General features: G+C 35.7%; 1 protein-coding gene across 1 annotated transcript; it reads right to left on the reverse strand.

Moving 5' to 3' along the window:
- Positions 1 to 12,961: 12,961 nt before the first annotated feature.
- LOC147409845 (glucose-inhibited division family A protein) lies at positions 12,962 to 44,257 on the reverse strand. Its single transcript, XM_086431923.1, has 13 exons — positions 43,952 to 44,257; positions 42,502 to 42,653; positions 31,980 to 32,071; positions 27,284 to 27,397; positions 26,170 to 26,500; positions 25,007 to 25,186; positions 23,976 to 24,056; positions 19,778 to 19,996; positions 19,553 to 19,695; positions 18,078 to 18,244; positions 17,687 to 17,904; positions 17,443 to 17,535; positions 12,962 to 13,684 (listed from the first exon to the last, which is right to left on the reverse strand). Exons 1-13 carry the CDS (start codon positions 44,166 to 44,168, stop codon positions 13,487 to 13,489), a joined length of 2,205 nt encoding a protein of 734 aa, XP_086288049.1. The 5' UTR covers positions 44,169 to 44,257; the 3' UTR covers positions 12,962 to 13,486.
- Between the last annotated feature and the right edge of the window lie 27,832 nt (positions 44,258 to 72,089).

Genomic DNA, 72,089 nt, shown 5'->3' on the forward strand with positions numbered 1-72,089 from the left:
TCGGAACTATGCTCAGATACCGCCGAGGGTTTTCTCGGAACTATGCTCAGATACTGCCAAGGGTTTTCTTGGAATTATGCTCAGATGCCGCCGAGGGCTTTCTCGGCATTATGCTCAGATACCGCCGAGGGTTTTCTCGGAACTATGCTCAGATGCCGCCAAGGGTTTTCTTGGAATTATGCTCAGATACCGCAGAGGGTTTTCTCGGAACTATGCTCAGATGCCGCCAAGGGTTTTCTTGGAATTATGCTCAGATACCGCCAAGGGTTTTCTTGGAATTATGCTCAGATGCCGCCAAGGGTTTTCTCGGAATTATGCTCAGATGTCGCCGAGGGTTTTCTCGGAACTATGCTCAGATACCGCCAAGGGTTTTCTCGGAACTATGCTCAGATACCGCCAAGGGTTTTCTTGGAATTATGCTCAGATACCGCCAAGGGTTTTCTTGGAATTATGCTCAGATGCCGCCGAGGGTTTTCTCGGAACTATGCTCAGATGCCGCCAAGGGTTTTCTTGGAATTATGCTCAGATGCCGCCAAGGGTTTTCTTGGAATTATGCTCAGATGCCGCCAAGGGTTTTCTTGGAATTATGCTCAGATACCGCCAAGGGTTTTCTTGGAATTATGCTCAGATGCCGCCGAGGGCTTTCTCGGAACTATGCTCAGATGCCGCCAAGGGTTTTCTTGGAATTATGCTCAGATACCGCCGAGGGTTTTCTCGGAACTATGCTCAGATACTGCCAAGGGTTTTCTTGGAATTATGCTTAGATACCGCCAAGGGTTTTCTTGGAATTATGCTCAGATGCCGCCGAGGGTTTTCTCGGAACTATGCTCAGATGCCGCCAAGGGTTTTCTTGGAATTATGCTCAGATGCCGCCGAGGGTTTTCTCGGAACTATGCTCAGATACCGCCAAGGGTTTTCTTGGAATTATGCTCAGATGCCGCCGAGGGTTTTCTCGGAACTATGCTCAGATACCGCCAAGGGTTTTCTTGGAATTATGCTCAGATACCGCCAAGGGTTTTCTTGGAATTATGCTCAGATGCCGCCGAGGGTTTTCTCGGAACTATGCTCAGACGCCGCCAAGGGTTTTCTTGGAATTATGCTCAGATGCCGCCGAGGGTTTTCTCGGAACTATGCTCAGATGCCACCGATGGCTTTCTTGGAACTATGCTCAGATACCGCCAAGGGTTTTCTTGGAATTATGCTCAGTTTATATTTACTTCATGCTCAGATTTGACTCATTTCCAACTCAAACTCTTTGAAATCTATCTCAGATTTTGAGCCCACACACTTGCACAGTTGTATATCAGTCAAGGAGAATTTTTTTTTTAAAATTCAAGGATCTGACACTGCCAGTGAGAGCTCGCGCTCAAGGACCTGACATTTTTTTAAGTTCGAGGAGAGTTTTATGCTCAATGATCCGAACACCCCGACGAATTGCTAAATCAGGCTGCAAAATGAACTGTCACTAGCTTTGGCATTCGGATATCGCACTTTCTACCAAAATAAATTTGCTATCTAGTTTGCTTCAACCCTCTGCCAAAGAGGGGCATCTGTAGACACCCCATTTTTGCATCCGCCTGATTAATCAACTCGTCAACCCGATCGCAAAAGTTCCCAATGATGGATGTTTATTCCAATGCTTTATTTTGTTACCAGATATGTTTCAGAAATCCGGATGAGGTATCTTGAACTGACAAAACTTAGAAACCACGATACGCTAGGAAAATACGACCCCAGAAACATAGAAATCATCATCTTGCAAATCAAAAAGAAGCTTCACGATAAAAATCACTAAAAATGATTAAATTACCAAAATACCCCTAACCTCAAAACAACCTTAGAGCCTACATTACGCTTAGGAAAATCCGTTCAAACACATAAAACAACAAATCGAAACCAAGTAAACCACTTCGCCAATTTTCACAAAATTTGACAAAATTACGAAAATACCCCTCATAAAGTTCACGATCATTTCATACAAAAAACTTCATAAATGACAAAAACCAACATTCCCATTGAATTCCTTACGAAAAACTGATTCCAAAACATCCTGGAACATTGAAAAACGACTTAAAACGTAAAAAATCCTCTCCGAGGGCAAAACGGTAATTTCACAATTTTCATAATTAAAAAATTCGAAATTAATAAATAAAACATTAAATAATTAAAGTGAAACATTAATGAAATTAATTTAAAAAGTTGAACCTAAAAAATCGATTAATTGGACTCTCAGGCAAAATTGTTGAGGGTTCGTGGGATATTTCTTTAAGGACCCCTCCATTTGGGGGTTCAAAGAATTAAAGATATAATAGAAGGGGGTTCTCCAAAAATTAAAAGTAAATCAAGCAAGACTGAAGTCAAGGTATTAAAGTCAATCAAATGAGACTGAAGTCAAAATTAAAGTCAATCAAGCAAGACTGAAGTCAAGGTACTAATCGAGTCAATCTCATAAGACTAAGGTCAAAACCCTAAATCAAAACCCTAATCTAAACTAATCAAGTCAATCTCATAAGACTAAGGTCAAAACCCTAAATCCAAACCCTAATCTAAAACTAATCAAGTCAATCTCATAAGACTAAAGTCAAAACCCTAAAACCTAAAGACTAAGTCAAAACCCTAATTGAAACCCTAAAAAGAAACCCTAATCAAACCCTAAATGCTTCTAAAAACTTTATAAATAGGAGCCTCCACACCCTATTTTCGTATCAAAGAAAAAACCCTAGAAAAAGTAGGTGAAGAAGCCTCCATAACCTCCCCAAAACCCTAATTTTGGAGCCCCAACTCCTTCCCTAACACCCCTACTCCGATTTTAGCCTAAAAAACACCCAAAAACCTCTCAAAAACATCCCAAAAATTCACAACAAATTCGAAGCATCCAGATCCAAGAAGGAGATACCTTACCTCGGATATCAGAAATCAGATCCGGAGATAGAATGAAGTAAGGAATACGGTACAAGGAGCCATTTTCACCAGATCTGAGGGAATAATACTTTTGCAGATCAAAGGTAAGTTAATTTTTATTTTTTTTAATCTAGGTTTATCATTAGCGATGTAGATCTATTTGGGATAAGTAGAGACCGGCATTGGCCGGGCGGGGTTGGTGCCTAACACCTTCCAACCCCGTAACATGATCCCCGGATTCAGATTTCTATAGTAGATTAGTTCTTTTTTATCCATTTAAGGGTCAATTTGGTTCCTAGACCGTAATAACTAGGTGGCGACTCCCAAACCTCAAGGATCAAAAGCGGATCCGCACACCCCGCGGATCGAGGGCGCTTTCACGAATTATTGTCAAAAATTGATTCTTTATGGGGTCGGTGCACTCATTTTAATTTTCAAAACAAAATTTTTGATCCTTGAGGACAACCATACATTCCTGATCTCATCATTCACATACATCTATTCATTATTCACATGCATTCTGATCTCATCATTCACATACATTCATATCAATCACAAAGTCTCATAAGATTTCATTCAATGAATAACCCGGGAGCACCAACGATAAGTTCGAGTCGTGACCTACAGGGAAGGTTTCTAGACTCTAAGCTTACTACATGCAATGCATTTTTATCTGGCCACCCTTTCCCAAATACACCTATATACCTCTCGATACGTGGTGACTTGGTTTGATATAACGTATAGGTGATAATTTAAAACCTCAACTTACTTTTCTGTAGTAAAAAACAACCAGTTTGATCTCCAATTGAGAGGTGGCGTACAATGCTGAGTAAGGGCCCACTTAAATACCTCTCATCTAGAATAGACGTAGTCTATCCCCATCGTACAGTAGGGTACAGCGGGGCAAGATCTCGCTTAGGCACCGATTTTGACCAAGAAGTACAATTGATATACTTAGATTATCTTTTACATACCTATGGGTACGAGTCAAGAGTTGTAGCTTTCATAAATGGTTTGGCATCCCACGAGGGGACCGACCACGTACTAGTATTATGTTAGCAATCGGGACATACGACTGTGTGGCTCACAATAGGTCAAAGGGTCAGGTTGCTCCAGCCTGGGTGCATCAATATACCTCTCAGAATCACCTGATCAGACAGTATTGATGCCCCCAGTTTGATATACCCTAAGGTACGCAACTGGAGTTGTAGTTTTCATGAATGACATCGCATCTCCGAAGAGACCGGACCACGCACTAGTGCCACGTTGGCTATATAGGAAGTGTAAGTGTGCAAAACAGTAAATGTGCATGTGGTATGTGCAAAACAGAATGGGGTGTGCTCAAGGCCTTTTTTAAACAGATTAAGTCATAGGTCCAATTAAACCATACAAGAGAGGATATTAAATCATACAAGTGCAGACATACATTGATCAAAAACATATTCATATAGTTCAATTTAAGATTTAAACATGCACATCTCTTGCATATTGAATTCAGATTCTAAATTAATCTACTCGATGGGATCTACATTTTATTAAAGGTGCTCAGACCTAATTCTGACTAGAATGTTTTGTAAAAACGTTTTAACATTGCTGTTCCAACATTCATTCAGCAACAATTTCAGATTTACATATTGAATTTGCATCGATGATATCTAAGGCTCCCGATAACGAAATTGAGTGAATTCAAGTTCTAAATTAATCTACTCGATGAGATCTACATTTTATTAATAGGTGCCTAGACCTAGTTCTGATTAAAATGTTTTGTAAAAACGTTTTAACATTACTGTCTCAACCTTCATTCAGCAACAATTTCAGATTTATATATTGAACTTGCATCGATGTTATCTAAGGCTCCCGATAACGAAATTGAGTGAATTCAAATTCTAAATTAATCTAATCGATGGGATCTACGTTTTATTAACAGGTGTCCAGACTTAATTCTCACTAGAATATTCTGTAAAAACGTTTTAACATTGCTGTCCCAACCTTCATCATTTCATCATTTTCATATGTCAATTTGAATCTTTCATTATTTAGGGATCATCAAAAAGTGATCCTTAATGGGACAAACTAGATGGCAAGTCTCTATAGTTTACATTAAATTGAATTCCATGACTAGAAAATATCAATTTCCCTTCCTATTTATTGACCAAATGCTCGAAAGATTAACCGAACGAAGTTACTACAGATTCCTTGATGGATATTTAGGATACAACCAAACCTCGATTGTTCCAAAAGACCAGTAACATTTACATGCCCTTTTAAGACATTTACCTATCATCACATGACCTTTGGGCTATGGAATGCACCTGCCACTTTTCAACGGTGCATTTGCTAGTTTATCTGACATGGTGAAAAAATTCCTGGAGGTCTTCATGGATAACTATTCTATATTTGGGTCCAGCTTCGATAATTGTTTAAGTCACCTTAAACACGTCTTAGCTAGATGTCAAGAGAAAAACCTTGTGCTTAATTGGGAGAAGTTTCATTTCATGGTAACCTCCAGAATTGTTTTAGAACACGTCTCCCACAAGGAAATCGAGGTAAATAAGGTAAAAATTGAACTTATCGCTAATCTACCTCAAAAAAAAATTGTCAAGGAAGTCCTCTCATTCTTTAGGAATGTAGGATTCTATAGACGTTTCATCAAGGACTTTGGAAAATCTTCAAACCCTTGTGTGATCTACTCACAAAGGATTCCACATTTGATCTATCCACACCTTACCTAAAAGTTTTTGAGAAACTAAAAATTGATTTGAGCTTAACACCTATCATCTAGCCACCTAATTGGGACCTTCCCTTTGAATGATGTGTGATGTTTTTTATTATGCGATAGGTGATATTTTGGGACAACGAGTTGAAAAACACCCCATGTCATTTAGTATATGAGCAAAATGTTCAACAATGTCTAAATCAACTATTTTACCAACGAAAAAAAGTACTAGTAGTTATTTTCGCATTAGACACATTTCAATCCTACCTAATTAGATCCATGATGGTGATTTTCACATATCATATTGCATTGAAATACCTTCTTGCCAAGAAAGAAGCAAAAACAAAGTTAATCGGATAGATCCTATTACTTCAAGAGTTTCATCTTGAGATTCGAGATAAAAAAAATATATGAAAATGTGGTTACAGACCACCTGTCCAAGTTAGCAGTCGAGTCTAGTTCAGACTCCCTACCAATTTCTGAGAATTTTCCTAATGAGAAAATCATGTCGATCTCATGCCTTGACACACCTTGGTATGCTAACATTATCAACTACCTATTAACTAGGCAAACACTTGTCTCATGGACAAAAGAAGAGATGATGAGATTTTTTGCCAAGTCCAAATGATTTTTTTAGGATAACCTGTACTTATTTAAGTACTGCTTGGACTAAACAATTAGATGGTGTATTCCAAATGGAGATCAGAAAAGTATTCTAGAATTCTTTGGCAACCATGCCTATAGAAAGGGTTTTGGTGACAAAAAGACACCCGCTAACATATTACAATGTGATTTCTATTAGCCGACCATCTTTCAAGATGATCATCTCTTTACTAAATCTTACGATAGATGTCAATGGTTATGTAAGATTAGCATGAGAAATTAGATGCCCCAACAACCAATCTTAATCATCGAAATCTTCGATATATGGGGTATTGACTTTATGGACCATTTTCCCATTTCACATGGATTTTAGTAGTAGACGGCTTTGTATCGAAATGGGGGGAAGCCACAACATGCTGAACTAATGACCATAATGTCGTTGCTGACTTTCTCAAGAATAACATGTTTGCTAGATTTGATACACCTCATGCCATAATCAACAATGGCAGTAAACATTTTTGTAATCAGGTTTTTGAAGATTTGATGCCCAAACATGTAATAACTCACAAAGTGCCACCCCATATCACCCACAAACAAGTGGACAAGTTAAAATTTACAATCGTGAAATTAAGAGCATTCTTGAAAAAAAAAAGTCAATCCCATAAGAAAAGATTGGCCTAAAGATGCATTGTGGGCCTAAAGATCTGCTTACAAATCCCGATTGACATCTCCTTATTGACTGGTCCTTAGTAAAGCTTGTCATTTCCTAGTAGAGCTAGAACACAGAGCTTATTGGGCAGTGAAATACCTCAACTTTGACATTATGAAATTAGGTAAATACCATAAACTCCAACTCACTAAGGTAGAAGAGCTGAGAAACGATGCCTATTGTAGTGCAAAATTATATGAATATCATACCAAAATTTGGCACAGCAAGAACATTCAAAGGAGAAATTTTCACCTTGGTCAAAAAATGTTGTTTTACATTTCTAGATAGCATCTTTTTCCAGATAAATTGAAATCTCGATGGACAAAACCTTTTGTTGTCCATAAAATTCACCCTCTCCAAGATATTGAGATCCTTAATACTTCAAATGGCAGTATTTTTTAAGCTAATGGTCAAAAGCTAAAAAAATTTCTTCATCTCCCGCATTTTAAGAATGAGATTCATTTATGAGTGATCTAGTATACCAATATTAGACTCATGTCCTTGTCTTGTTAAAGACAATAAACTTAGCACTTTTTGGGAGTTAACCCTTGAATTAGTCGGCTAGCAAATTAATTTTGCTGCCACGTAAGACCTTCGTTTTACTTATCTTTCTCAATTTGAACTCACCAATAAAAGGTACAAAGGTTGGAAATTTCAAAAAATGTTTCTTAAAATTTTTTCTTGGGAAATTTAGTCTATTAGGAATTTCCAAGGAAGAAAATTCATTTTCCTAGAAAAATGTCCACTTAAAACCCTTCAGAACCTTAATCTCTTTCTCATTTTCTTCTTCTCCAAGCTACCAAACCCATCAACCTCTCCATAAGGGGGCATTCGACAAAACCTTCCCACTCCACCAATCGTCAAAACTAACTGGCTAAACATAACGTATGATACGTAGTGATCACGATCCAACTGATCAGATCATCAACCACACTGGCCACCTACCATCGGTGCCACGGTACCCATCCCACCGATCTCCACTTCCTTTTTTCCATCAATCTATTTTTCACTCTTCTTTCCAACCATGTCGTCAAATCTCAATTACTTTTCTCAGAAGAAGTATGTTTTCATGCTTTTTATTCCAATCAAGGCACTTGGTTTCACAACGAAATCTTTGCTTGAGGTTGAGGTGAATTGATCTATGAGGACAATGAGAATTTCACCAAAGAATTAATTCGAGAGTTCTATAGTTTTTTTTGTCCTTGCCAACCCCTCTATTCTTTTGATTAAAATCAACTTTTCTGGCATTTTGATCACAATCGATGCCCACAAGATTCACGTAATTTTAGGAATTGAGTTGGTTGAAAATGGTGTGTGCTAGCCTAGTTTTGGTTTTGAGAATTATGTCACCCATATGGGCCTCTCCAAACAAAAAATTTGAATCAAGACGATGGTCTCAAATCCAAAAGCCTTTACGAAATTTAATACCTTTATTGGAGGTGGATCACGAGCAATGTTTTGGGTACCCAACACTCGACTAAGATGTATACCAAACATCTTTACATATTACATGTTGTTCAAACCTATGATTCGACCTTCTGCCTAGTTTGCCTATTACTTGACACACTCATAGAAGTGTTGATGAACCGAAATCAATCCTTGGCCTTGCCTCATCTCGTCTATCGTATTTTACAACGACAAATGAGTATACTTATGATTGATTTAATCACCCAAGGTTGACTCGAGAAAATTTTAGTGTTTAGAGGGAAAAGGGATTTCAAAACATGTATTCTAGGCTTTTGGGCCCTTGATCGCAATGAAGAGGAATATGGAAACCCACAAGGCTATGGACCCCTAGGAGAAGAGTTCAAATAGTACCCACCTAAGGATGCTGCATATTGAACCCAAACTTTGAGAACGTGTCCTGACATGATGAGGTACCTCAATAGGGGAATGGCAATACTTTTGGGAAGGTATTTAAAAGACTCAAGAAGGTCAAACAACGCTGCAAGGATCTATAGACTGGTCTGCATTTGTTGATTGAGCAGTAGAGATAGATGATGGCCTATATTGAGGAGAAGAAGACCAGCGCAAGTACGAGGGCCGCTCAGAGTTTAGATTCAGATTATGATGTTTCTCTTTAACACATGAATGAGTAAAAAAGATTTATTGTAGGCTCTTTAAATTTAAGCTTCTATTGCTAAACTTTCCAATTCAATAAGCTAACACCAAGCCCTTAGGATTGAATTAAAAAGAGAATAGGAACAACATTAGGTTGGATTTAGTTGCTTTAGGTGGAACACTTTCTAATGGTGTGTCTCTCCATTTCATAGTTAAATTTATTTTATTAGTTTGTGTTCCAGCAACATTTGATTTTATTTTGGTGACTTAAAAACACAAAAATAGTTTTAATAATATTGGTTTGAATTAATTTCTTACTTTCTACTTGATTCTACCTCCTTCCTTAGTGTTCGACCCTCACTTTCCTTCCCAAATTTGGTTATAAATTTTAGCGCACTATCGAAGAAAGGTGTAGTAGTTTCGATTTGAAATTCTTTCTTTATTTTCTCTTTCTATTTTCTGTCGATCCAAAAAATTCTTGCAAAATTTAAAAAACAAAAAAAATTAGTTCATTGCAATTAGTGAGCCGAAAGAAGGCTTCCAGAAAAATTCCAATGCTAGATTCATTGATATAGTAACGCCAGTAATGGCGGTATGATTTTAGTGAATCCAGTCCTCTGGTTTTTACAACATTCTTCCAGTGACCCCTGGATTGTAACAATAGGTTTATTTTTATTTTTTACTTTCCTATTTAAATCGGTTTCTAACATTTTGTTTTGTTCTTGTAGATTTGTTCATCTTTGGAGGAAAAAGTTTAAGGATCATCAAAAGCTCAAAAATCAATCTATTTTATTTTTCTTTTGTTTTACTTTTTTTTTAAGATAGGTTTATTTTCTATAATAGACTCTTTGTATTAGGTCATTTGTAAACTTTCTTATAGTTTTCATTATCCAAAATATATTGGATTGTAATAGATAAGGACAATAATTGGACGGTATCATCACAACTCCTTAGATTCATACGTCATATCTAGAGCTTGTAGCCTAAGTCAACTCAATCCATCTTCCCCCGTTTAGTAAGGAAGGTAAATTTCCAACACCCACGCATCTTTTGCTACTGGATTACTCATTGCCTTTGTTTGGTACTTTCTAATTTCACATATTTGGATTTTCAATTAATTAGTAAAAAGCACCCATTTTCTTGGGTTGACCCAATAAGATAAGGATTGAAAGTGATTACCGATTCCTTGCTCTAATTCGAAAAATTAACTCACTAGTCACTAAATCAATTTAATAAAATTAACTAGACTCGATCATAGGGCCCACGAGCCCGATAAGAGAAATCCGCTTCAAGTTGTACTTATTGCGTTTCTTGTTCATTTTTGGTAATAAGGACGATCTTACCCTTTAAGGGGATAGACTCAACATATTCAAGAAAGGAAAGTGATTTAAGAGTGCCCTTGTTTATGTATTGTGCGTCGCCTCCATTTTGGAGATCTAACTAACCAATCTTGCCTTCATAGAACCGAGTCAGAAAGCTAGTTGCGTTATTTCTACCCAATTAGAAACTGTCTAAAGTTAGACAACCATTTTTAGGTCCAGTCTTTTATTTTTTTAAACTATATGTTTTTGAGTGCTCAATAGATGAGATTAGAACCTCTCAATGGAGAACAATTGTGAGTATTTCATGTCAAACATATTAAGTGAGGTAACAGCTTAAATGATAAGATAAACACTTTCCAAAATCAAGTGAATTACAACCCACTCCATACCTTCTTGTATAGACTAATTAATGGATGTCTGAATAATCATCAAGGCCATGCAGTTGGCATTTTCCCACTTTGCATAATAAGCCTTCATAGATTCTTCAAACTTAGAATCTCAGCCACATCATCCAATATGACGAAGCCATAGGCCAGATACCCTACAGTAACATGATATTCATTTACAAGTGTGTATCATCTAATATCACATTTTGACAAAAATTTTGATATGCTATATGTCCCCCATGATCGCATTGGTTAAACGTGCATAGAACAAGCCACTCATGTTGTAGTTTGACTTAGACATTTCCACTAACTCTTGAAAGAAAAAAAAAGGTTTTCATCCCTGTACAACACTTATTCTATTTATTCAACCTACACAAACTTGGCCAAAATGACCTTTTGACAAAATTAGTCGTTTTATACAGATCAGTACTACTTCGAAGTCTTAATGAAAATTAAAACCCAAAATTCAAAAAAACCACAACCTCCATAGGTCGATCACCTTTTGGTAGAGTGTGATTCTAATTCATCCATACAGATCAGTACTACTTTTAGGTATGTTTCGTTTCATTCAATAAATCGTAGGTTTAATGATGAGAACATTTTAGTAATGGATATTAAAGTGTGTAAGTGTACACACGTAGACTAGATTCTCAAAACAAAATTCAAACTTTCTGCACACAAGGAACCTATACACGTGGGGTTCTTCAAGAAATTCAGCTACATATCATGTCCAAATCAATTTATATTACAATTGAAGAGATTGGTCAAAAGGTCTTGAGTCGGTCAAAACCAAGAGCAAAGGGTCAAGTATCCTGTCAACTACTGTTGACCACGTCTGATCTATGTCAAAAGATTCACATTATCAAGCAATTGAGTCAGGATAATGCTGAAGTAACATTAAAGTGTACATCGTTTGTACATTCTGATGTGGTAGTGCACATATAAGTAAAAAAAAATCTATGGTTATTTGTTAACCACCACATCAAAATGTACAAACCGATGTACATTTCAATGTTAATCTAGCATGACTCATTGAGTTATTAAACTCAATGAAAATGATCCATGCACATGCATTAGTTTTATTCAAATGGATCAAGGTCTATTGATTATAGTCTTTATGGTTAATATTTTTTATCTTGTTTTAACAAAATGACTGAAGTAACTATGAGCATAATATAACTTTAAATAGAGGCCAAAAGACCATTTAAACTTAAATCAGGCTTTGGCCAATTTAGCTTCATCTGTCAATAGCAAAACATTTCGGTTACTTCTTAAAATTCGACGGTGATGGGTTTATTTGTTTGGGCATAAAAATATTAAAAATAAAAACAAGATCACCAGTTTTAAATCATTCAAATCTCAAAAAATGGTTGAACACAAAGTGAGTCAACTGTGAAGAATTTTTAACATAACTACGGACCAAACCTAAAAGAAAGTGAGGCGGGCTTGGACCCTAGCAATTTGTTATTAGGCTTAGCAAGGCCCGGCCCAACAATTAGTAGGTTTGGACTTCTCCAGCCCATTGACATACCCGTTTTGCTATCTTCACAAGTTACTTGTCGCACAATTCTAGGGTTTTGTTTTATAAAAATGCCCAATCATCCCATTTCTTCTTGTTTTTTTCAGCACGTAATAAATCAATCAAGAAAAGAAGATTGATATATGGAGAGTGAGTACGAGGGATCATATTGAGGGAGATTATGCAAAGTTTTCAATTATAAAGCACCACCACAACATGTCGGTAGCAGTGAGACAGTAAAGCCCAAATCCCTAAAAACAATTGTGTGTGTGGGATATGGCTTTACTGCTACTGCTACCTACATGTAATGGAGGAGCCAAAATTCCAAGCAAGAACAAGTTTACGCTTCTTTTATTTATAATATGTGAGACACATCTATCGTTCATGTCTACATGTTTAACAATTAAAAATCATCCTATCTTCTGAATTTTTATTTATTTATTTATTTTTATGAAGACAATGGCCGTGAAAAATGGTGGACTTCTCGCCTTACTCGACTCCGAGTTCTTTATCATTGTTACTCTTCATTTAAGGAGAGACAACATTTGTTCACGTCTGGAAAAGGATTGTCAGTTATTGATATAATTTAGTTTATTATTTTCAGTTTTTTCTTCTTTAATTTTCCAACTTGATGATTGATCCAATTTTTTTTTTTTTTTTTTTTTTAAATAATTTCTAAGATAGATAAATCCATGCAGGTCGTATCCTAACTGAGAATTGAAATCAAGATAAATGATCTCGCCTTGCCATCACACCAACCTTTGGGGGTTCTGAAATAAAAGTATTTATTACGTTATAACATGATGTTTTACAGTGAAACTATTTATTGTTTAATGACAGAAATACCCCTTATTTTAGGAGAAAAAAAAATACAAGAGGATAATTATAGCTTTCAAAGATGTTGGACACAAATCCAACAACATGAAAATTGTAAGCCAATTATTTTTAAGAGAGAACATTCTTACAAATGGTCTCTTCAGGTCCTTGGCAACCAAAGTAAATCGGATGATAGGAAGTTACCTGGAGCTTTGTAGTTGATTCACTTTCATGTCGATGAATTACCACCCAAGTTTTCCATCAGAAACTTCGAGCATTAGAAACGCTGATCAAATAAGCCTAGAAGGAAGTGATATCTTTCAACCATTTTCTTCGCACCTCCCCACCCTCCCCCGAAACGTTCAATTTTGAAAGAAATCACAGTGGAGTGCACGCTTGAATCACCACTCATATTGCATCCAGAGCGTACGAGCATATAGCAATTGAGAAATCCTAGAAGTTGGTTTTCTGCGTGACAGAAAGATCAGAAGTTTGTTGATCAGCTTCGGCCATCATGGTAGTAAGTAGTTTGTGTCTCTTTTGTTCCTGTGCTTTCCTTTTGTTGGCTTCAAGGATGATGAGGAGAGCTGTAATATCGGCAGGGTTAACACCACCAACTCTGCTCGCTTGACCTATGGTTTGTGGGCGGACCTGCAGAGGTAATGATCATAAAGGATTAATGCTTTTTCAGAAACAAAACAATACCATGCAGTTGAAACATAGAGCTGACTAAGTCAAGTCAAATGAGAAAGAAAGATTTTAAGACAGTTTTTGATAGACTAACCAAATAAATTTTATTAATAGAAAGAAAAAAAAAAAAAGAGTGGCTAAGGCGACCAGAAGATAGAAACAAGATATTTACAAGAACAAACAAACAACCGAGAGCAAAACAATTAGTCTAAAAGCATAAAAGCTCCCCTCTACAAACAAAATCTTTAAAGAAGAATCCTCTAAACTCAGAGAATAGTTACGTAAAAAAGAATGAGGCCCAAAATCAAGAGCAGTATTTCTTACAACGAATGCTCCTTTCTGTTGAACACCCTGTTATTTTGTTCCAACCAAATGCCCCAACACTCGTTTACAATGAGAACCCCATCCAGAATCTGCCTCCCTTTTGACTAGTGCACCTTGAAAGCGAGCAACTATCCCTCGCTTCACTGATTTCAGCCTAACAGCCATTAACTTAGCAATTATCTTGTAGGTTGCTCCAACAAGACTGATAGGTCTGAGATCCGAGACATCCTCCATCCCCTCCTTAGGCACCAATGTAACAAAGAAGCAATTCGACCCAAAATCCAGGAAATCTTCCCTAAAAAAAATCAGAGATTACAGGCAACAAATCTTCTTTGACTACCTTCCCAGCAAGCTTTGAAAAACCTCTTAGAGAAACCATCTAGACCCAGGGCTTTACATGCCCATGATTACTTGGAGAACCTTCTCCTACACCTCAAACGGACGCTCAAGCCAAGCCTGCTGCTCCAAGCTAATCTCATCCAAGCCCAACTGGTCCAGGAAAGGCCGAGAAAAGTGATCCTCGGCATACAACTTCAAGTAGAACTGGATAACCCTTTCGCTAATACTATCCTTGATGGTCTTCCGAACTCGGTCAATCTTCACCTTTGAGATGAAGTTTGTTCTACTATTAGTTTTCCGTACGATGAAAGAACTTTGAGTCCATCTAATTCTTAATTTCTGATTTCAGCTGACCACCTCCATTGACACCAACTTCTGGAATTGAGCTTTGATGTTTAACCTTACATCTCTTTCTTCATCGGACAAAGCAATTGATTACTTTTTTCTATCAATGGCCTCAAACTGCACAAGAAACTCTCCCTTTCTAACTTCCACACAGCCAAATTTCTCAGAATTCTACTGCTTTAACCTTTCCTTAATGCATCTCAGATTTGCATGGAAAGTGTAGCCTGGCTTCCCCTCAAAACCATCCAACTCTGGATTAAATCCATTAAACCATCCTGAAGGAGACATGTTTTCAAACCAGAAAGAGGAAGATCTGCTCCTTTCTATACCCACTTGAAAAGAGATGGGGCAGGGATAATATGCAGGGTTGGGGACCATTTATCAGCCAATCCTCCCAAAGTGCTTCTCCCAGTCATAACAGAAAAGAAACCTGTCCAACCTAGGTAACACCGGGACTGCCTAGTTTTGTGACTCCCAGAAAGATGGAGTTCTAGTAACTTTCCTTCAGCAAACCAGCACAGACAGTGCTGAAACAAAGTGAAGAATCCTATTCCACCCAGCGCAAAAACTCTACTGAGAAATCAAAGAAAAAAAGGTAGATTGAGCTGATCGCTTGAGATGAATGAACAGAAAGAAAATGAGGTAGACAACCCAAAGGAGGGCCTTCACAAAACCAACCAGCCTGTAGAAGTCAGGGTCTGGATAATCCAATGGGTAACCCAGCACCCTCTCTAGGGGCCTCCATGGGTGGGCTTTTGCAGGTCCAAACAATTGATGGGCCCCCCTTTGACGGCTTAGCAAGGCAGGTATTAAGCTGGTTCCCAAAACAAATGGGTCCACAACGAAGAAAATCTTGAGATTGAGCAGTCTCATCAACAGCTAAAACTTCAGCTTCCAGGGAGTCTTGAACAAAAGAATCCACACTAGCAAAGATCTTGGTGACTAAAGGAGTGGATGAGATCGATTTGCTGTCCTCCACCAAATCGTCTCACGTCAAACCACAGTAGAACAAGCACATCTTGACGCAGGATTGACAACTGAGTTGGGAGCACCCATTATCTCATGCACCTACGAAGCACCAGAATCTTCCTCGAGCTGACTTGGAAAGATGGGTGGTTGTTTAACCTTTGGAGACATGTCGGCTTTAGCATAAGGTGCAGAAAAAAAAATTGAAAATCTGGATCCCAGATTTGAAATCCTTTCCAATGTGGATCTATTCACCCTTGCTACGTTTGCTAACACTAGGTCCCAAATCCAACTCCACCACCTCTCCACCTACAACTCCAACGACTGCAAAAACCCCGCCCCCTCTACCACCATGAACCAGAGGCACTTTACCTCATCTCCAACAGAAAACTCATCTGAGACAACCATGGTTTTAAAACTCGTTTTGACATCTCGTCTCGGCCATGAACGAGACCAAGTCGTCTCGGACGAGTTTTCCGATATGTTTGAGCCGTCGCATTCAACAATGAGAAAAATGAACCGTGGTTTTAAATCTCATCTGATACGTTTGACTTGTCTATCCGTCTCGGTGAACGATACTGAGACATATCGCACAAGTCGTCTTGGTCTTGGCCAAGATTTAAAACCATGGAGACAACACCACAGAATCAGCTGCGGCCGGAGCTTCACCCAAACTGGTACCAACCCAGTAGACTAAAAACCTTTTGCAGACTTTCAAGGATCTCACTAGCTTTCGATCTGGTTACAGACTCTTAATCTAGCAACGCTTAGGTCTTCCAACCTAATTGTTGGGCCTACGATCTCCAAGAATCCACCCAAGGAATCTCCAATGAAATGAAATGTCTCCACTTACCAGATTTGGTACAAAAGTCCCACCACTTCAATCCAGCATGAATCCTCTTTTGAACTAGGCGAAATCAGGTTTACTAAAGCAAATCATGGGGCTCAAGTGAATCACATGGTCAGGGATTCGAAAAGATTTCAGCTCCCGGAAAAGTTGAACAGGCCCCCATCAGTAGCCCGAAATAGGAGTTTGTGAGGGTATGGAAGTAGGAATAGGAGCATGGGTAAGATCCCTAAGAGGTAGAAGACTCGTTCAGTCTTATGAATGTAAGTATGTCCGAATCCCACTGGCAGATAGAACACTGCTGGGAGAATAGGCTTAATAATTTAGAAGTCAATCAGACTAACTACTCATGTAACTTTTCATTTAAAATTCCATTCCCCTGATGCTTACATGTAGCTTTGACATGGATGTGTATTGGTGCCAGACATTAATATGTAGTGTCAATACGGTGATCCAAGAAAATGTGATACAATAGACCCATAACCTAAGTTATTTATAGTATAAAAAGAAATCCTGACTATAGATGGCTACATAAAGTTTAATAAGTTGGAAATCAAAATTTAAAGTAATTACTAAGAAATTTAAAAGGCATAAACCAAGAGCTCAAAGACAAGGAAATGGAAAAGTGAGGTTTATCTTAATAACAGTTTTAATGTGTTAACATATATGTCCAAAGAACTCTAAAATGATATTTATTTTGAAACTAAACACCTACAAATGGAACAGTAACTTTTGCTCGAAGTTTCTCTTAAACATAACTTTTTAATATCATAAAACAAAAATAGATGAACAGGAACCATGTTGTGGATCCCAAATAGTTTTAATAAGGCATTTTAATGATGATTAAACGAAAAAAGGTTGTTGCATATGAAATTATGGGAATATCTAAGCTACACACCTTGGAAAGCTTTTCACGTGCTTCTAAAGACAAAGTTGTCATTGCATAGTAATCCAAGTCCTCAGGAAGTGGCCTATGTTGTTGATGAGCAACCTAAAAGTGGAGACACATCAATAGCTTAAGTGGTGGCGCACTTTATAAGACTGGCTAAGCAAATCCATAGTTGTAGATCAAGTAGCAACCATTGCAAACAGGAAAGAAACATAATGATCCACGACACATTCATATCAAATTATCATCTGACCTCTCGAAGTTGGGATTGCTGGCGTGTAATGAAGCCTTCATACTTGATATCAATCTCTACACATTCTTTCTCCCTTTTGGAAAGAAGAGCATTCCCATAACCATGCTTATCAAAAATTTTATATTGTATATGTGGTTTCTTTAGTAGATTTGCCAGAGTGGAAGAATCCTTCACAGGTTGACCAGACAGAAGAGTAATTTCGGAAGCCAAATCTCCACCTGAAACAAAGATAAGAAACTTGAATGCCATGGGTAAAGAAGTCAATTACTTTGCTCTCTAAGGACAACTAATATTAACTGAAGTACTAATCGATGTTGGTGGGACAAGATTTGATGTTAGAATATAAATGAAGTACTAATTGAATGCTTGGAAAACTGTAATGTTAAGTAACCTGAAATCTTTACAGACTTTAAACGCTTTTTTTCCGCCAAAATCTGGGTTTGCTTGTCCTGGTACAAGTTCCACCGTCTATCATCTATTAAACCAATCTCCCGCCCCAAAGGTGTAAGACGACTATCAGCATTATCAGCTCGAAGAAGCAACCGGTATTCTGAGCGGCTGATAGAACATAACATTTAATCAGACATTATTCAGTAAAGTTCAGTGAGCACAACTGAAACGGAGAAAAGTAAATCGTCTATTGATTCTAAAGCTCAAAGAAACCACGATGATTATCATCCCACAGCTAACCTACATTCTAATTACAACTTACCCGCTATACTTAATTATTGCCTACTCCAAATCTCTGGGATAAGGTTCGATGATGATGATGATAAGCCTACAACATTTTCTGCAATAATGAATTGCCTAAAAATTTATTTGCTGTAAAAGATAAGATTTTTATTTTTATTCTTTTTCATACATAAAAAATTTATGGGTAGAGAAAGGAGGTCGTGGAAACCTCCAATGAAATCAGGAAAAAAGCAAACTAGCTACACACCTTACAAACCGACTCTCGCCTAAGCAGAAAATTCTAAAATAAGACACCCTTGTACTCTGAAAATAATTTGCACACCAAGAATACTAATAATAAGCTCATGAAGATAATGCTCCCTCTTAGAAAATCCTACTATTCCTCTCCTTCCATGTGCCCAAGGACACACCAAAAGGAGAACATTCCATAAGTTCCTCTCTCAGTCGACAAAGGCTTTGATCCACCAACTTTGGAACAAAAGAAGCATGGAAGTAGTGAAACACAACAAGGTATGAAAAAAGATATGAAATGGGCCCAGATCACACGAGAAAAGTCAGTGGATTAAGATCACTATAATATAAAAATATTTGAAAAAGGCATGATCAAATAATCCAAGATATCATAATGTACCATGTTTCTATTACGAAATGAACCATCTTAAAGAATTCAACCTTAAATATCGAAATGTCATCAAAACTTGCAAGTACCAAATCAGGTCAAACTTACGGCATTAGAGACATCAGCAGTTAAATCTTAAAATAAAGAATGAAATACCTCAATAAGTTTTCAAACAAATCCATTATCATCAACTGATTCTAAGTATAAAGAAAAGAAATTACATTATAAAATTCGTTATGGATTATGGCTATCTATCATTTTAATTAATATTGCCAGTGTTAGAACTTCCCTTACAGTAATTACTATTTAATTTGTGAAACCTTTCCATAGAAACCAAGAGCATTGTATAGCTTAGGAACTTCTGATACTGCCCACCCCACCGTTATTTTTATTTTTATGATTTGCAAAACATCATGAATATAACCTCCTTTTTCATCTTTCTTTCTTCTTCTTTTTCCTTTTTTTTTGTTTTTTTGTTTTTTTTAATACCTTGGCCCCTTTTTCTTTTTTCATAACAATTATTTTCATCGGAAATTGGGATCAGTCATATTTACCCTGTTAACATGCGGTAAGGCTCTCGAAGGTCTTTTGTAACAAGGTCGTCAATCAAAGTTCCTATATAACTGCTTTCCCTCTCAAGAATGATAAGAGGCTTCCCATCTGAATGCCTTGCAGCATTAATTCCTGAAATAATACCCTGTTTGAAAGAATACTTAAACTGAGCATGAAGGCCTACCAAATATAGTAGCAGAATAATTAGCTACCAAGAACATTTATACCTGAGAAGCAGCTTCTTCATAGCCCGTTGTTCCATTTATCTGACCAGAGAAAAAAAGTCCTTCGATTTTTTTAGTCATGAGAGACCTTGAGCACTGATGAGCTGGCAAATAATCGTACTCTACAGCATAAGCAGGCCTCAGCATTGAACAATTCTCAAGTCCGGGTAATGTTCTCAAGAGTGGTAACTGAAGCCTCTCAGGTAAACCTGTTGAGAACCCCTATTGAGGTAATGTAATATCATTTTATGGTTAAAATAGAAAGAAAATAAGTAGATCACACTAACGAAAAAGCTACACTTTCATACTTCTTTTTATCTCAGCTGAAATGATAACTTTGAAAAAGCAATTTAAATGCTCTATATAAGGTTCTGACAGCAGCGAAAGTAATAAGATTGAAAGCTTATGATGGCAAATTAGTTTTGCAGATTTGGTTCTTATTACATAAGGTGACCACCATGGAACCATAGATGACATGCATGAGATATCTAAAGTTTATTGTCAAACTTCCATGGTGCTACTGGGATTTTTTAATTCACCACAATTACATGGTAAATTCGGAAAAAAAAAATTCACAGATTTGAGGATTTACCGATTCAATCGGCCTTTTAAAGGTACAAATGGTTGAATCTCAAATTAAATCGAAGATGCACCAATTAATTTACACATCTTCCCATGTATATAACAGTGGAATATTTACTAATGAATCTTGTGGTAGGGATTTCTTTCAAAATGCATCCTGACTTTTGGGGCTGTATCTTAGCAACCCAGTTAGTAAAAAAATCTTTATTTTCTTAATCTCCCTCACCCTATAAAAAGTTTTTCTTAATGTCCCTCACCCCATAAAAATATTTATTTCTTAATGCCCCCCTTGCTTCTCTTTCTTTATGCCCCTCACCCCATAAAACATGCAAACTCAAATCCTCGAAATCAGTGATTTAAATAGTTGAATAAATCATTTAATTGGTCATACTAAATTTCTAACCTTACAGTTTATCAATAGAAAAAAAAAATTATAATACATTAATGTGGATTTAATTTGTAGTATATGTGAAAAATGCACATAGTTTAAAACACCCTGAAAAATATCATTTTTTAGTCACAATTTTTTTTTTTAATTTAAAAAAAAATTCTGAATATATCTGAATCCCCTCGTCAGGAAATAACCAAATCGAAATTTCGTTACTATGCTCAGGTGTCATTTGTCCAATAATAAACTTGAGATAAATCCCCCCACCCCCCCCCCCCCTCCCCCCTCCTCTCTCTCTCTCTCTCTGAAACAACACTTCTTCACCTGCTTTGACAGGTGGAAAAAAAGTGATTTTTCTTCCTGGAAAAAAATCCCCATTTTCCATTCACAACCACAGTTGGCATAGTTCCTATTGAATCAGTCCTCCGACCACCACCTCAAGAAACACCTCTCCTCTAACCCTTTAGAGTTCACTTCCACCCTATTATCCACCAGACCTCTCACGACATGATAATTCCTCTGGTCAGTAAAAGCATAGAAGGTGCGGGATCCCCGTACGATTTCTTAACTCCATCTAGAGCACCAACAGCACCTTTCCCCTCCAAGCAACTTACAAACAAATTACTAACCTAACAGCATGGATTTTTTAACTCACTTTCAAAGCCCTACTACAACCCCTCACTAATAACTCTTTCAGTGAGAGAATCTTTCTTTAGCACCATAAACATCATCACATTTTTCTCTGGTTGGCATAGCAACCTTGGCAGCCAAGATAACACCATCCAAACTCATCAAGGGCTCCCGATTAAGACCTCTAAAGATAGCCTTTCAAAACTAAAGAAAAGAAAGAACAGAAAGTGAGAATAAACAGCTCCCAAATATCAAGTTGCAAGAAGACTGATTCAAGCACAATAACTCAACCAATTTATAGAATCATCTTGAACCATTGGAGTCAATTTCAATTTCATAATTGTGAGAGGATCAGTTTAAGACAACTGGGTTAAGCTAATGAAACTAAAAATTCATGAACAATTAAGTTTCTAGATTCTGGAAAGTTGAGTTGTACACCCCTATCCCTATATGTCTCTTATTTTATATAATTGAACGATGATTTTTTTTTCCTTTTTGAAGATAAATATAATTTTTTATCGCAAGAGGTTAGAATCAGAGAATGGAACACCACTTAATATTGAATAGGATATGTTACAGAGAAAATACATAAATAATCTAGGCTCCTTTATATATAAGAATAACTAAGTACAAAAGTATTTTGTAGGAAACAAACTCATCATATACGCAAAATACCCTATTCAACATTAACTAATGACTAAACTTGATTCTAAAAATATCCTCAAACTACCACTCAAGTTGGATAAGAAATGATAAGAGACACTCCAACCTATCCAGAGTTGTTCGTAACCAACTTTCATCATGCATACTAGTATTCATGTACACTTAAATGCATGCATGCTTTAATACTCTCCCTGAAGTTATCCCTGAAGTTAATAGAGGTCATTTCATCTTGGAGCAAACACTTGCAGCCAATGATCATCGCTAAATATCTCTACGCACAAATTGGATGAAGCAGACGAATCAGTACTGTTCTGACAATGATTAACTGGTCTTGATATCACCGAGACCATAATAGGGCCAGAACAAGGAGTGTTTGTGAAGGGAAGACAAATATTGTATGGACTTCTTATAGGCAATGAATGTATTGATTTTGGACTAAAATCCCACAAGTGGTGTGCAAGATTGACATGGAGAAAACCTACAACCATGTGAGCTGGAAGTTTTTGAAATATACAATTGGTTGATTAATTGAAGCCCCAAGGTGTATTTCAAGAGTTCAAGAGGTTTGAGGTAAGACAACCCGTTGTCACCTTCCTTTTCATCATGGTGTCTGAAACTAAAATTATTTCTGCTTTGCTTACCAAAAAATTATTTGGCCGGACAAATACATTCCACTAGGAAACCCCCTTGCACATAATAACATTAACACCCCATGGCACTTACGCCACATAAGAGTAATCATACAATGAGGCACTCCCTTTGGATCGGATAGGTGATCCACTACGAATGGTGCCACCTTGAAGTACACATACAAACACAGGAATAAAAGGAAAAAAAAAAAAAAAGTATAAATGTAGAAGTGTGGGCCCTTAATTGAGATTGCCTTTATCAGTCACAGAATAGCAGTTAGGTTTAGAGAAGCAAACACTAACCCCTAACTTTGATCACAAAATCACCAGTGGTGTATGTAAGGCTGGATGGACAGGCTATAATATAACAAGAATAGAACACAGGCAACAATAAGAAGAGGTGGGAAGACAATAAGGAAAAAAAATAGAGAATGTAGAAAAAGAGAGAAGATCTCCTCATGCACCATGATGAACAGTACTTTCTATGAACATCTGCTCAATGAAAATTAATCATAATATGAGCATCTCGATGAATAATATTGTGGTGAACAATACCATGATGAATAGTAGCCACAAATCCTCAAAGAAAAATTGAACAAATAGAGAAAGGCGGTTTTGTGTATGATATATGGTTTTTCCTTGTAAGAACTATTTGCTTGAGAGTGTCAATTTAATATTTTTATTGTATTTTGGTTTCTCAGGCACAAATGTTGCAAATTTTAACATTTCCAAAATTTGTGATATGATGTCTTAGTAAGAACGGCAGTTTTTTTCCTCTGGAGTGTCAATTTAACAATTTTTTTGGTAGTCTGGTTTCTCAAAATTTGTGATTTTAGTCATATATACTAACCCTTCAGATCTGAACTTGAGAAAACAGTTCAAGTTTAACTTTTTTTTTTTTTTTTGGGTGCAGGACCCTGCACTAGAAATACATTCATAGCAAAGATTTTAGCTTGCGAAGTTGAAGACAAACAGAATGGAGAAAAATAATTGCACATATCAAGCTCACTTAACATGACTAGAAATGACTAATTTCAGAGAGGTCCACAAACGAAGTATATTTCTCTTTTGCATGCCCCCATTTCAATGAGCAGAAATCAAGGCTCACATTATGCAAAAAAATATACTTTGTTTTGTTTTTTCTTTTTTTGGTAAGTAACAAACGTACTTTGTTTTACAAATACATGCATATGCATACACAACAAAGCATGATTAAACAAAAATATATTATCCATAAGATATACATGAAAAGAATTTCTGTTCAATAAATTAATATAAGAAAAAAAAAAACAGTAGTAATCCTGCTTACCTGCACATATAGTTCAGGTACATTTCGACCCTCGGGCTCAAGAAAAACTTGATGAGAATCTTTATCTTGAAATCTTACTATCTGAATAAAAAAATTAAGCATTTCAGGAAATTTTCCATAAAATTTTTCACTTATACATGTTCTTGAATAATATTTTCACATAAAAATTAATATAGTGGAGAAGCATGGTGATACATAAAAGACATTTCAACGGAAAAGTATCTCTAATTTCGAGAAAGATAACCACAATTCTACAAATAGTAAGAGTGAAAAAATGTAGAGAAATAATACCAGCATATCAAATAACCTAATACATAGCAACCACATCATAGAGAAGGCATGGAAGTACAGGAAATTTCATCTTGAAAAGGATATTCCACATTTCAATATTTCACTGCGTTGGACACACGTGTTGGACTAGTTTGAGATAAAATCTGACACCCATACACAGAACAATCAGTAAATACCTTGCTTTCAGATTTAAATATGTATTATCTGCAGATTTAGGTTTTGTTCCATAAGTTCAATGTACAGTAGCTATATAGATTCATTTCTTTGTGGTGGGATCAAACCCGCAAATTCTTTCGTGCAAATGAAATGTCAATAAACTGACTACAGGCTGAAGCACTTTTTTTTTTTAAGGCAAATGCATTATTATAAAAGTCGTGGTCAAGATGACGAATAAAATACAAATAGGGGAGCCCCCGATTACATAGAATCTATTCTACACACCCACAACCATCTCCCCAAAAAAACCTTAAAAAAATACACCTTTAAATTCTTTTAAAGCTTTACACTACAAGAACACAAAACCCAAGCACAGGGAGTAATAAACTGGCTGTAGATTTAGCCTAACTGAGAATTTAACAAAGCAGCCAATCCTAGAACATTTTTCCCCTATGCATTGACTGCAAACTTGGATCTAAAAGACATCTAGTATGAGGCATTAAAGAATTAATGATGAACAGAAGTTATGAGAATCAATATTAATTTTTTTTCGATAGGTATGAGATCAATATTATAAACAGTACCTTATCTTCAATGGAAGGGCAGTATCTAGGCCCCTTTGCTTCAACCCACCCTCCATAAGTTGGAGTCTCATGCAAGTTCTCTTTAATAAGCTGGTGGGTCCTTTTTGTGGTACGTGTCAAGTAGCAGCACATCTGTTCTCTCTCAATGTGGAAATCAGGGTCAAAACTAAACCAGCTGACCTGTTTAAGAAGCAGCAGAGTATACAGAATATAACTCTGCAGTGCAACAGTTTCATCCAAATAAACAAATATAAACAGCATAGTGGTAGGTCAACTTCTTCGATCTGCAGGGTTTAATATCCATTTGGCCTCAATGATTAGGGCATAAAATGGATTGGATTTTATCCTAAATTCGGGTGATCCGAATCCGAATTTAGCAGATTTGGACCCTTGGAGTAGATCCAAATAAAAATATGGATTGATGTCCCTTGACCCAAGTCTGATACGGATCCGTCCCTATATCCGACTAGATCCGAATGATATATATTTTGAAATTATATTTTTATGTTTTCAAAATATCTTTTTTCTACTACTTTAATGTAACATGAAATCTTATAAAATAAAAGAATTATAATAGTAAAATTGACTAGTACAGCAATTAGAAAAGAAATATAGAAAAAAAAAAAAAAAAACAAGTTGAATGGTACGGAATTATTTGAACCTACAGACCCGAATCAAGTAATTTGGTCAGGTCAGATCTTGATTTGGTGAAAGTAAAATGGTTCAGATATGGTTTTAACTAATAGGATCCGAATCGGATTCGGATGAGAATCCAGTTCTGGATTTAAATTTTGGATCTGGATATGGATATGCAGATCCAGCCTGAACCCAACTCATTTTAAGCCCTATGAATGATGTCCCAAAGGTCTTACTGCATCATGACCACAAATTTTGTGTGAGGCAGGTTGCATTCCCAAGTAATGAGTTAAACCTCAAACCAACAAGGACCACATACCCTTTTAATATTTCTAAGGACGTGATTATCAGTAGTTAATTGGCTACTGCTTCATTATTCCTTAGGTTGGTCGACTTGCTGAAAGTGACAGATATACCATGCAATATATAATTTGTTTTGAGGAAGCAAATCATAAACCAGAATTTCAAACTCTAGATGAAGTAGAATCAAGTCTTATGAATCTACATATGAGATAAGTTAAAAGGACCTCTTCATCTCCATGTTGGGGTTCTAACCCAGAGAAATCAACAGTACGATAGTCAACACGTGCAGGAGTTCCGGTCTTCAATCGATCAGTTTCAAACCCCAAGTGCTGTAAGTTTTCAGTGAGTCCATGAGAAGCTGACTCACCAGCTCTCCCTGCTGACATGGATGCTCTTCCAACCCAAATCTTACCACTCATAAAAGTGCCAGTTGTGAGGACAACAGAAGGAGCATAAAAGTTCATTCCAAAGAAAGTACGAACACCTTCCACATTGTCATTCTTGCCAAGTAAAATATCAGTTACCATAGCCTCTCTAATTGAAAGGTTTGGAGTGCTGAAACAACCGAAAAAAGCACACTAATTAGAAGATGTTTATGGTAGTGCAGCTATAAAATATGCGTACGAGTTTGTATGTGCATAAGAAGTCCAGTCCATCTAAGTGCTAACAGCCAGGCAGAATCTATATAATAAACACAATGGTTGATCCCACTCTCTTTATCTCCCACATAAAGAGGGGTTGGGATTTAATCTACCTATGAAGCTTGGGGACAACTTTTGACTTGATTGTCATGTGTGTTTTTCTTCCTTTCCAAAAATACCCTTCCAACTTTATTATATTTCCTCTGCTACTACTCCCTTTCCAAAAATACCCCTCCAACTTTATTGTCCAACTTTATTGTCTTTTACCCTCCTAACCCCAAAGAGGATGCCCGTGCCTATGGCACGGCCAAACTCTAGCACTCTAACAATACAAATCACAATGGAGTCTCCTAATATTAAAGGGATACATTTGATAAGGTCTACTATATGAAGGAAAAAACATCTCGAGCATGGGTGAGGACTTCTGTTTCATCTATGCATGGTGTACAGTGTCATCTATCAAAAAAGCAAGCTTGAATAAATGTACGGAACAAGATAATTTGGTTTATTTTTTACTTAGAAAGCATGCGTTTTCTTTGTTCCCTTCTTGGGCTGGTCACCTGGACCTCACTTATTATAATAAAAATCTTTGCTTATCCAAGTAAAAAAAAAAAACACACTTTGGAATACTCTACTCTGTTCAAAAGAGCTTAACAGAGCGTGTACAAATAAGAGAACAATTGACAGACATACTTGCCTTTCCACAACTTTCTTCATTTCCATGGCATATTCCCTCTTATCAGTTTGGGCACGCAATGCCCAAACAGCAGGGCCTCTAGAGAGGTTGAGAACACGTTTCTGTAAGTAGCACCTACAGTAAAGGAGTTGGAAACAATCATTAGCAGATTTGGTATATCTAAACGATAAACATGAGGAAAATGAAATGCAAGAGAATTTACAGTGAGAAAATAAAATTATTGGAAACAATCAAATGCAATGCCAAATCAAACTCAAATAGGATTATATAACTGTACAGTTCATCAGTGTTACAGATTCTCCATTTTTTTTTTCTTTTCTCCTTTTTTGATAAAAATAAGAAGAAGAAAAAAAAATAAATTGTATTCATGGTTTAAAATCCTTGTTTAGATTGAAGGTTTCTGCAGGAGAACAACCGAAGCAGTCTAAACACCAAAACATTCCAAGAGATTCCATAATATTATGAAACATTCATTCCAGACATAATTCATAGTTTTGCATACCAATAAAAAGAAGATAATGAACAGCCACCAATATCCCCCCCATGGTATTATTATTAACATGTGCCCTAAGGGCACACTTTAAAGTACAATAAATAAACTTTGGGAATAAGCATCTGAGGGTATTTTGGTAAAAAACAATTGTTTTAAGGGCATTTTTGGTACAAAATCCAATTTCCAAAGTGTATATATTGCACTTTTGTGTGTGCCCTTACCCTTAAAATATTGCTATAATATTTGTAGTGTAACATCATGCTCATTTTTTCCAAAATAACAGTCATTGTACTTGGTATTTAAGATTGTCACAAACAAAGTATTTAATTTCAGTCACAATGTCTACTCCGGCCAGCCTGAAAATGGGATCTTCTGTAGAAATATTTCGATCAGTGTAAAAATAAATGCATTTTTCATGGAAATGTCGGGGAAATTATGGAAATAAGGGGAAATGTTTCATTGGAACTACAGAAAATGATAAAACGGACAAGAAAACACATTTATAAATCATCAAACCACAATAGAAAACCATATTGGAATGTGAGAACAATGGAAAATAGCATTCTGCTATGCATTCACACTGGTATGGCCCAATTACAAATAGATAATATCATACCCCCTATTTTACAAATCTCAAGGATGGGATGCCCAACATGTCTTTGATGTAAGCCTTTCTAGCCGTGAAAGGCAAATCAGAAACAATTAATCACAATTCATTCGAACTAATGAATGAGTATTGTGTATAAAGATTTACAAGTTCTTTGTAGAAGAAATTTAAATTTTTGTTTTATTCTATAAATTTTTATAGATAGATTCAGAATATCTTTAAAAAAGAAATTATTGGTTAAAGTTTGTGTTGAACCTTGTGGAAATGGAAATAGTTCGATATATTTCATGAAAATATGGTCACAAATAACCTATACAACATTATTTAATAAGTTTTTTTTCAAATAACAGCATGTAACAATGTTATTTTGAGAAATTTTTTGTTAGAAGGTTTACAAACTCAAATAATTGCATGATTTCCCTTCTTTTTTGCTTTTATCAAAGTAAAAGCTGTCATTTTGTAACTTCATTAAAATAAAATGGATGAGTAAAGATGATTTTAGTAAAAAAGGGAGGTCAAGGTGATCAACCTGAGGAAGAACAACAACCAAACAAACCCACAACCTCAAACACACTACTCTGCACTAAGACTACACACTCTTTCTCACCTTACAAGAAAATACTCCCAAACTCCTTGAAGAGCAAACACCAAAAGAGCAACAAGGCTAACGAGGACAAGACAACTTCCTGCATACACAACTCCTTTCCCTAAAAACTTCGACCATTTCTCTCCTCCAAAGGCTCTAGCATATAGCAAACGGAACTCCCCCCCCCCCCCCCCCCCCCCCCCCCCAACACCCACCCACACATAAAATATGTTTGGACTTAGAGAATGAGCAGTTCCAAGCCAACCAAGAGTCAAAAAGATCATGAATAGTCAAAGGAAAGCAACCCTCCACCCTAAATAGCAACAAATAATGCAACCAAATTTGATATGTGAGGTGCAAATGTATAATAACACGAATCCCATTGCCTCTCCCCAATCATGTCATCTCTTCCCACCTTTACCTTTTTCCTAAACAACGGAAGTCTTCTCAAAACAATTCTTAATATCATATGTGAACTGTAGTGAAGCCCCCCATTACATTTTTACACCCAAAATAACGATAATGCCCCCACATCATTATAACAATCTTTTTTACTTCTCAAAAAGAAAGAAAAAGAAGAAAAAAAGCTTTAATCCTCAATAGAAAAAAGAGATCCTTTTTCAATAACTAATGAGAGAATTTATAGATCAAAACAATATGCACAAGAGGACCCAAAAAGAACTAAAAAAATATTAATAAAAGGGTGATCTCATAAAATCACAAAGAAAGAACATGAGCTCAAAAGCTGAAACCTAAAAGTTGTTTATAAAACCCAAAATAATCATTCAGTCCAACTCTTTACCATGTCAGTTACCGATGTCAATAGGGTGCACGGATGATATTAACACACGAAGAAGACCTCCTGGCTTGAATTTATCTTCTCTATATTGTATGGTTATATCATGATGCTTTATGGGTTTGTATCTCTATTTTTCTGGACAATTTGTCAGGATCACATTACTTTTGATTTGAGATTTAATATTCATTGATGAATGCCTCTATATTTGGACAAAGTGGAAAGATGATATTTTACACCATTTCCAATGACATATGGCTTGCCATGAGTTGTGTTTTGTCTAGAGAAAAATACATGTTTTGAGAGACACTTGGGACTTTTTTACAGCTTTTTGGGGAAGTTGTGCACATCCTTCTCGTATTTTTTGACATTTTTCTGTCTAAAATATTACGGTGGTGATTATGATGATTGCATCTAAAACTCTCTCGAAGTTATGTGATTTGATATGGTTGGAAAAGAAATGGATGTTCAATTTTGAAACTAATGAAGTCTAAAAGTGACTTTCAGTAGTTGCTAGCCTGATTGTATCTTATGGGATAATGCTTTGATGATGTTGTGGCTTTATTTTCTTTCTTAAAGTATTGGTTTCTCGACAGAGCCTTTATCATGGCCAAAGAAAAAAAATTTATTCATTTTAGGATCCACTAGTGGTAGTATCCCTTCTCTTCCCTAAGTGCATTGATGTCATTACAAATCACTAGGGTGAAGTTACATGGGTCTAATCACTCGATTAAAATTGTTCATTTCCACAATGTGATGGGATACTTCAATGTAAAAGGCTATTAAACACTTGGAAAGTGATTCGAAGTTCTAAAGTGGAAAGCAACAAAAAATATATTATTTGTGAATAATATATATTTGCATAGCTCCATGTCCTAGTTTAGTCTTTTTAATGAGATACACAATTTGTGATGTTCCTAAGTAATACTCCTTTCAGTCTTTTAGAATTTCATCTACTAAAACACATAAACATTAAAAGAAATAAAATGCAAGGAATTCATTTTTGTTTTTAATTTGACTAAGCAAAAGCTTCAAAAGTACATGAATTTGGCTGTTTATATATCCCATGTACTGCAAGGGATTTGTTATGTTTAATATATGTTGAAAAAAAGGGGGAGGGGGAATCATTAAAATAAAAGGTAGACATGTACGAAATGTGTCAACTGATTCTTTTTGTTTTTTTTTGATAAATAACTGATTCTTTTTGTTAATTAAAAGCATGTGAAAAGGGGCAGATTTAAGAACTATTTACAAGCACAAGGATCTTGCAAATTTAACTCATATTGGGTTATGGTTTGAGAATTGGGAAAAGTCAAGAAAAGAAAAGAAAAAAATCTCATGCAAGTGAACAAGCGCGTTCTTGGATGCACCATGAATATGGTTGGTGATATTTTTTAATTTGAACTATGCATTTTGTATTCATGCATTTGGACAGAAATCAGTTGGTGACACTTTTCCTCCATGTCAAAAAAAAAAAAATTATATATATAATGGGAAATCATGAATTTTAATATAAACATTAAGCTTGCAAAAAAAAAAATGTCTAGGGGTCCTTTTCATATCTTTAAAAGCAAGAGAGAAAATTTTCTGATCTAAGGTGACTTTTTTCATTTGGTTGGCCATCTTTGATAGAATCTTGAATGTTGATCACATTATTGCTCATGGTATTATTTGTGTGGACTTCTACTTGTGCAAAGCTTGGTAAATCAGTTGATCACCCCCTTATCCATTCGCCCAAGCTATCTAATCTCATTTCATTTCTCTTTCACATTCATTGGCCATTCCTTAGACCAATGTTATCGTTATTTCAGAGTTGAAAGTCAACTAGGAAAAGGATTTTACGGAGCTTAACAACTTTCATGGTTTATTATGGTATCTGGAAGGAAAGGAACAGTAGAGTTTTGGAGGAAAGGAGCATCCCTGAGGTCAACACTTTAGGTTGTCTTTTTTTTCCTTCTTTTTTTTTGTGAAATTTTTATTAATGAGAATTGCGCAAAATCACAAAATAATTTGGAAAGTCAATATGTAGTCTACAATGATTTAAAAAAGAGAGTTACTATTGCCACAACAACTTTTATTAACGCCACAACAGCTGTGTGCAATTCTTTGGTGATTTACATAGGAATTGGTGTGACATTAGTAAGAGTTTGCATGGCAATAGCAGCTCTCTTAAAAAAACTTTCTGTCAAAATTGATTTGTTTTTTCGATAATACCTATCTGCAATTTTCCCAATTTCCCCACCAAGCGCATCTACTTCATGCACTAATTGTGACTTTGCAGGTCCACCTACTGCTGGATTGCAAGGCTGTACGTCGAAAAAGGTAAATAATTATGATGTGAGATGCAAATATGCTTAATATGAGAGATAATCTGTCCAGTACTTTGATGTGTACTTATTAAATCTAAAAGAAACCTTTCTAAAACAGGAATCCTAGAAAGTTTGGTATTGCACATAAGAATATGCCATTTAACTTGGAAATTTAAGACATGAACAATTGGAATTTAGAACTAGAATCACCATGTTTTAAAACTAAATGAATGCCAGTTGTTTTCCTGCAACAGGAAAGGAATAAAAAAGAATATAAATACAGTGAACCAGCTCAACACAGATAAGGTCTTACAACCTTTCAATCATGGCAAGTGTTGAGTTAATAATCCATCAGGATTATTATTAAATTTCAATATGTTTCCACAAAATTATTTCCATAACGATCAGCAGAAATTTAACCAACGATTCCTCTTCATAAATATTTCAATGGAACTCACAAAATATTTTAGTAGACTGCAAACTTCAACTAAAATATTTCTTGTAGTTGCAGTTTGAGGTCTTGAGGTCCCGTCGAAGGTGACCTTTTCTTTTGCTTGGCTGTTTTGTATAGGATTATTAACAAATATCATTTAGTCATATGGGGTTTTGCTATGCTAACTTAAGTTTCTTTTGTAAATCTAGTTGTCAGTCTGTTAAGTGTAGTTCAATGCAATTTTGTTCTGGAAGTTTGGTCTGTTTTCCTTTTATATCATAGTTCCATTCTTCTTGGTGCTTCCCTATAGTAGTTTTAAATCAAAGTTGGCAAATTAAGTCATTCTCACTTAAGAGAGGATTTTAGGGTCTCTAAATCCCTTTGTTGTGTGTTGGGGTATCCGGATGGAAAAATATAGTAGATCTTGAAGTGGAGGAGCACCCTCTTCAAAACGCGATTATTAGTATTATGGGCTTCTTGTTTTTCTGGTGTAAGCCATTCAGGAAGCTCAAAGGTGTATTTTTTGAGGAATTATTATTTAGATGGGATCTCATTATTGGAATATGTTATGTTATGTTTAGTTTTTTAGTTTTTTCCTTTGTAAGGGCATTTATGTCCATTCACTCTGGTTATTATTATAAATACCCTTGCCAAGCCCTCATTGAGGCCTGACAATTTTTCTTCTATTATTCTTCTTGGTATCGGAGCCCTAGAGACCCATTGACAGCTCCCCTTGACTTATTTCACTCTTCGCTTTTGGCCCCTTCAAGCATCCTCCTACTCTCTTCTCCTCCAACTGTTTTTGTTTGATCTTGGAACTCAACAAACCTAGCAACAGGATCTTTTAAGGGCTTCTCCTTCGGGGGTTTCTTCTCTTTTTATTTGTTTATTTTGGCCTGAGATGTCCCAATCGCATGCTGCAATAGGGCTGGTTTGCGAAAAGCCTGCACTGTAGACTGTGTTCCATGCTGCCAGGAGGTTACTGCGATGGTTTTTTTGCTGCTGGGCTGCGATAGGTGTTTTGTTGTTGGGCAGTAATAGCATTTTTGGCTCAATGTTTAGGGCTGTGTGAAACTACTATGTGTTGTGACAGTGCTGTGGGCCTTGCGATAGTGCTGTGTGGCTGTGATAGGGCTGTTGGCCTCTTGATTAGGGCAGTGTGAGAGTGTTGTGTGCTATGCGACGGGTGTGTGTCTTCCGATGGTGCTGTGTGATGTTTTGTGTTGCTGTTTTGTGAGTGGCTGCTATGGAATAGTGCTGTCGCCCTCCTCTTTTTTAAGATCGCACATTGGATTTAGGTTTGCATGCAACCTCCCTTCAAACCAAATCTTCAGATTTTGTTTTGCTCTTCAACTTTGTGAAGAACTTCTGTTTCTGTGAAGCTGCTATGAGTTCAGTTCTTTGCCTCGGTTTTTTCTCCAGTTCTCTAGTGATCTCGTGTAGTCTTTCTACATTTTCTTCTTGTTCTACTTCTTTTTATTTGTTTGTCTTTGTGAGTTATGACATCGAATCAAGAGAACAAGGAATCAAATACTTCTGTTGGGCACAACTCCTAAACCCAACGTATTACTAGTGCTCTTTTGGATGGCCGAAACTTTCAATCCTGGTCTCAATCTGTGAGACTCTATTTGAGAAGTCAAGGTAAATATGGATGGCTTTTGGGTACTGTTGACAAGCCACCTACCACTGATCCCAAATTTGAACAATGAGAAATCGATAATTACACTATTCTCGGATGGTTGTTTAATTCCATGGAACAGCGTATCTATACTACGTTTATCTACTATGAAACTGTCACATCTTTGTGGTCAACTCTCACTCAGAGATATTGCCCAAGCTACCCAAGGGACTCAAAACGTAGCAAATTATTTTGGGTTTCTTCAGTCCCGATGGAAGGAGCTCTCTCATTATGAGTCTATGACTAAGCTATCTGCAGAAGCAACCGAATATGTGATTAAGCGAATTGCTCGACATCAGACATACCAATTTCTCATGGGCTTACGTCCCGAGTTTGAGGCACTTCAGATACAAATTCTTAACACCTCCTTCGCCTTCCCTATTTGAGACTTCTACAACCATTGATACTAATGGGCATTGTCATCATGAATTTCCATCTCAGACTCAAACTCGTATTCTTTCTGCTCCAACGACAGATCAGATGGCTATTGCAGCCAATTCGAGTTTCTCTAACTCTCGTGCTCAAGGAGCTAGGAGTCGTGGCCATGGTCGAGCGAGTGGTCAAGGACTGTTGCTTTCAACTGTACCCTCACTTATTACGATCTACTGCTACTCCTCTTTAGGGCAATCTACTCCCCATGTTGCCATTGAGAATTCATCATCTGTTTCTACCACTAACCCTCTTATTCCTCCTCCGCCTGACACTATTGATTTACAACTTCAGACTCAAATTGCCACTATTGTCGACGATTAGATCCATGCCAATACTCGATCATCCTCGACTGTGGCCTCAGTTACCACACCTCCAGGCACATCTTCTATCTTTCATGTCACTCAGTCAGGTCCTGCTCCCCTAACATGGGTTATTGATTTTGGAGCCTTTGATTACATAACCTGTGAGTCTAGCCATTTTATTTCTTCTACTTTTCCCATTACTCATAAGGAGGTTCTCTTGCTGGTAGGTTTCTTACACCTATACATAGTAAGGGTACCATCCCCTTATCCTTTGGTATTTCTCTTGATTCAGTGCTTCATATTTCTCACATATCTCTTAACCTCTTGTCTATGAGTAGTATTGCCAAATCTTTAAATTGTTCAGTGAAATTTTTTCCTACTCACTGTCATTTTGAAGACCTAACTTTGAAGAGGATTTTTTTCAATGGATATGAGCGGGATGAGTTGTACCTATTTGGATCCTCTCATATTGCTGCTCTGACTTCTATGTTTCCATCATCTAGGAGTCATACGTTTTCTACTCAGCCTTTAGAATTATGACATGCTCTCTTAGGACATGCTAATTTTCAGCACTTATATTTTTTATTTTCTGTTTTAAAAACTTCTTATAGTGGACACAAGTTTCAATGCTCTATGTTTGAGGTTTCTAAACACACACGTATTTCATATATTCCTCATATGCTTCGATTTAATACAATGTTTAATTTAATTCATTCTGATGTGTAGGGGCTGGTTATCAGTATTATGTTACATTTATAGATGATTATTCTCGCTGCACTTGGATCTATTTGATGCGTTCTCGTTCTGAGGTGCTACCTATTTTTGTTAATTTTCTTAAAATGATTCAGACCTAATACAACATTATTGTTAAATCTCTTCAGTCTAATAACAGAGGAGAATATATCTATGATGGGATTCGTTCTCATCTTCATGAGCATGGTATGCTTCACCAATTGACTTGTCCCTACACCCCATGAGCAAAACGGGGTGGCGGAACGCAAGAATCGTCACCTTATGAATATTGTCTATTGCCTTCTTTGAGGAATGCATGTTCTTAAGTTACATTGGAATATGGCAGTCCTTACTACGGCTTTTCTTCTTAACCACGTACTAAGTCGCGCCTTAAGGGGTCAAGTGCCTCTACATGTTCTTCGTCCTGATGGCATCCTTTTTCCTATTATACCCAGAGTTTTTTGGTGCACTTGTTTTGTTCAAGACAGGACCCCTCATCACAAGAAATTAGATGATAAAGCGTTCGGTGTGTTTTCTTGGATTACTCCTCTACATCTTCTTTGCAAGACTATTTTCCTATGCAGGATCCTTCTCCTATAATGTTGCATTTTCCATCTTTGCCAACGCTTCCAGTTTACTCTCGTTGCCCTCGCCTCTTTCCAACCTTGTCAACCTCCTCCTTGAAATTAGGTATATTCTCTCTTACCCATGCTTCTATCCCTTCTATATCTGACTTTCACCTACCTATTTCACTTTATAAAGGTAAGCGGGGGTGTGTTACTGATCATCCTATTGCCTAGTTTGTTTCCTATCAAGGGCTCTCTTCTTCTTATCAGGCCTACCTTGTCGCCACTGATTATATTCGAGTTCCCCAATCTATTTCAGAGACTTTACAAGATCATCAGTAGACTGCTAAGATGGATGTTTTGCAAAAGAATCATAACTGGGAGCTTGTTCCCTTTCCCACTGAGGAACGGATTGTCGATTGTAAATGAGTTTTTACTATCAAGTATCTCGCGGATGGAACCGTTGATCGATACAAGACCCGCCTTGTTGCTAAAGGATTTACGCAGACTCCAGGAAAGGATTTTGGTGCGACTTTTGCCTTTGTAACCAAACTTTCTATTGTTCGTCTCCTTATCTCTTTAACTACGTGTCACTCATACCTCTTCACCAACTTGATGTGAAGAATTCATTTCTGAATGGTGATCTGACTGAGGTTTTTTATATGGATCCCTTCCTTGATTTCGTCTTTAGGGGAGTATTCTAGGAAGGTATGTCACCTTCTCAAATCTCTGTATGACCTAAAGCAATCTCCGCGAGCCTGGTTTCAGCACTTTTTTTTAAGTCATTTTATTTATAGAGTTCTCCATATGCCATTCAGATTATACATGTTTTGTTCATCGAGGATTGGATGATCGTTATGTTATTGTTCTGATTTTTGTAGATGCTATTATCCCGACTAGAGATGATGCTCAGTGGATTGAGAAGGTAAAGACGATATTGGGTTGTGCTTTTGAAGTTAAGGACTTTTGCTCTCTTAAGTACTTCTTAGGATAGAAGTGGCCCGCTCTCGCCGTGGTATTTCATTATCTCAATGCAAATACACATGGGATCTTCTTCGAGACACTGGTATACTTGGTTGGTGTCCTGCTTCTTCTCCTATGGACCAGAATCATCACCTTCATGCCGAATCTAGTGATTTATTATTTGATCATTCTTCTTATCAGAGACTCGTAGGCCGTTTAATTTATTTGACTAACGCTAGACTGGATTTGACTTTTGCGGTTAGTGGGATCAGTCAATTCATGCATGCTCCGCGCACTTCTCATCTTGATGTTGTTTATATTATTCTTCACTACTTGAAGTCACGTCCAAGACTTAAGCTCTTCTATTCATCCACTGCTTAACCTCATTTGTCATGTTTCACTAACGTTAATCATGTTGGTTCTATTACAGATAGGAGATCTACTTCTGATTTTTGTATTTTCTATGGTGGTAACTTGATCTCCTGGAAAAGTAAAAAAACAGAATGTGGTTTCACGTTATTCTACTGAAGCTGAGTATAGAGCTATGGCCCTTACACATGTGAGCTTATTTGGCTTCTTTCTTTGTTGACGGAACTGGGATTTCCTGCTAGTGGTTCCTCCACATTGTTTTGCAACAATAAGTCGACTATTATGCTTGCTTCTGACTCTGTCATTCACAAGAAAATCAAGCATATAGAAGTTGATGTTCACTTTCTCAGGAAAAAAGTTCAATCTGGTGCACTTCAAACAGCATTCATATCTTCTCCAAGTTATTTTGTTGACATGCTTACGAAGTTTGTTGGTCCTTCTGTTACTAACTCTCATCTTGTCAAGCTGAGCTAAGTTGATATATTTGCTCCAGCTTGAGGGGGAGTATTGGAATATGTTATGTTATATTTAGTTTTTTAGTTTTTCCTTTGTAAGGATATTTATGTCCATTCACTCTGGTTATTATTATAAATACCTTTGCCAAGCCCTCATTGAGGCTTGACAATTTTTCTTCTATTATTCTTCTCTCATATGTAAGGCCTTTTACTAGGATTTTATATTTCATCCCATGTATTAAGTAGGTTCCCTCAACTTATTTTTTTTCATTAAAAAATCATTTATATCTATCAAAAAATTGGACCATCTTCGTCATATATTTAAAACATAATAAAAAAAGTATAACATAATGCACGACTAAATACCTAATAATTTATTCATTTTTTATTTTATTTTTTATTTTTTATTTTTTATTTTTTTATCAGAACAATGATTTATTAAAAAGGGAATAGTCGAGATAACCAAACCAAAAACAAAGATACAAAGGAAAAACAAAACAATGAAAAAGAAAAAAAAAACACGCTTGATGATTCCCCATAAGATTATTTACCAAATCCCATCTAGTCAAGAAATCCTTAAAAAAAAAGACCCCTCTAGCTTCCCCGAACCCCAAATACCAATGGAATAAAAGGCCAAGCATATCCAAAACAAATTCATGTGAATCCCTGTCTTTGTTCTCGAATAACCTAGCATTCCTTTTCTTCCAATCTCCCCAACAAATAGCAAACGGGACAAAACTCCACAATTTCCTCTTGAAAGCTAAGAAACCTCCACCCAATTCAGACAAAATAGAGGAGGACACTGCACAATGGATGAGAACATGATTGACAGATTCATCATCTGCTTTGCACAAACTACAGAAATTCACGGATATGATAACCCGTTTCCTCACATTATCCAATGTAAGAATACGCTATCTCATCCCCACCCAAATGTAAAAAGCCACCTTGGAGGGAACGGACGGCCCCCAAACCGCTTTGAAAGGAAACCACTCATCCACATTAGACAAAGCCTTGTAGAAAGACCTTACTAAAAAATGGCCCTTTTTTGCAAGCGTCCAAAGTCTCGCATCATCCACCTCTTGGTTGCATGCCAAAGAATGAAGGATCAAGAGTAACTCTGTGACCGATTCCAACTCCCAATCATTGAAAGCTCTCTTGAACCTAAATCCCACCCTCCTCCACTACCTGAAAGACGAAAAAAATCACTTACAGGAGCCCTTTTCTTATTAGACATTGCAAATGAGCCTGAAAATGGGTCATTTAAGCAAAAGTCACCGCACCAAACATCTTCCCAAAACTGAACTGGATTACCTCTCCCAACTACAAACCGAGTCTTAATTTGGAACAACAGCAAGACTTTTTGAATACCTATCCAAATACCGCAACCATAAGTTCCACGAGTTACGCCACTTTCCCAACCAAGGTGCTTTTCCCCATACTTCACCACAATCACTCTCCTCCATAAACTAAACCGCTCACAACAAATCTCCACTACCACTTACCCAAAAGAGCATGATTCATCTGCTTCAGATTATGGATCCCTAACCCTCCATTCTTCTTCGGCCTACAGATACATTTCCAACTGACCAAATGGAATTTCCTATTCCCTACCCTACCATGCCACAGAAAATACCTAAAATGTCTATTATGTCTAGCCTCTATAATTGCAATGATCACGAACAAGAATAAGAAATAGACATGAATGCTAGACAAAGCAGTTTTGAAAAAAGTCAACTCCCCCCTGGATAAATACCTTGCTTTCCAATTGAATAGTCTCCTCTCAATCTTTTCCACCACCAGATCCCAAATAGACTTGCAGTTGAAAGAAGCCCCCAACGGCATCCCCAAATAGGAAGTCAGCAAAGAACCCGCCTAGCAACCCAAAAACACTCCCAAAAATTCAATATCCCCAACATCCCCTACTGCATACACCTTACTCTTTCCAACATTCAGAGGAATGTCAGAAAAAGCCTCAAAGCACACTAGGATCCCAATCAAGAACCAAATCTACTGGAGCGAAGCATCCAACAAAAATAACGTATTATCCACAAACTGGAGATGAGAGACCAAAGGCCCTACTATCAAAACCTTGAAATCAGTAATATCTCCATTCACTACAACCTTGGACACCATACGCCCCAACGCCTTAGCCAGAATGATAAAAAGAAACGAGGAAAGAGGGTCCCCTTGTCTGAGGACCCACAAGATCCTAAAAAACCGTGGAAACCCATTAACTAGAATAGCAAAAGAAGGAGAGGAGACGCATTTCATCACCCAACTAATCCACTTTTATTCAAATCCCATACACCCCAACAAATACCTCAAGCTATTCCAACTAACATGGTCATTCACCTTCTCTAGATCGACTTTACAAACTACACCCGACACCCAAGATCTCAACCTCAAATCTATTCATTCATTTGCAACCAACACCCCATCCAAGATTTGTCTTCCATGCACAAATGCCCCTTGAACCAAACTAATAATATCTTCCATAACCACCATTAATCTCAAAGCCAAAAACTTAGAGATGATCTTATAAGTCACCCCCACCAAGCGAATTGGTCTAAAGTCAATATCCTTCATGCCTTCATTCTTTGGGATCAAAGTAAAGAAAGTGTTGTTTGAACCAAAATCTAGCACCCTGTTATGAAAGAAATCCGATAACACTACCATCAAATCCGATTTCACCACTTGCCAACATACTTTGAAAAATCCCATAGAAAACCTATCCGGCCCAGGAGCCTTGTCAAAACCAAAAGAAGAAATAACATAGTACACCTCTTCTTCCACAAAGGGCCCAAGAAATTGTATCAAAATCAAGCAAATCAAGCGATGGTCTCAAACAATGCTCCTCCATGTACAACTTTTTATAGAACTTCACAACCCCCGCCCTAATAACTTCCTCATCTTCCAACCATTCTCTATTAATCTTTAGCTTCTTAATGTAGTTCACCCAATTGTGATGGTTCACCCCTCCTTAAGCCATTTGATTCGGGATTTTTGCTTCCAACTAACTTCTTCCATAAGAGAAACACTTTGAAATTGGGTTTTGAGATTAACTCCTAAAACTTTCTCCTCTTCTAAAAGAATGTAAACCTCTTCCTTCCTATCAATAGAATCCACCCAAGTAAGAATGTCCCTCTTTCTCAACTCCACTCTACCAAAGGTATCAACACTCCAAACCTTTAACCTCTCCTTGATAACCTTTAATTTTAATCAAAACGCAACCCGTAGACTATCAAGAAAATACAAACCATTCCACCAAGACTGCACCAAATCTATAAACCCATCTTGGAGCAACCACATATTCTTGAAACAGAAAGGGGGAGGGAAATACCTCCCAATCCCAACTATAAGGGAAATGGGACAATGATCCGAGCTCAGTTTGAAGAGCGTTTCATGCACAATCGAACCAAAATGCTCCTCCCACACGCAAGACACAACAATCTATCAAGTCTCATCAAAGAGGAAATATTATGGTGATTAGACCACGTGAAGGACTTCCCACAAAGAGGAATATCCGCCAACTCATTATGGTTCATAAACTCTCCAAAAACTCTCATCTTTGAGCACAAGCCTCCCCCCCCAACCAGCATTTCTCAAAAGAAAATCTTATAACATTAAAATCCCAACCTAAACACCAAGGTTTACCCCAATATGTGCCCACGACATCCAGCTCAAGCCAATACTGACTCCTCTCGGCATTTACAAAAGGACTATACACTCCAGAGAAAACCCGCTCAAAATCTTCATTTATGCATTTACACAGAATGGAAGCAAAGAAAGCACCCAAAAGTGAATTCAACACGACAACAAATCTGACATCCGACATCAATATAATGCCACTTGTCCCCACAACAGGAACACAACACCAACAAATAATTCTTGAGCCCCAGATGCCTACAATAACCCGATTATCAACAACTTCCAATTTAGACTCATGAAGGGAGGCTACATGAGCTTTTTCAAAGAGAAGAACAGCTACTTTGGCTGAATTATTAAGGCCTAACATTCCAGCTGATACATTTAAGTTGCATTAAGAACTAGTGTGTGTCACCCATGTCTCTTACTCGATGACTGTAGGGCTATGTCACATGGACAGTTCAAAATGGATGTTATCATATTGTGTCCTTGTCTTTTCCGCACCAAACTAAACTTCACAGCTTCAAAGAAAACTATATCTCCAATTTTTTTAAGAAAAAAAAAGGTAATGATCTTATCATAGGTTATTTCAATTTTTGATAAATTTTATCTTTTTGAACACATAAAATTTTGAAGTCCATTACCTCTGAAATGCAAATAAACAAATCAAACAATGAAAAATAATCATTAAAATATCATAATTAAGATAATTCATTTTGTATACAGCTTTTATACTCCTTGTAAACTCCATACTTTTATTTGCTTATCAAAAGGGCGAAAAAGCAAAAAATAAAAATAAAAAATCAATCGAAAATAAGAAACCTATTAACTACAATTCAACATATTAACCTGCCACGCAATGCGATCAATATTTAGCGTGAGAAGAAGAGTCTTTGCCCCTAGACGAGCAGATGCGAGAGCAGCTTCGCAACCTGCATGTCCTCCTCCTACCACAATGACATCATATCTTTCTTCAAATCCATCAACAGCATTCTTCCAATCTACAAAAGAAGAAAATTTGGAAGATTATATTACTGTGATGATTTTTCTTTTATTATCAACTTTAGCACCCTCTTCAAATTGATTGTTAGAAAAGAGAGATCAAGGTAAGCCATGATAAAATTAAACCATCTTAAAGATTTAGTAAATGTATAATGACGTGTGCATGTTTATCGGTTGCATAAGGACTAATCACTCGCAAGCACAAAAACAAGGTCAACTTGGAACTTAGTTAAGTAAGAATACATAGGAGTTGCTATTTAAATCATGGACCAAGGTAACATACTCCAAGACCAATTGGGATACAATTAAAAATAGTGTAGACTATGTTTTGGGGCTTGCATACTTTGGCCCTAACTTCATGGACTCAATGCAACTTTCTTTCTTTAGATGGCGCAAGTTCTTTTCTTAGAAGTAATGAAATTATATTAAAACAAAGTTCAGGGCACCTCTTCCGCAAAATTTACAATAAAAACGAGAAGACAAATTATTTTGCAATTGAAAACACAATTTCAACTCAGTTTCTTGATGAAATATCTTACATTTTAAGATCCACATCATGAACTAAGTTGAGTTTAATGATTATAAAATATTGTTCGTGACAATCCAATTAAATACATTTTTTATTTGGGATCGAACACAATTTCCATACTTGGGTCGTGATGCAACATTAGTGTAAGAAGAATAAGAGCGAACGAGCAAAAAAATTATAATCCAAACAATAACCAAGATGCCTAACCCCCTTTGCAAGCTTAAAAAGCACAAGACTAATCTTGACTTTTAAAGGTTAATTGAAGTGAACAAGCGATGAAATTTTTTTTTTCTTTTTTTTTTAAGTTTAAGATGATTGTATTATATTAAAAACAAACAATGGTCGGGGAGACCACCATGGTATATACAGAGATTGACAATAACAACAACAACAACAAAAAAAGAAACTTATCATTGTCTGTTTGACATCAATTCAAAAAATAAAAGATACGTTTTTAAATTTCAAAAAGTAAAAAAAATGAGATTTAACTTTTATTTCCACCTATTTGAGTGTCAACTTTTATGTCAGAAGCCGAAATTTAAAACCTTGGGTGAAAAAGCGCCAACTTCAACTTTTTGAATCGAGCAACCATCTCACAAAAAGTTATTAAAATCTAAAAATCTAGTTCCTGAATCCACTATCTATGTATGATGTATCACATTTATCAAATACATCGCTAGTTATATAATTCACAGATAAACTATAGCAGAAGGTGTTTGATAAAATCACTAAGAGAGATAAAACAGGATAACATATCTTTTTATCTACCTTGGGAGCTTGAAGCTACAATGGAGAATCCCCGAGAAGCGCTCCAACTGAAGAATTTGCAGCTTCGATGATGTCGAAGCTTTCTTCGAAAACTGAATTCTTTGGGTTTATTTAGAAGATTGGATGATTGAGGAGGAAAGAGTGGTGGTGGTGTGAAGGGAGAATATAATCGGAAATGGCGGGAAATTCGAGTGAGATGGAGAGCAACGGTTGTCATGGAGAAATACTCGTTGTATTTTAAAAATTATTTGGATTTTGGAGATGAGAGAAGGGCTGATGAGTCTACTCTTCTGGTTCTGGGAGTGGTACTTGGTTTCACTATTGAGATAAGAGCATTACGTTTCATTTCTACCTCGTCTCGTCCGCTGTGGAGGTCACTCGGACGAGTCAATTCGCCATGAACGAGTCAGTCATTTAAATCGGTTTATAAGATTTTTTTTTTTTTTTTTTTTTTAATATGTTCTTATGTAAATAATTATTATTTTTCTTTTATAAACAATATTCTAGTAGATATCACATTTATGTAGAACATAAAGATTTAAATGGTTAAAAATCAATTTATTTAGATGAAGAAAACACAAAAATCAAAAAGATTCACCGAATTTTTTTATATGCAAAAAAAGATTTATCTGATTTATGTTTGATCTTGTGGGGTTAAAAGACTATCGTTGATTGAGATGACTCGGCCAAGTTGACAATTGAATTTTAAGGTGATACGATGAGAGAAATTTGTCGTGTTGACTTCAAAACTTGACCGATTCAATGACTCGTGAGAAACGTTCCCCTATTGGTGATTCTTGGGTTCACCTAATCAAGATTTCTCCTCAGATTGGGGCCAGAATATTGGTGATTCATGAGTTCACCTAATCTGGATTTCTTTTTAGACATTTTTAAGACGTGAATGTTGATGATCCAGACTTCACCGAATATGGCTTTCTTAGAAAATTTTGGGGCATCAAGATTGGTGATTCTGTCTAAGGTTGGTGTTGGGCCCTGAAGATTGGTGTTTCTCTCAAGTTCACCTAATGAGTCGTTCTGGAGTGACCTCAAGATTGTATCTCATATCCCACATCTTGATGTGAAAGTGTGTAGTAACCATAGATGTTTTTCATGTCAAGATGTGCGATATGAGATACAATCTTGAGATCACTTCAGCTTTATTCGTCTTTCTTCGTTTTTGTTGGTGAATCTTGAGATCAATTAACTAGGCCTGGGGATTAGTTATTATTGGGTTCACTTAATCTACTTTTGGAATTAGGATTGATTCCTCACTATGTGAAAAAGGGGAAAATTCGATGTCAAGATCAGTCAAATTTGCTTGGATTTGGTCATATTTGACGAATCATGTAATCGAATTTACCCCTTGTTCATGTAATGCCTTTGGGTCTTACTCTAACCTATTTCTTGATTTTTCTTTGCTTGATGATTTAATCCAATTTTAATTGAATTTTTTTTATTTTAGATTAATTTTGATTTGATTTGATTTATGATTTGAAACGGTCTGTTTTGATAGGAGGCCCAGTTTGAGAGATTTTTTTTGTACATGATTGATTACATGGTCATGTCAGTAAACAGTGTGACCATGCTTACAAGGATGGCGAACATACTGAGGCTGAAGAGATTCTTCTACTATGTTTGATGGGGATAAACCCTCATTTGCATCTCAAACACTGCTTACTTTCTCTCCCTTCAAACACATTTCCTTGGGGATTTTATGTGGATTTAATGTGAGATCTTCTGAAATTTTGATTTTTGAAAGTTTAAGGAACATTTGAAAGCTATGGAAGGAGGTGTCTCTATGGGATCCTTGGTCTAGATTCTCATGAACCCTCCCTGAAATTTGAATCTTCTTGCTCTGATTTTAGTTAATCAGTTTGAGTCAAATTAAATCTATTTTTGGGTCTAAGAGTTTAAATAGAGTTATCACCTAGAATTATAGTTTCTAAATTGAGATTGAATCTAGATTTCAGAAAAAGATAAAGTTTGAACCTAAGTAAGGACCATCCAGAAGGTATTAGGCCCCGATCCCACCCGATTGAAGATCAATCTCCGTCACTATTGATTAAGTACTTTTGGATGAGTCCAATTGGTTGTAACATGTATATCAACTCATTTTGGATGACAAATGTGAAAATTATGAAAAATGCAAAAGAAATAAAATAAAATAACATAAGGCTTAAAGGGCAAAATGGTGTCTTGCTAGTCTGTTCCTACACTTTTTTTTTTTTTTTTTGGCTTTGATAGGTTGCACGTGCCATTCCACCTGACACGTTTATAACATCAAATAACCACATTTTGGTTAAAGGGCATATAAAATTTCAAAGACATAACCTAAGGAGCAAATCCAGACAACCTTACCAACTCAACTAACCCTTAATAGTTAACATATTCCTACACATGGCTATGTCTTAGAGTATTATTTATACACATGGCTATGTCTTAGAGTATTATTTATGTTATAATTTAGTCTTACCCCCCACCCCACCCCACCCCCACCCCAATCGCAAAATGCAAGATGAGGTTTTCCCCCTTTGACTTTCATTGACTTGTCAAATCATTAAAAAAATAATGCTTTGTTAAATGACTCAACTACCCTCAAGTGTGTGCAATTACCAAAGTACCATTCACATCTCTCTCTCTCATCTAATGAGGGTTTGGGAGAAAATGTTATTGTAAGTGGCTTTGCAACCATGGCAGCATCTCCATCTTTGGCTTTTGAGGAAGAAGAAGCATTGGTTGTTGTAGGTGGGGAGAAGAAGCATGGGAAACATTTTCCTTACTAACTTAGTAAGATTTTAAGCCCTATTAAGAGTTGTTCTTCTCAAATGGATTACAAAATCAGCAATCAAACACCCCAGCCCTCTAAGTATCTTATAAAAACTTAGATCCAAAAAGAAAAAAAAAAAATTCAACAAGCAATTTCTTTTGAGCTTGATTCTAAGGTTTTGAAAATGAACGGCTACCTAACTATCACATAACTCCCACACTTAAATATGAAATTCAACGGTAAAAAATAACTTTTTCTAAGAATTTTTTTTCAAAGTTCATAGAATTTTGTCCTCTACAACCATAAAGTATCAAATCATGTTTTTGGAAGTCACAAGGTGATTCCAAGGACCCTTTGTAAGGGTGAAATCCTTACTAACTTAGTAAGGATAGTCAGACACATTAAGAAGTTCAAGCTTTTCTATGTTCTGTGGAACAATTGCACATAATCTCATCAAAGCAATCGCACCTAATGGTAATGGTTGAGTGATGATTCCAACAATTGTGGCAAGGAAGTTCACTTGCAACTAAAATGCCTTCTTTATCACACATGATAATAATAGAACGAACCAGAGATGATTCATTGAAGCCATTAATGGCTTATGAAGCTCCTCCCCAAAGCTGATGCTTGAACAATGATGGTAGAGAATCAGAGATTTAGTGGTAGCGATTTGAGTGAATGAGATTTGGAACTCGCCATTTATGGTAAAGAAATCAAAGTCCCAAAAGATCAATTTCTTGTATTTTTCCTTATTCTTGTGAATAGTGTGGGCGGAATTGAAAATTGAGAGAGAGATGAAGAGTAGTTTCATAATTGTACATACCAATAAAATGGAGAATTATTTTTTTAATGGTTTGACCAAGTCAATGAAAGTCAAGGGGGATAGACCTCATATTACATTTCGTGGGGGGTTATCACTAATTTCACCAATTTTATGGTGGATAAGACTAAATTTCCCTATAATTTATTTAGATGTATAACATGAATAAAATCATGTAATTAGGGTATTAGGTTGTGTTTTATTGAAGTGTATAGATTAATTTGACAAATATATATGGTCGGGATCCACATATGCCTAAAGTCACTCATAAACTCACAAACTATTTCAACTATTAGATTAGACATATATAGATCCAACGGCTTAAATCTAAACATTTCGTTTAAGTGAGCACGTGCTCTATTTGTACTTACAATTTTTGATATTTGGTAGTAGCTCCCCGCATGATCAACAGCCATAAATCAGAAATAAAAAATAAAAATAAAAATAAAAAATAGACATAGATGATGCCCTAAACGAATTCAAATTTGTCTTCTCCCTCGTCTCCTTCATCTCCTTCTTCCATTTTCCTCTTTTCCATCAATCTCATGTTGGAAAAAATGCAGTTTTTTTTCTAGATTTTTGTACCTAAGTGGGTCTTTTCAAACTACGATTTAAGTGGGTCCCACAATTTATTTAATCACTTGGAAACTTATTCTTTTCATTGAAGAGAATAGTTTCATGTATTTAGTTGTCAAAAATCCATTTTGGGTAAATGACAAATCGGTTGCAAACAACATTTACTAGCCATGGTTTGTTGTATGTGTATTATAAAACTATTGAGTTTATTAGTGGAACTCTTTAATCCGACATCGGATAGGAATAAGAAAATTGTCTAGTTCTTATATAGAACTTCTTATATCATTTAAGTGAATATGAGAGAGAAAGACTTGGATAAACCCACGCACGCACACAAGGGGCCTATGGGCTCAAGAAGGATTTGAACCATTGATCCAAAAAATCCTTAATGCATGTGCTCGCAGAGGGGTGCAGATTTTGACAATTTGGCTTCATGTGAGCGCGCACGACGGGCCTTTATTCACTACAATCTTTGCTTTTGGGTTGTCTGTTAAGAAACACACATTTCCTTTTCCAAGAGACACCTTATCTCTTAACATTATATAAATAGGTCATTTCGACCTTAGTTTTTCTAATTCAAAAATTTATCTTCTTCTTTGCTGTTTTAATGTGCTTGTATTCTATTTTCTCGTTTGCATTCTTTGAGAGTAAAACTTAGCGTTCGGTTCGCTAGATGTATAGATTGTAGTGTTGCCTCTGCACGTATGATCATTGTATTCTAGGAGACAATTGGTCATTGATCCGTGGGTACCAAGTTGCAAGAACAAAATTATCTTAAGGACATTGTATTCAACACAAGCCTCGATCAAACTTTATTTTGTTCGATTCTCGGGTATCTACCGGATAACATCTCACAAATAGTCGCAACCGTAGCCACTTTCGATTTCTTCCATTTTCATCACATACGAAACTTGATTTCGATTCGTCTAATGCCCTAAACGAAACCAAATTTGTCTTCTCCCTCATCTTCTCTATTTGTTTCTTCACTCGTGCCCTCCCTCGAATTGCACAAATTTATTTGAAGATTTCATTTACAGTATTTGTGAAAAATATGTATGTTTTCATTGAAGGTGATGCATAATTGATCAATGTATTAGTATGTGTACACATATTGTCATATCTCAACACTTCTAACAATTCATTACCATCAATTGTGACTTGTGCATCCATCACCTTAAATTTGTTAGTCCCTTGTCTCTATTTCTCAATAATAAAGCGTGATGGTATAATATCAATATCAAGGTGTATGTGCAAGCACTTTAATAAAATGCTAACAAATAACTTCAATAAACTTAAATTTTTTGCACTTCCATGTACCCTCGTAGGTATGCACATTTATTTTGAAAACAAACTCATCATGCTCGCCAAACTTAATTTTCATTAAAAATTTCTGAAATCTTTTTTCCATTTATCTTCTTTCAACTTTATATCGGAAAATTTGGATTCATTCTTCTTTTAATTTTTTAAATATGCTTTTCGCATAAAATTTTGTTGCATGTTTCAAAGTAAGTCGTTATCATTGACACATCGAAACTTGCTCTGTCTCATAATCTTAATCACTCTCATTTTCACAATATCATTTAATGTTTCATCATACTTCACAACAAATTCTTTGAGATTTACTCTTATAATTTGTAATGTGTCGTGTCATTAATTAGTTCAAATTTTTCCTAAAGTGGGTTCGGTCCTTGAACTTTGTCTCCTTGATGTTCTCCAATTGTTTCGGATTGACCTTTTTCAATGTAATAGAAATCTATTTAGGGTGTGTTTGGCTGCGACAATAACTCTTTTTGATGCATATATACTAAAACTTACACTAGTACCCTATCACAGATTGTCTCATGACCTTCCTAAACACCCTCCAAATGCAACTTTAATAAACAATTTCATTAAAGTTATATAGTGGTGCAATTTGGTTCATATTGGCATCCAATTGGTATGGGCTCTTTCTGCGCTAGGTAGTGTTTGATGTGCATGGACCCCTTAGTACATGTCGTGGGTCTATTGTTTTTCACTTTACATATATTATGAAATCTCATTTTCATCAACTTAGTCACAAAGTAGAATATGGAAGTTTGTGTAACATGATACATCTATTTTGATATAAAATAAAAAAAATAAAAAAGAGAGAAACAAGAAAGGATTACAAGGATGAATCCAAAGATGGGCTAGCTCATATTTTGGATTCAGCCAGTTAGTCTTCCATTTATTGATTAACATCGATTTTATATCGTTAGCATTACAGGGTGCATGGCTGCTCATCAATTATGTTACATAAGGTGGTTCTTGGCAAAGCAAGTGGAGTACGTCGCCTTCTTGAAGATCCTACCAAGCACTTTAAATGGTGTGACTTAATCTGTAAGCGAGACTTAGCTGAGGTGAGAGGATGTGATGAGATCTCCAAAATTTTCCTTCCAAGTTATGTAGTATATGGACTGCTTTCCCTATTAATGTGAAATAGATTTGAAGCCGACACTCCCTTACCCGCCGCGCTAAACCTTTTCTTCCTCTGAAGGAAGATGTCGGTCTACTTTTGCAGTCATTGAAGATGATATCGGTATAGAATTGGTGCCTTTGGAGGGCGAGGATGGAGGAGAAGGTACATGCTTGGGCAACATTTGTTCCCAGTATCCAACAGGTAATCTTGATGCTTCAGAGAGAACAATGAAGGCAAGAAGACTCAATATCAAACCCTTGTGCCACCATGAACAAAACATTTTGCTGCAACACATTCCTTTAGCATTCAAAGGTAGCTTTAGATAACAGTTTTAGAGTTTGTGGTAGCAGACAAGTTGATTAATGTATGAAGGTTGCCAACTAGTTTGTTTATGTAAAGATGTTCTAATGGCAGACAAGGATAATTTATTATTCAAAAAGAATTAGTAGCACACGGTGCTTCACTTTTACTTATTAGGTGTAGGAGTCTAGGGGTATTAGTTTAAAGGATTTTGTTTATTTCATTGAAAGCCAATTCAGTTGGTCTACGCTTTTATGCTTGGTTAAGAAACTTAGGGTTTGAATATGCCACTAGAATATTAAGAATTGATATTAGAGTTGTTAAGAGTGATCATTCCTTTCTAACTAATCATACCACTTAAATATATAATTCCAAACTCAACGAGTCACCTTAATTAAAACTAGGCCGGATCAACTCAACTTGATTAAATTTTGAAGGAAATGTTGATTTAGTGGTTTGATCACACGAAAAACAAATTCAATTCAATTGGAGTCTCAGTCAAGTTACATCTATTTCGCTAGGGTGGAGGCTCGTTTAATTAATTTTTTTCCAAAACATACAAAGGGGGGAAACAATTTTTTTTGTTCATTGTCAGCATCGTCGTCCTTATCTCAATAATTTGTGGTTGACTTACTAATCTTGAAATTCCATTTAGTTGTATCTGAAGTTATCTTCCATCATTTGATGCGTAAATGTGGGAGGGGTGCAACCTGAGGACTTCCCAAGAGGTTATCCATATTCCTAGTACTACTCTCGTCTAATCACGCTTAACTGCAGAGTTCTGATGGGATTCAGTACATTGGTGCTGATATGATTGCACTCGATCTCCATCATTTAAGAGTACTCGTATCTACTCTCACTACTTCATTCCATGTTCTTTTATGTATTTTTCTTGTTGATTTAGAACTTTCAACTTCCTTTAAATATGACCATTAAAAACATGAAATCCCAACCGTTAAATCATGAAATCCAACTGCTGAAATAAAATACATACTTGGAGGATATATGCCAATCTTTAGGATGAATAAGCACCATTGGATTTCGTATTTTAAGAGACAGTATTTGTTTTTATTTTTCCGGCATTTTTCAGAAGTCATTGGATCCCAAAACTTAAATATTAGGGATACAATTGCCATTTCATGTAATTGCATTCTCGTTGAGAAGCATGGAATATGCATGGTACATGTCTATGAACAGGTCCATGACTTATTAATAAATTAAAACCCTAGCAAGCATATTGTCCCCTTATTAATTAATTACCTAACTAAAAACCCCACTTAGAATTTCTCTCTAAGTTCCAATCATTCAAACCTGAGGAAAGCATTTGTGATTATATTTTTTTTTCTCATTTTTTAATGTGTAACAAGCCAGACCAGAATCATTAGAGAAGTTGAGAAAAAGTAGGGAACACCTTTGCAATTTGTATGCGGATTAGCCAACAAGAAGAATGTTTACTTCAGAAGAGAAGATTATGCTCATCAGTTGTGTCAGGTGAAGTGAGATAATATTTCATGCCTTTTTAAATTAAGGTATTTGTTGGATGAAAGACATAGTCTTTGTAGTTTGGGTGTCTTGTGCTAAGATGAGTTGGTGAGTGCGCATTGCACCATCAACTCATGTATGGGACCACTTAGGGGTGGCAATAGGTCTGGTTGGGTTGGGTTGTGTTGTGTCGAGGTAAGGGTATCTTGAAAAATGTACCCTACCCAAATCTGACCCATTTAACAATCGTGTTAAAAATTTAAATCCGAAACCAACACATTTATTAAATAGGTAATTTGACCCGACCCCTATAACTTGTTTAGCAAAATTTTAACTTTAACCGAAAAAAATGAGTTCTACTTCCATGACCTAAAAAAAAAAAAAATCTAATGTTCTTAAAATTTTGTCTTCTACATCCTTGTAACATTGGATCATGTTTTTAAATGCTACAAGATGATGCAATTAAGAAACTTTCCTTACTAACTTAGGAAGGAAAATATTGTTTTCCTTTCCCAAACTAAAAGGTTAACTCTTAATTATTTGAAAATATTTTAAAACACCACCACCCGATGTGATCATATATAACTTGAGGTTCAATGTATACAATGAGCATATATATATATATATATAATGGTCGGGTTCCGTAGACCCCCATTACAACTCACATTGCGACACAGTGTTTTGTCTTATATGGGCAAAAATGTTTGGAATGGGCTGATTTTTTGTGAGGATGATCTCTATGGTGAGGAGATCATCCTTGCCAAAAATCAGCTCATTATGAAACTTCTAGCCCCATGTTTACAAGTTGAAAAATTTTAGACCGTCCAATTTTTGTAAATCAATTTTGATGGGGTTAGAAGTTTTGGAATGGGATGATTTTTTGTAAGGATGATCCCCTCATCACAGAGATCATTCTCACAAAAAATCAGCCCATTACAAACATTTTTGCCCATATAAGACAAGCACTATGTCACAATGTGAGTCATAATGGGGTCATGAACCCCACCCATATATATATATATATATATATGGGTCAGGATCAAGGGACATATGTAAAAACAATGTAACATTAATAAATTTTCAAAATATGGGTTAGAAGTTTCGGATTGAGCTGATTTTTTGTGAGGATGATCTCTATGATGGGAAGATCTTTCGGAAAATAAATCAGTCCAATCTGAAACTTCTAACCCCATTAAAAGTGATTTAGAATGTGGACTGTCAATTTTTTGCCAATTTTTATCAATAATTTATAAATCACTTTTGATGGATTTATAAGCATCAGATTAAGCTGATTTTTTGTGAGGATGATCTTCTCATCATAGTGACCATCCTCACAAAAAATCAGCTCAATCCAAAACGTCTAACCCATATTTTGAAAAACCATTGTTTTTACATATGCTTTTACATATGTGTGTGTTTGCGCTCTCCTAATTTCAACCCATCACAGAAATAATAGAAAACTTTATATATATTACTCCTCTTAAGATTAGGAAATCACGTCTCCTAGAGATTGTAAACTTTCACTAGATTGCAAAGTCTAGATTTTAATTTATACCAAACTTTTATTTGATCAAAGACACACAATCCAATTTACGAAATTATTTGTATTGGACTAATAAGAATTTTAATTAAATGAAAATAAAAGATATTTTATAATTTTGAGAAAACATTTAGATTGACTTAAAATTACTACATGATCTACATTTCAGATTGGCTTCACCACTTAGTTGTATGATCTAAGAAGCAAATATGACTCTAGATATATAGATTAAAGTCAATTTGAATCTAAATTTAGGGGTCTGAGGGTTAGGTTGCATGATCCAAAAGATGCTATATAGGCATATCAATCTCTTCTAACATGATTTTTTATTATTATCAATAAATCTATTTTTTAAGGAGTTCAATAATTCGGTGCAAGCGTGAATTGAACCCGGGCCCTTTAGTATACTTTACCAACTAAATTAACTGGCATCTCTACTTAAAATCTTTAAACATTTTCTAGGCCAGTTTATTGGACTTTGGTCAATTTTGTATGATTAGTTTCTTGTGATATTTTTAAAGAGGGTTTCTTTTGGCATCACAACTTTTACTTATTACACCCAGTTTTCTTAAATTATTTATCCCACCACAATTAAAGATTAAAACACACTTTTCAAACATTACAAAGGTTTCACTCAAATTATAATCTCACGATTATTAAACATTATAAAACTCATTTAAACAATTTCAATAGTTATTTACAATTATGATTAGGCTCATATAAAATCTTAATCTTAAACCCAAAAAAATAGAAATCTAGTTTTAAAAAAGAATTGATAGTGCTTCTATTGGCACCCAAACTTTTAGTTATTCTCCACCATTCACTTAATTGGATATATTTTTTATTGGGGTGTAATAAGTAAAAGTTGGGGTGCCAATAGCAGCTCTTTTTTAAAAATCATGCATTATATGTTACCATGTTGGCTAAGGAACGTGTTTTATATTTCATATATTGATAGCTTAAGATCCCTCATAATTTCCATGTTTTCCTCTTTAATGGTAGTTTGTGTAATAACATCTATTCCTTTTAATACATGTACATGCATTAATTAATCATTATCGTTATGTTCATCATGGATATTTTACTCTTCAAAAAGTCAATCCAAGATTTCACAGAGTCTAGGATGATCAATTGTACCAAACTTAACAAGGATAATTTTGTAAATTGGGATGCTCAATATACGCGTGGGTTCGTCTGCTTGAATCGTTCGAGATTCTGAGAAATCCTGGATTTACTTTTCAGTGAGCAAAAAATTTCTCATCATCATGCTAATATGCTCATTTATCATAGCTAGGATTAATGTCATAATTAGGAGTCAAGTATAACTAATTTGATGAGAAAAGTGCAAAAATCTTATTTGTTACTATCGATAAACCAATAGATACAGTGCTGGTGTTTTTGTTATTGGCTGCAGTGCACACCAGACAACTTCTGTCTAATTTACTACTTGCACACCAATTTTTTACACAAAAACATTGAAACTGATTTTGGCTTACCAGAATTGCTTGACAAAGCCCACAACAAGGTATTTTGGCCTAATTAAGCTTAAAATATATAAATTGGCATCCAATGACTGACTCACTTGGAAGCGTGCATAGGATCCGCATTCTAAGTGAATTGACCCTAAGACCAATAAGTTTGACCAATGGATCTTAGGAAGTACCAATATTTGATGGGCAGATCCGGTAATTAATACTTTTCGAGAATCCAAAACTTGATCCGCAACCGTTGAAGATGAATCCAAATCGAGAGATCTACAGTGCTACTTGAATTGGGGATTTTTACCCAATCCACTATGTAATCTAATTAGACTAACCTAATTTGACTCTTTGTTATACCATATGCTGGACTATGATAGTTGTTGTGGGTCTTTGCATATATATATATATATATATATATATATATAGGGTCAGGATATATCCCTTGACTCCTAAAAATGACTAATGAAAAAAACACATGAGTCCAATCATTTAAATACAAAATCCAATGGTGGAGATTTATTCTCGGGATAAGTATATTCGAGATTTGTGTTATCAAAATACTCATAAATCTCAATCATTGGATTTTGTGTTTAAAGGGTTGGAATCATATGTTTTTTTCATGAGTCATTCTTAGGAGTCAACGGATCCCAACCCATACGTGTGTGTGTGTGTGTGTGTGTGTATATATATATATATATGGGAAATGTTTAGCAACAAACATTTTTCAAAACATAGATTAGGGGTTTTGGAATGGGCTGATTTTTGGTGAGGATGATCTCTACGGTGAGGAGATCATCATCACCAAAAATCAGCCCATTCCAAAACTTCTAACCCCATCAAAAATGGTTTACAAAAAATGGACAGTTCACGATTTTTCAACTTGTAAACTGGGGCTAGAAGTTTTGGAATGAGCTGATTTTTGGTGAGGATGATCTCCTAACCAAAGAGATCATCCTCACCAAAAATCAGCCCATTCCAAAACTTCTAGCCCCAGTTTATATATATATATATATATATATATATATATAGGGTCCTGTTCAATAACAAACATTTTGGCAAAACATTTTTCAAAACATGGGTTAGAGTGGTGAGGAGATCATCCTCACCAAAAATCAGCCCATTCCAAAACTTCTAGCCCCAGTTTACAAGTTGAAAAATCGTGGACCGTCCATTTTTTGTAACCATTTTTGATGGGGTTAGAAGTTTTGGAATGGGCTGATTTTTTGTGATGATGATCTCCTCACCGTAGAGATCATCCTCACCAAAAATCAGCCCATTCCAAAACCCCTAACCCATGTTTTGAAAAATGTTTTGCCAAAATATTCGTCAAAATGTTTGTTGCTGAACATTTCCATCTATATATATATATATGCATCTTGTCACCATACATACACACATACACACCACTTACAAGCATTAATTGTAGTTATTATTTTCCAGGCATTTTAGGACTATATAATGTATCATTCCTCGATCAATCACAAAAAGAGTCAACCAGTAGTATGAAGCATGATGGCTTGATCTCCTAAAAAGGATGCATGTGTATTTCGGAGGAAGTGACCACCCAAACCAAATTTGTCTTGATATTGAACTCATGGAATACACATAATAAGCTTAGAAATCTAACATTAATTATATAAGTGTGGTCCTAAGCTAAGTAAGTCACAAATTGAATCGAGTCTCAGATTGCTTTTAATCAAGCCGCCAATCCAATAAAATCAACAAGACCATATCATACTAGTCAATCAGTTTCGTCAAGTCAAATCAAAACCAACAATCATGCATGCAATAGCTATAAAAAGTCCGCGGCCCATCCTTCAAAGATTTAGTTTTCTTTAATCTATCATCATTTGACTAATCTCATGACTAGTAAATGAGTTCGCTCTTATTTGGTGTAAAACCAATCACGACGATAGTCACATTTGCTTTAATGACTTGGTCTTCTCCAACTATTGTTTAATTTTATGACAAATTGTTCGAAAAGCAATCAATGAAGGTAAACCAGTTGATCCAAGCACCCAGTCCAACCCAAACCGAATACGTTGATCATTTAGGGTAATACCAATTTAAGCTATCCAGAAACATTTGTGGGTCGAAATGCTATCCTATAAATTCATATCGGTCGTCCAATCATCTTTTGATAATACAAAAAAGGACCATTCAGCCAAAATCTAGGGATGCCAATGGGTCTCCATGCTTACTCAGGTCCATAAAGTATTAGGTCGGGCCTCATGCCAAAGGAAAAGCCTTACTCTTCAAACCTCAAAGAACATGATAGTATTATTACAATAGAAGATGATGGGAGGGTTAAGGTTAAATATATCAAAAGTAATATAATATAGAGTTTGAAGATGTTTGGTTTTATAAATATCGATTAAGAGTTTTTTTTTGTAATAGTTCTGGCCAAGCTTTTACTTCGAGTTGGGATTCCAAGCCTAGGTTGAAGAACTCACTATCTATAAACATACTAGTATTGGCTAAAAAAAAAACAGGTTGGGACAAGGCCTCAGTTGCCAAATTTTCATCCCTATCAATATTGTCCATCAAAATTTAGATCATGATTGTTCTGGAAGAATCAAAACTTGCATCACATTGGGTCCGTCGATTGGATAAGACCACCATTTCCAAGTCCAGGCAATTAGTCAAGCTTAGAAAATGGCCAAGTCAAAGCTAGCCAAATTTATTGATTTATAGCTTCATTCCAAGTCCAATTGAATAATTTGAAGGCCCAAAGGTACCACACTAAGATTCAGGATGATCATTAGTGTGGAGGAATAAATTTCCTAGCCACCAAGATAGTGAAATAGGTCGGGTGACCGTCCGTTACCTTGCTCGATCTATTGAGTTCGACTCGTAAGATGTGTAAATCGGGTAGTCCAGGTTTCCATCTTAGTAATTGAGGCTCGGGTGATAATTAAGGAGAAGGAGATCCCAGAAGAAAAGGCACACCAATCCTTGGACTTGGGGTTTCAGTTCAAGATTTTAGGAAATGTTCTATTGTCAAGAGATCCCACGTTTCTTATCCAAAATAGAAGGAGATAAGATTAGAAACGTAGAAAGTTGAAGTTCTTCCACTATAAGTAGAGGAGAAATGTCATATCAAAAGGTACATAGTTTTATCCCATCAAAACTCTGTTGGATTTTCTATGAGATCTAACTTAGGCATCGGAGGCTTTGTGTATCAGGAAACAAGGATGATCGAGAGAATATTCAGCACATGGGAAAACTCGAATTCCAATGTGATCACAAAAATCACCTCTACAATTGGCATCGTCCGTGGGAACAATAGAAAAAATACGACATACACATAGCAAATATCGGAAATATTGGCAGAAGGACTGCAACGAGAGCAGAGGAGATAGGAGCAGCGGAGACTATCGATTTGGCGGTAGCAATAGCGGAGGAACAAACCAATGTAGGTCAAGGCGGGCAAGGAAATCAGCCTGCTTTGGGCGTCCAACAGCTATTGGCGCAAATCAAAGCAAATCTGCAATAAATAGATGAAGAGTCGAAGAACCATGGAGGAACTGATAGAAATGGGGGTCAATATTTAGGGAATCATGATCCAAAGGGGAGGAGTGAGGGAAATCGGGCTAGTACGAAGCAGTAAGTACTGTTGAATCCCTTCACTGTAAGGGAAATGAAAGATCTTTTGAGACGCAGAGAGAAGGATGCTGCAAAAGGAGGACAGGTCGGTCGACTTGCCCGAGCGGTCATTAGAGATTTGAGGACCTCCCCGTTTATTGCAACAGTTCAGAACGCAGAGCCGCTAAGGAAGTTCCACATGCCAAAGTTTGACTCCTTTGATAGAATAAGGGATCCTGTGGAGCATGTAATGCACTACAGGAACATGATGATCTTGCACTAGGGAGATGATGCATTGATCTACAAGTTATTCTCGTCCACCCTTAGGTCGGGAGCCATTTCCTGGTACCAGGGACTTCCGCCTAGGTCAATAAAAAATTTCCAACAGTTAAAAGAACTCTTCGTGGCCCAATATATTCATAACAGACGGAGAAAGGTCAAAATCAACGTTCTATTTTATTTACGATAAAAGGAGAAGGAGAGTATATGAGATTTCATGGCTCAGTTCCAGTTGCAATCCCTCTCAGTCGAAAATCCAGGCGATAGCATGGTGGTTCAGGCATACATCAACGTAGTCATGCCAGGTACCAGACTGCATGAAGAGTTGATCACAAATCCTCCAAAGAGAACAAAGGACCTTTACTTAGTGGCTGAGAAGTTTATTACACTAGAAGAAACTCTGAAAAATAGATCTCAGGAAATGATAGCTATGGCAAGGACTACACCCCCGATCAACACAAGTCAAGGTAACAAGAGAAAAGAAGTAGGCAAAAGGTCAGAAAGGAAGAAGGCAAGGGAGTCGGTGAATCAAAATTTGTGAAATTCAAAACGAATCTTCACACCACTAACTATGAAGCCTTCCGAGATATTGAGGCACATCAAAGATGATTCGAGCTTCCTGCAAGCCCCATCAAATTATAGGGGACGACTAGGGATGCCTTATTGTGAGTATCACAAAGCGGAGGACTATCCGACAGATAGTTGCTGGAGATTGAAGCATGTCATTCAGGACATAATCGATCAAGGCAAGCTCAAGAGATATGTGGTAGTGACCACAGAAGAGTTGAAGAGATGGGATTTTCTACCCCCCACTTCCATAAAACCTTCCGGTTCAAGAGGACAAAGGTCAGAGGATAATAAACATGATAGTGGCTGAATTGGAATTTGACAGGGTTTTTGGGGTCTCACACCGCTTTAAGGTCAGGAAGTCGCAACATGAGCAAGAAGTCTATCAAGCTATAGAAAGAGCAGTAGTGGCTCAGGTACCATAATCGATTTGGAGAAGCAAGGTGACGATGTTCACCCTTGGAGATTTGAAAGGAGTATTAAGCCCCCATAACAATACTCTTGTCGTTACTTTGGAAGTGGGCCTGGTAGATTTGAAGAAGATATTTATTGACGTTGGAAGTGATATGTACATTTTTTTTCCTGTTAGCTATCGAACGTATGGGTGTGCTCAGAGGATTAAAATGGTCGGATGTCAGTATCTACGAGTTTAACGGAAGGCCAGTAGAACCCATAAGAGATATTACCCTTCCCGTGGCGACGGATCCTGAGGTCATCATGATCAGGTTTGTTGTGGTCAACTCTAACTCGACATACAATGTCATTCTGGGAAGAAGGTGGATCCACTCCATGCAAGCCGTACCTTCCACATTCCACTACTTGGTGAAATGACTGATGTTGGCCAATAATAGTGTATTTGCATAGTTGGCGGGTTTCTTGTATTTTGGATCAATGGAAATACTAAAGATTCTTGAGGATAGTGCATCCTCCACTTAACTCTCGAATTCTAGGAGAACTCAAAAGTTGGGAAGTATTGCATCATCAGGAGTCGAGCATAGGTAGGGTTCATGTTTTCCAAAACGATCTTGATTTTCACATTCTTCAGGGAATGATCCTATAGTTGGGCTACTTTAGTCCTCCATCGAGCAATGAATGCAGTGAATGTTTTTCCTATTTACTAACTTATTGTCTCTAGGTCTGTTTGTGATAATTCTAGCATCTTAGAGTACTTATACTACCGTAAAAATTCTCTCATCAAATCAGTCCACGTTCTGACCTGAGAAGAATCAAGTGACATCAACCAACGTAGTGTGGATCCAGATAAGGTCCTTTGAAAGAGTTGTACCATTTTTTCCTCACTCAACCCTTGCAATTGCATATTCTCAATGTAAACCTAAAGATGAATCTACACATACCCTAAATCATTAAACTTTTCCATTTCAAGCATGATAAACTTCTCTAGCAATCTAATTCTAGGAAATAGAGTCATTGCATTTAGACTTTAAGATAGATCATTCACAATATTCATATTTTTCAATGCAACTTCCATTTTAGCCATTCGACGAGCCATTTATGACCTCCACATCCTTCTGTAGACACCCCATTTTTGTACTCGCCTGATTAATCAACTCGTCAACCCTATCGCAACAGTTCTCAATGTTCGATGTTTATTCCAATGCTTTATTTTGTTACCAGATATGTTTCAGAAATTTGGATGAGGTATCTCGAATTGACAAAGCCTTAGAAACCACGCTAGAAAATATGACCCCAGAAATATACAAATCATCATCTTGCAGATAAAAAAGAAGCTTCACGATAAAAATCACTAAAAATGATCAAATTATCAAAATACCCCTAACCTTAAAACATCCCTAGAGCCTACATTAAGCTTAGGAAAATCCTCTCAAACACATAAAACAACAAATCGAAATCAAATAAATCATTTTACCAATTATCACAAAATTTAATAAAATTACTAAAATACCCCTCATAAAGTTTACCACAATTTCATACCAAAAAATTCAAAAATGAAAAAAACCAATATTCTCATTAAATTCCTTATGAAAAACTGATTCCAAAACATCTTGGAATATTGAAAAATGACTTAAAATGCAAAAAATCCTCTTCGAGGGCAAAACGCTAATTTCACAATTTTAATAATTAAAAATTCTAAAATTAATAAATAAAATATTAAATAATGTAAAGTGAAACATTAATAAAATTAATTTAAAAATTTGAACCAAAAAATCGATCAATCAGGCTTTCAGGTAAAATTGTTGATGGTTGCTAGGATATTTATTCAAAGAACCCTCCATCTGGGGGTCCAAAGAATTAAAGATAATAAAAGGGGGTTCTCCAAATCTTAAAGTCAATCAAGTAAGGTTAAAGTCAAGATATTAAAAGTCAATCAAGAAAGACTAAAGTCAAAGTATTAAAGTCAATCTCATAAGACTAAAGTCAAAACCTTAATCTAAACTAATTAAGTCAATCTCATAAGACTAAAGTCAAAATCCTAAATTAAAACCTAATCTAAACTAATCAAGTTAATCTCATAAGACTAAAGTCAAAATCCTAAATTAAACCTAAAGACTAAGTCAATCTCATAAGACTAAAGTCAAAATCCTAATTAAAATCTTAAAAGAAACCCTAACTCTTCTAAAAAAAATTTATAAATAGGAGCCTCTACACCCTATTTTCGTATCAAAGAAAAAATCCTAGAAAAAGTAGGTCAAGAAGCCTCCACAACCTTCCCAAAACCCTAATTTTGAAGTCCCAACTCCTTACCTAACACCCATACTTCAATTTTAGCTTGAAAAACACCTAGAAGCCCTTTAAAAACACTCCAAAAATCCATAAACAAATCTGAAGAATCCAGATCTAAAAAAGAGATACCTTGCCTCGGAGCTCAGAGATCAGATCTAGAGACAAAACAAAGCGAGGAATACTATACGATGAGTTATTCTATCATATTTGAGGGAACAAAATCGTTGACTCGAAAAAGGTAAGTATGTATATTTTTTATTATTATTATTTAGGTCTTGTTAACAATGTAGTTTTATTTGAGAATTAGTAGAGACCGACGTTTATCTGACGGGGTTGGTGCCTAACACCTTCCAACCTCGTAATGTGATCCCCGGATTCAATTTTTCTTTAGTAGATTAGTTTCTTTATCCGTTTAGAGTCAGTATTTGGTCCCTAGACCGTAATAAATAGATGGCGACTCCCAAACCTCAAGGGTCAAAAGCGGATCCGCGCACCCCGCGGATCGATGACGCTTTCAGTGGCGACTCCACTGGGGACTATTGAGGATCAGACTTGAAAAACTCCAAGTATGGGAGCATTGCTAGGATGACCTAATTTTTTTTTATTTAGTTCAATTTATTTATTTTTGTGGCTTGATTGTGCATGATTTTGGATATTGTGTTTTTGTCCAATTAAGGGTCACTTTTTGATGACCCCTAAATAATGAAAGATTCAAATTAACATATGAAAATGATGGAATGATGAAGGTTGGGACAACAATGTTAAAATATTTTTACAGAATATTTTAATGAGAATTAATTCTAGGCACCTCTTAATAAAACGTAGATACCATCGGGTAGATTAATTTAGAATCTGAATTCACTCGATTTCGTTATCGGAAGCCTTGGATATCATCGATGCGAGTTCAATATGTGAATCTGGAATTGTTGTTGAATGAAGGTTGGGACAATAATGTTAAAACATTTTTACAGAATATTCTATTCAGAAGTATGTCTAGGCACCTATTAATAAAACGTAGATCCTATCGAGTAGATGAATTTAGAACCTGAATTCACTCAATTTCGTTATTGGGAGCCTTAAATATCATCAATACAAGTTCAATCTGTAAATCTAGAATTGTTGCTGAATGAATATTGAGACAGTAATGTTAAAATATTTTTACAGAATATTCTAATAAGAATTAAGTTTGGGAACTCTTAATAAAATTTAGATCTCATCAAATAGATTAATTTAGAATCTGAATTCACTCGATTTCACTAGTGGGAACCTTGGATATCATCGATCCAAGTTCAATATGTGAATCTAGAATTGTTGTTGAATGAAGGTTGGGACAACAATGTTAAAACATTTTTACAAAACATTCTAGTTAGAACAAGGTTTGGAAACCTATTAATAAAATATAGATCCCATCGAGTAGATGAATTTAGAACCTGAATTCACTCAATTTCATTATCGGGAGCCTTAGATATTATCGATGCAAGTTCAATCTGTAAATCTGGAATTGTTGCTGAATGAATATTGGGACAGTAATGTTAAAACGTTTTTACAGAATATTCTAATAAGAATTAAGTCTAAGAACCTTTAATAAAATGTAGATCTCATCGAGTAGATTAATTTAAAATCTGAATTCACTTAATTTTGTTATTGGGAGCCTTAGATATCATCGATACACGTTCAATATGTAAATCTTGAATTGTTGTTGAATGAAGGTTGGGACAACAATATTAAAACGTTTTTACAGAATATTATAGTCAGAATTAGGTCTGGGCACCTATTAATAAAACGTAGATCCCATCGAGTAGATTAATTTAGAATCTGAATTCACTTGATTTCATTATTGGGAGCCTTAGATATCATCGATGCAAATTTAGATTGTATTTTTCTAATTCACAGAAAATCCTAATTTATCAAGTGTTAACTCAGTTAATGTTCCTGAGAGCGAGCTCATTTGGTACTAGGATATTTCTCTTTGATTTTCTTTTAGGATGTGTTTCTAGTTTTTTCTAAATATAATTAAAAAAAAAAAAGGGTTCATCACTCCTCATCTCAACAATTATCATTTTATCATCAATGTAACATCTATTGGAATCTCGATTTATTTAGGATCACCCAAAGCAACCCTTGATTGGACCATAAAATTTCAAAAATTGTGTCTATTGCAATGATTGAATCTAATTGATTATTATATGATGTACTCATTGATTGATCTACCATAATTGATGTATGCAGGAGATGTGCATGTTTAAATCTTAAATGGAATTATATGAATATGTTTTTGATCAATATATGCCTGCACTTGTATGATTTAATATCCTCTCTTGTATGGTTTAATTGGACCCATGACTTAATCTGTTTAAAAAAGGTCTCGGGCACACCTCACCCTATTTTGCATACACCACATGCACGTTTACTGTTTTGCACACTTACACATCCCATATAGCCAACGTGACACTAGTGCGTGGTCCGATCTCTTCGGAGATGCAACGTCATTCATGAAAATCACAACTCCAGTCATGTACCGTAGGGTATATCAAACTGGGATATCAATACCGTCTGATCAGGTGATTCTGAGAGGTATATTGATGCACCCAGGCTGGAACGACCTGAGCCTTTGATCTATTGTGAGCCACACAGTTATATGTCCCGATTGTCAATGTAGTACTAGTACGTGATCGATCCTCTCGTGGGATGCCAAACTATTTATGAAAGCTACAACTCTTGACTCGTACCCGTAGGTATATAAAAGATAATCCAAGTATATCAATTGCACTTTTTGGTCAAAATCAGTGCCTAAGCGAGATCCTGCCCCGCTGTACCGTACTGTACGAAGGGGATAGACTACGTCTATTCTAGACGAGAGGTATTGAAGTGGGCCCTTACTCAGCATTGTGCGCCACCTCTCAACTGAGAATCAAACTGGCTATTTTTGATTTCAGAGAAGTGAGTTAAAGTTTTAGATTATTACCTATACGGTATATCAAACCAAGTCACCACGTATCGAGAGGTATATAAGTGTACTTGGGCAAGGGTGGCCAGATAAAAATGCATTGCATATAGTAAGCTTAGAGTCTATAAACCTCCCTTGTAAGTCACGACTCGAACTTATCGTGGGTGTTCCCAGATTGCTCTATTTAATTCAACCAAAAGGTAAGTGAGTAGACTGGTCCACACCGCTCCAATCAAACCTACAATATCGGTCAAACCCAATAAACTTAATTGATGAGACATACTGGTCAATATCAAGTTAAACCAATTAGCCCCATTGGTAAATTGATCTTATGGATCAATAGATGAACCGGTTGAATTAATTGGCTTAAAAATATTAGATGAAGTGATGCAAGTGGAATATTCAGATTCATTGGGTCGAACTGGCCCAAACTCAAATGGGTACATAGTCTCAATCACCTTGTATCGGCCAGTTTAATTCAATGGACTGAATATTTCATACTTAACAAGATCAGTAAATCATATTCATGGAATATTTCTTGATCTAAATATTTTATTGATTAGAGATTTTGAATCTAGGGGTTAACTTAACCCATGTTATCCAGATCTAAAAAAGAAATACCTTGCCTCGGAACTTAGAAATCAAATCCGGAGACAGAACAAAACGAGAAATACTATACGAGGAGCTATTCTATCAGATCTGAGGGAACAAAATCGTTGAACTCGAAAAATGTGAGTATTTCTATTTTTTTATTATTTAGGTCTTGTTAGCAATGTAGTTTTATTTGGGAATTAGTAGAGACCGGCGTTTGTCGGACGTGGTTGGTGCCTAACACCTTCCAACCCCGTAATGTGATCCTCGGATTCAATTTTTCTTTAATAGATTAGTTTCTTTATCCGTTTAGAGTTAGTATTCGGTTCCTAGACCGTAATAACTAGGTGGCGACTCCCAAACCTCAAGGGTCAAAAGCGGATCTGCGCACCCCACGGATCGAGGGCGCTTTCACTTTCTCATTCAAATCTAAGGGGATCTTGACCTGTTGCAGGTTATCACCATAAAATTTTACCTAAGGTAGATCCTTCTTGATTATGAGATTGTCCAATTGAGTTTGAAACATGCTCATCGTTGTTAAAATTTCACCATTTTTGCTTCCATTGTAAAATTTGCTTGGTGATTTGACAATATGTGTGTTTGATGGATCCCTAACACTAGTGATGGTATATTTTCGAGATGTTTTTTATGACGGACCCAAAGTGACACAAACAATACTTTGGGACGCCTTGGAATAATTGTGACCTAATTCGAGAGATCAATGAGTTAAATTCTCTATTTGAAAAATCGGGTGAATTTCCTAAGTTTGAGATCACTAACAAGTCTAAATACATTATTGGCCGAACTTCGACTTATCAAAAGGATGAAATATATCAATTAAGAAAAAAGTTTTTGCCAATTTTATAAAATCACTTGATTGATTTGAAAAAATGAATCAAAGTTAAATGGTGCACCAATTGGATGGTATTTTATTATTGTTGAATGACTTGGCATTTACATAAAGAGTAATGAATTGTAAATTCAAAATAAAAAGAAGACATTCTTTTCTCATTACAGACATTTTACGACTTGAAATGAGAAACTATCTACTTGATCTTTTTTCCCAGCATATTCTTTTGTTCCTTCTTATTTTAGGTTTTTTTTATTGGATTTGAAGTAAATTATTCTTTGCTAGTGTAGACACCCTATTTTTGCATCCTCTTGACTTGATGATCTGTCACCTAATTGTTGTGAATCCCTAATGATAAACATAGAGAATTCGAAAGCTTGTGAGAGACCTTCTTCTAATTCCCTCCATTTTCCTCCCAGTCCTTCTAATTTCAATATCTCATTTCTTCTTGCCACTCGACATAATATTATGCACGCTTAGGATCGCTACACTATACACTCGATTTAGTAAGTGCATACGCTTAGGTTTTCTACACATTTCAATAATTTAGAGACTTCGCCTCCGTTAAAAAAATATGACCTCAAGACTTAAAAATAATCACATTGAGACTGAAAGAAACTTCACTCTAAAATTCGTAAAATCTGCAAAAATCAACAAAATAATGAAAATACCCTTCATGAATTTTGGACCTCTAAAAAATCTCGAAAGTACCTCCATTACATTCAGAACATGATTTCGAGTCTAACGAAACTCAAATCGATGAAATCAGATAAATTTATGAGAAATCACAAAAATGATAGAAATGTCCTTTAATGTCCGACCTTGACCTAGAGACCCAGATCTTTAGGAAAACATGATAAAAAAAATCAAAATTAAAATTAAATTGAAATTTGAAATCAAATTAAAATTTCAATCTGATGAAAATAAAATTAAAATTAAAATTAAAAATTAAACTCAAATAAAAAATTAAAAATCAAATTCAACTTTAAAAAAAAAACAATTAAAATTTAATCAAAATCAAATTTAAGTTCAAGTTAAAAATAACTCAATCAATTAAAATACAAATCAAAAATCGACCAATCAAAATCAATTAAAACCCAATCGACAAATTAAAATCAAAATTAAAATCTATTCGACCAATCAAATTAAAATCAAAATTAAAATCCAATCAACCAACAAATTAAAATCAAATTCTAACCAACCAATCAAATTGAAATTCACAATCCAATCGACAAAACCAAATCACAAGCTCCTCGACAAGGGACCTTCAATGAGGTGAGTAGCGTGGGATCACTTCCCATGCTCTTAATAAGGACTTAAGAAACAAAATAAAGAAAGCAACGTGAAAAAATGGAAGAAAGAATGAAAGAAGATGAAAAATCGTTCTCATTAAAGTCGAATAAAAAAATAGAAAGAAGGAAAATAACAATTTAAAAGATTTAAAAATCTATCGATCTTTAAGGGAAGGGAATTTTTTTTCTTTTCTCTCTATTGGATTCACGCACCCTTACTCCTCTGCATTTTTTTAATTTGTTCTAGAAGAAGAGAGAAGCAAGACTTAATGCCCTCCTTCATCAAGCCTTTCACAACACTTTCTCCTATTACCACCTCCATTAATACCCTTACACAACAGTAGTCCCATAGTCCTCTACATCGTCCTCTCCTTCTATCACCACCTCTATTAATACCTTCACACAACAGCATCCCTACTTCATCCTTTTCACATCTTCCAGCACTTACCTCTCTTTCATCTACTCTCAAGTTCTCTTCACCATCAACAACTTCACATCTTCTTCTTCACATAATCAAATAGCCCTACTTCATCTTCAAAATCTCACAAATCTTCGAGCATCACCTTCTTCTTCTTCGTCCATCCTTTACTTCAACCATTAACGTTTCCAACATCTCCTACCTCATTTACCTCTTGGAAGTAGATCCCTTATAGCCCATTTGGTCTCACCTTCTCTCATTAAAATCGCATTCGCCATCTTTTTCTTCTTAGATATCTATGACAACCCTCATTAACGTTACATCTCTATCATTTTCTTCTTCCCATACCTAGTCGAACCACACCTCTCTTCCATTTTAAGCCACAAAATAGCCATTAACATCCTAGCTAGTACCTACCTTCTTCTTGTTAGACCAACAATCACCCACAAACCTCACTCACCATCTCCTTTTAACCTTCACTCCCTTGCCTTTACAACCATCTTTTTCAACCACTCACATTCTCTTTATTTCTCACGTTCTCAACAACATCCTTCCCACCTGTTTTTTCATCTCAGATGCCATAAATCTTCTTTATCATAATCCCTCTCGATCATTCCTTTTACAACCTCTTCCTCTCTAGATCACCATCTTAGATTTTTTTTTTTTGGCTATTGATCTCGGTCTTGAATAGAACTCATTCTTACATAGACTTCTCAGACATATCTTTGGATAGCCTTCAGTCACGTATGAAGCCTTTTCGATCTATTTGATTATGAAAGGGGATCATTCAGCTTGATGATGTGGATCTAAGGTCTATGAGAATCCCTCCAAATACTATTCCATTAAAACAAATCGCCCCACAATAGTCATCATCTCATTTTCTTCCTACATTCTTTGGCGTCTCATGCTATTTTGATGTCTTTTTTTTAAGGAATCCAAGCATCCGAAATTATTTGGTGAAGATAAATTTTTTTTATTAATTCTTGGTTTCGTAGTTTTTTTATGCATCCAAATTGACTCACTGGTTTTTTTTTTTATATGTGGCACTAATAGAGGTCTTTGATTTTTCAAAATATTAGTGGATCGATTCGTCGATTTTTGGTGCTGATAGGTTGATCGAATTAATTCTTATGTACTAAGTTAGTGAACCGACTTATTATTTTTTAATATTATTAGATCGACTCATTGATTTTTGATATTATTGGGTCGACTCACTGATTCTGATATTAATCGGCTCAATGATTTTTGGTACTGATAAATTGATCCAATTAATTTCTTACACACAAAGTTAATGAGTTGACTAACTGATTTTATGAACATAGGGGAGTGAAATTTTATTTTTACTTTTCAAAATGTCATCAATGGGTCGACACAATGATTTTTATGCACATAGGGAGTTTAAAATCGATTTTTTTAATAAAATGGGCATGAGTCGACTCACTGATTTTTGTGTAAATAACGGGTTTAAAATCGATTTTTTTAATAAAATGAGTGTGAGTCAACTCACTGATTTTTGTGCACATAGGAAGTTTAAAATCTATTTTTTTTAATAAAATGGACGTGAGTTAACTCACTAATTTTTATGTAGATAAGAGGTTTAAAATCAAATTTTTTTCGATAAACTTGTCATGTGAGTCAACTTACTAATTTTTGTATACATAGGAAGTTTAAAATTAAGTTTTTTTCTATAAAATTGACGCGTGAGTTGACTCATTTATTTTTTAAGCACATGAAGGGATTAAAATTAATTTTATTTTTTATTAAAATAAACCCAAATCAATTCGCTGATTTTGGGTGTCACGTAAGTATTATCAATCGTGAGATTCCATTATACGAAATTCAAAAAATTCAAGTGACAAAAATAAATTTAAAAAAATCATAGTTTGCCAATTTTGAATATTCTTGTAAATTCAGATTTTTCATTGGTTTGGTGACTTTCCTAAAATCATAATTTTTCATTCTAAAAAATTAATATTTATAAATTGTTAATTTGAAAATTTTAATATTCATAATTTTGTATTTTTAAAATTTTTCTATTTTGGAAAATCATTTTTATAAAATTTTAATTTGGGACTCATTATATTTAAAATTTCTATTTTAGGAAATTTATTTTTTCAAGTTTCCAACTTGGGAGCTCTTCATGTATCCATAAACTTCTAATTTAAAAAATTTCAAATTTTCTAACTGAAACTTCATGAATTACCAAATTAGAAATTTAATATTCACAATTTCTAACTTAGAAAATTTTCATAAATTCCTATTTTAATTAATTAGGAAAGTATTTGCGTATGTGGGTTTTAATTGAAACATTGTCACGTGAGCTAGAATTAAGATTTTTTCAAATATTTTCATTTTGTGCGGAATTCGAGAAATTATATAATATTTGAAAGAACATTGGTCATAAGATTCGTTTAGCACATTCGATATAAATTGATGATGATAGGATCATAGCTTGCTTTTAGTCTTTACCTATTGACCTAGGATAGTTTTAGATCGTGTTAGAGACTGATCATCTTAATCGCGTGGATTCGGTGTCTAACTCTTTTCGAAACCCATAATCTGACTCCTTGTCCATTTCTCTTACTCGTGGACCAATCTAATCAATTTTGAAATTATCTATAGTTCCTAAACCCAAACTAGGTGGCGACTCCCTATTCCTTAAAAATCTCCAATTTACCAATTAGACCCCTATTCATTATTTAGTAGAAACAAATCGAGGTGATTTCAACTAGGATCATCTTGACGACTTTCGAGACTGATAAAAAATTACACTAGATTTTAATTTTTTGCAACACTCTCAAATAATAAATCGTGACAGTTTATTAACAAAATATATCAAGTCATTTCAATCTGATTTTTGATTGGTGCATTTATTAACCTAATTATGATCCACAAAGTTTTTGGATTCAACTTGGATTGATCAATTTAATCAGATTTATTGGAATGAAATAAATGTAACCAATTGACCCAATTCATTCGATATGGACTTTTGATCCACGTGTTCTCTTGGGTTAATTGGTTTGAATTAGAACTGGTATGATCCAATGGATGGAAATGGTTATCCACTTGGGTTGATTCCTTTGGTTGGCCTAAAGCATTGGATTGGAATGGTTCACATCACGTAATCAAGTGGTCCATTTAATATGATAAGAATGGAATGGATTTAATTGTTCAAATGGGCCAACTGATTAGGTTCGAATTGGCATGGTCTATTAGATTAAAATTGGTCGAACGATTCAAACCCAAAATCAATTGGTCCAACTAGTTTAGTAAGGATTGATAAGGTCCAATAATTTGATTTTGGGACCGTAATTTCTCGAATTATATCACATTTTAAATGTTAGTTCCTATTAATAATTGCAAAATTCAATTGTTTCTCCAATTAGTGAAGCTAATGAGATATTATTGTTAATTGCAGATAAATAACGCGCACGTAGAAGTTACCAAATGACGTAACAAAGTTAGTTATAATATACGAGCAAAAAGGAGAAACTTGGCCGAAG

This window comes from Akebia trifoliata, chromosome 2, assembly GCF_017979445.1.
Source record: "Akebia trifoliata isolate Shusen 1 chromosome 2, ASM1797944v1, whole genome shotgun sequence".
Lineage (NCBI taxonomy): Eukaryota > Viridiplantae > Streptophyta > Magnoliopsida > Ranunculales > Lardizabalaceae > Akebia > Akebia trifoliata.

Excerpts from the sequence above, each read along its gene's own strand:
- LOC147409845 (XM_086431923.1), bottom strand. The coding sequence starts at position 44,168 with ATGACAACCGTTGCTCTCCATCTCACTCGAATTTCCCGCCATTTCCGA. Across the intron at positions 24,057-25,006 it reads GCCCTTCCATTGAAGATAAG|ATAGTAAGATTTCAAGATAA; the intron begins GTACTGTTTATA and ends TTTTTTATTCAG. Across the intron at positions 17,536-17,686 it reads AGCAATCCCAACTTCGAGAG|GTTGCTCATCAACAACATAG; the intron begins GTCAGATGATAA and ends CTCCACTTTTAG.